The sequence below is a fragment of the Gossypium hirsutum genome, chromosome A02, assembly GCF_007990345.1.
Source record: "Gossypium hirsutum isolate 1008001.06 chromosome A02, Gossypium_hirsutum_v2.1, whole genome shotgun sequence".
Classification (NCBI taxonomy): Eukaryota; Viridiplantae; Streptophyta; class Magnoliopsida; order Malvales; family Malvaceae; genus Gossypium; species Gossypium hirsutum.
The window spans coordinates 57,057,987-57,130,075 of NC_053425.1; the positions used below are offsets into that span (position 1 = coordinate 57,057,987).

At 36.6% G+C, this 72,089-nt stretch overlaps 2 non-coding genes across 2 annotated transcripts; both read left to right on the forward strand.

Moving 5' to 3' along the window:
- Positions 1 to 13,793: 13,793 nt before the first annotated feature.
- Positions 13,794 to 13,900, forward strand: LOC121217306 (small nucleolar RNA R71). The gene has a single exon (XR_005913387.1). It is a non-coding gene; the product is annotated as a small nucleolar RNA R71 (small nucleolar RNA).
- A 24,413-nt stretch (positions 13,901 to 38,313) lies between these two features.
- Positions 38,314 to 38,420, forward strand: LOC121216821 (small nucleolar RNA R71). The gene has a single exon (XR_005913031.1). It is a non-coding gene; the product is annotated as a small nucleolar RNA R71 (small nucleolar RNA).
- Positions 38,421 to 72,089: the final 33,669 nt, after the last annotated feature.

The following is a 72,089-nucleotide window of genomic DNA, read 5'->3' on the forward strand; positions in this document are numbered from 1 at the left end:
CGTCGACATACACTTCGATTTCCTTATGCATCATGTCATGGAACAAAGTCACCATGGTTCTTTGATACGTTGCTTCTGCATTCTTCAGCCCAAACGGCATCACCTTATAACAGAAGGTACCCCACAAGGTTATGAAAGTAGTCTTTTTCATATCTTCAGGATGCATCTTTATCTGATTATATCCTAAGAAACCATCCATAAAGGAAAACAATAAATAGCCTGCCGTATTATCCATCAGAGTATCAATGTGAGGCAAGGGAAAGTTATCCTTTGGGCTAGCCTTATTTAAGTCTCTATAATCCACACACATTCACACCTTTCCGTCTTTCTTAAGAACAGTCACAACATTAGCTACCCATTCTGAGTACTTGATCACCTGAAGGAATCCAGCATCAAATTGCTTTTTGACTTCCTCCTTTATTTTTAGCACAATGTCAGGCCTCATCTTTCGAAGTTGCTGCACCGGAATCCTGCTCCATTCAATGATGACTGTTACATTTACAAACTTCAAAGACCGAAAAGAACATTCGATTACTTCATCATTTGTCTCTAAATAAGGTGCATCACCAGTTATAGCGCAATAATATCTTTTTCGGCGTTTATCGTTACCAGTCGTCCTTTTGATACTAACTTTAACTTTTGATGTAACGACAAAGGCACTGCCCTGGCCGAATGTATCCAAGGTCTCCCTAACAAGCAGTTGTAGGAGGGTTTAATGTCCATTACTAAGAAGTCCACCTCATATGTAGTCGGGCCAATCAACAAACGTATTTCTATTCTCTCCATGACTCTTCTATCTGTGCCATCGAATGCCCGCACTATATTCTGACACCCCCTCATGTGCGAGCTATCTACGGGTAATCTATTTAATGTAGACAAGGGTAAAACATTCAATGCCGACCCATTATCTATCAAAACTCTTAGCAAATGTGTATCTTTTGCATCTGGTGGTTATATATAAGGCTTTAGTAGATCTCGTACCTCCTGGTGGTATCTCATCATTATTGAAGAAGATAAATTTATTAGCACTTATGTTATTAACCAACCGATCCAACTTATTGACAGAGATATCATTGGTCACGTATGTCTCGTTTAGCACTTTCATCAATGCACTTCGGTGTACCTCTGAACTTAAGAGTAAAGCTAGTATAGATATGCTGGCTAGTTGTTTATGCAACTGTTCCACCACACTGTACTCACTATGCTTCAGAAATTTGAGGAACTCCTTAGCTTCATCCTCTTTCACTGGTTCATTAACAGGCAGCTCAGGTTCAACGGCTTTTCCCTTCTTTTGTTCCACTGTCGAAGCTTTTCCTTTTACCGGTTCTGTTTGGGCATTTATCAAATCATAGCATCTTCCACAACGCGTGTGAGAACTTACATTCTGATCCTCCTTTAAAGTGCTGGCTGAACTCTCCTTTCTTGGGATTGTCGTATTACAATCATAATTCCAAAGGACTCTTTTGTTATCTTTGTAAGAGAAAACTACTGGTTTCTGAATTATGATCTTCGGTGTCATCTGAACCCCCGCTTCATTTTTAGGACATGAAATAATGACCACAGGATAATTGACTTTTGGAACCTTCGTTGTTAATTCTGATGCGCATATACACCCTTCCTCTTTTGCCTCATCATAAAATTCTATCTCTTTGTTGTCCATCAAGGATTGAATCAAAGCTCTGAACTCCTCACATTCTTGAATTTCCTGTCCCTCTTCATGATGGAACTCATAGTAGTTCCCTGTCTCTTCGCCACTCTTTTCTGGATTCGAGACAACTAACCCTCTTTTTGCCATCTCCTTCCAGACCCAACTCAAAGGAGTTTTTACTTTTGTAACATCTACTTTGATTCTTCTTCCCATAGTTCCATCTATCACGTTTAACCCACCATTGGTATGATTAGGTAATAGATTTTCTACGCTGGGCGCATTATCAAACTTCAGAATGCCCATTTGAATAAATCTTTCCACTAACTTCTGAAAGGTAGTAAAATTTTCTATCGAATGCCTTGTGATCCTTGCATGATATTCACATTGAGCAGGCATCAAACAAACTTTGATATAACTCCTTATACGTCATGGAGATTGGCGTAAATTGGAGCTTTTCAATGTTTTGCTTCGTTCCAGATTCTTGTCTTGATGAGCCCTGACCAGCAAACATTACTTTTGGTTGGCTTACAGTAATAGACTTTGAATACCCCATATTTGCATTGTTCACCTCATTTTCCTTTTTTCACGGGGCGGACCTTTTAACATTCTCCCCTGCCTCTATCTTTCCACTTCTTATTGCATTCTCAATCATTTCTCCAGTCATTACCACGTCTAAAAAACTTCTTGTGGCACTTCTCAGCATGTGAGTGATGAATGGGGCCTTTAGAGTATTAATAAAGAGTATCGTGGTTTCCTTCTCCAAGAGTGGCGACTGGACCTGGATAGCCACTTCTCTCCATCTCTGTGCATATTGTCTGAAACTTTCATTCGATTTCTTCTCCATATTTTGTAGAGTAATCCTGTCAGGAGTCATATACGTTACATGGCTGTACTGCTTCATGAATGCTTGCGCTAATCTCTCCATGAACTAATTCTGTTTTGACTCAACTGATTGTACCATTTAGATGCTGTTCCCACCAAGCTGTCTTGGAAGCAATGGATCAGTAGTTGATCGTTATTAACACACCAAGTCATTCTTCTGCAGAACATAGTAATATGGGCTTCAAGGCAAGTGGTCCCATTATACTTGTCGAATTCTAGCATTTTGAATTTGTAGGGGAGCACTAAGTTTGGGACCAAACTCAGATCTTTAGCATAAATTCCATCATAACTGTCAGCGCTTTCCATTGCCCTAAACTTTTCCTCTAGCCATTTACATCATTCCTCTAATTGTTTTTGTGATTCTATCCTTGTTCTTTCCTCTTCCGCAACTTCATCCAAATCAGGAACAATTGGATTATTTGAGTTATTACCAGGGTTAGAGCTTGAGCCAGCCTGGAAATTCATTGGTATCAAAGCTCCAATTTGAAATTGTTATGGCCTAATCGTAATAGATGGTCTCCATGGGTTTATCTCAGGTTGCGTCTGTACATGTGTTGGAGTAAAACCCGGAGGATATTGAGGGTCTTCATTTTCCTCAACATTGTCCATGGGGCCTTTTCCTTTATCTATTCTCCCAACCAGCAGTTGGGTCATCATGTTTCTTTAGGACTCCATCATTTGATCCTTCATCTCTTGCTGAATCTTAGCTAGCTACTCTTGCATCTGTGCTTGCATTTTCTCTTGCATATCCTTTTACATTTTCTTTAATTTTTCTAGTATTTTGTCTATTGCTTTGGTTTTATTTCTTGTACCGTAGGGGCCTGTACTTGGTTGGTTTTTTTCGGTTTCTAGATTACTGAAATAATTTTTAATTAATTAGGATCTTTTGATGGCCTTTAATGCATATGATGTAATGTAATGCAAATACATGAAATGAATGCAAAGAAAACGTCGATTCTGATTCAATTCCATTTAGAAACCTTCACTAGAAAACAAAATCCTTTACATAAAAATGAGTTACAAATAAGGCTTTGGCCTAATGTTCAAAGCTTTAATTTTCCTAAGCAGTGAAGCTAACTCTTGTCCCCAATCTGACTTTATCTCATACTTTACACTATGTATGTCTGCTTGTACCGCCAAAGTCTACAAGTAATCGGCTACGACCCGAATTTGATTTATGGCCTCTCTCATAATGTAATCCCTGTTTCTGACTTAATTCTACGAGTGCTGAAGCTGCTCCTTCCAACGCTCTTCATTTGCTTCGAAGAGCTCAATCCGCATTTCACAGTTTTGTAATGCTGTCTCTAAGTCTTCTATTTTTCTTTTCATTTCCTCTATCTTACTTAAGCTTGCTCTCAAGTCCATCAGGGAATTACGATTTCGATACTGATAAAGAGATTTTTCAAGTTCCGCTACTCTAGCATTTAATTCGTCTCGTTCATTTCTTCTTTCTGACAGACTTTTCTCTATGGCCTCATTTCGTGCTTGAGCCTCTTGAAATTTCCTTTCCCAGTGATCAGCTTTAGTTTTTTCCTCTTGAATCTCCTGACGCCACTGTTCTGAAGTTTTCCCTAACCACAGTCCTTATCGATAGACGTAGCTTCTTATAATCTGTCTTCAAACTATTCAGATCCTCTTTTGCCTTATTTTTCCCTTTTCTTAACTTCTCAGCCTCTGACTTCTGAAACTCCACATCTAATCTCAAGTGCATTCTTCTTCCAACAACTCAATCCTCTTTCCGAGCTCGAAACTTTTCTTTGAAGTCTTGTCTTATAATCCCTAACTCTGATGGGACAACTTACAAGTATTCTGCCATGGGTCAAACGCCTTCTAAACCTGGCTCAGGAATATTATCATTAATCCTTTTACTAAACCATCCATTGTATTCAGGAGTCGTCATTGAACCCACGACTAATCTCTTCATCCAACGAGTCTGCTTCCAGGCATCAAAGACCTCTCGAACCTTTTTCTTGTAATTGTCTCCCCTATACAAGAACTCAAATTGAGCCAGACCATGCGTCGTCAGTATAAACTACCTTGACTTGTATTGCCGTAACACAAGCAAGGGAGCATACCCCACGGCTCCCCAAATTCCAAGTAAAGGTACCCAATCAAACTCCCACACCAATAAAGGATCTCGTCGGGGACCATCCAAAAGGCTCTCCATTCAATAGCCTCCTCTTTGAGATTTTGAAGAATTTCCATCCATCTTTCTTTTGAAATGTCGTCCCTTCTTTGCATAGCTGCTTCCTCCTTTAATGGGGAGTAACTCTCAGAGAAAAACCGGTAAGAAACTTTATCCACCTTCCAGAAATGTCCATGAAACCATACCAATAATAGTTGAGCGTATCCAATAAATTTGCCTTCTCTTGCCCTTCGACACATGCTCAATGAGCTGAATGTCTCGACTAGAATTGCAGGTACAGGTGTGACTCTCTTATCAAGACGATCGAATAAATCAGTGACTGCTTCATCTATGTGCCTTAAAGCTTTAGGAAAAATCACCAAACCATAAATGCTCAAGGCGAAGATGTCAACTTTCTTCTTTACATTCGGATGTACTAAAATCAAGTCTCTCAAATTCACCCAAGGAATACATTTACCATCCCCCTTTTGCTGAATTTGAGCCGTAACCCAAGACTCACTCATCCCGGTAATATTTCATTAACTTCTTTACAAAAGTTGGGACATTAGCGGCCCTAGAGTAAGTTTTACTGACTTGAATCCTTGGACAGCGTACCAAGGTAGTATATTCTTCCACAGTGGGCACCAAGTCTGCCTTCCCAAAGGTGAAACAACTATAGGCAAGGTTCCAAAGCTGAGCCACAGCCCGAAATAAATGCTTGTCTACCTTGATATCGAGCAAGTAGGGTATATCACTATAATTTTGGTAGAACAACTGCATAGTTCCCTCATCCCAATGGGCCCATATGTCTCTCAATTTGATGTGCAAGATAAGTTTTATATTTATGATTAATCATCTTGAAAACTAACTATTATCACGGTAAAGGCAAGCGCGCACCTATCGAACAGTAGTATAGCTTATAGCAAGACCAGAATGTCGAACTCACAGGAACTAAAAGTACTAGTATTGACCTTCTTTTAGTTATCTAGCCTAAAATAAGGGGATTTGCTTTATCTGAACTAATTAACAAAACTAAGAATGCACAGAAAGTAAATTGGGGAAATACTTTTGGGAAAGTTGATTGATTTAGACAATACCCAAGGAAGAATCCACCTAGACTTTACTTGTTATTTGACTCTGAACTAGACAATTTATTCACTTGACTTGATCCGTTGAAATCCCTAATTTATATTATTATCTCTCTCGAGACTAGCAACGTCTAACCCTAGGTTGATTAATTGAAATCTCTTTCTAATTAAAACCCCTAGTGTTACATTAACTCGATCTATGGATTCCCTTATTAGGTTTGACCTTAATCTAGCAGATTTATGTCGCCCTATGTCTAGGGGTGTAATCAACTCCGCTTAATTATGCTAGATCTACTCTTAGACAGAGACTTTTTCTCCTCTGAATAAGCACATCAATACTTGAATCAATATCTTGGAATATTAAAGTAAGAATTAAGAACACATAATTAAGAACAAATAAAGTATTTATCAAATAATTTAGAAAATAGTAACAAGATCCATCTTAGGTTTCATCCCCCTTAGGTATTTAGGGGATTTAGTTCATATGTGTAAAAGAAAACATCTCAGAAGAATAATCATAACAAAACATAAAGAAACCCCAAAAACCCTGGAAGAAATAGAAGGGAGATCTTCAGTCTAGAAGGAGAATTTGGCTTTTGAGATGGTTCAATCGGCTTTCTTCGAGTAATTCCTTGCCTCCCCCTCTGTCCCCCTTTTTAATCCTCCTTTAAGGTGTTTATATAGGCTTTAGAATGCCTAAGAACTCTCCAAAGTGGCCTTTTCCGAGTAGAACTAGACTTGGGCTCGACAGGACACGACCGTGTGACACGCCCGTGTGGGGTGGCTTAGGCCATGTTACAGTCTGCTAAATAGACACGAGCGTGTGGTCTACCTGTGTGAGGAAGTCCAGGTCGTGTTGATTTCCCACGTTGACCCATTTTCTCCGTTTTTTGGCCCGTTTCTCGCTTTTTTTACTCTCCTATGCTTACCTAAGTATAAAACATGAAATTAAAGGATTCAGAGCATCAAATTCCACAAATCTAATGATAATTCATCCAAAAATGTGCTTAAGCATGGGATAAAATATGTATAAATTACGACTTATCAAATACCCCCACACTTAAGGGTTTGCTTGTCCTTAAGTAAAGTCCTCAATTCACAATTGAGAATTCATTTTTCTCAACTTATAATTCCTATCTATAATATCTCAAAATAATTCATAAGTAATCATACATTGAGAATTCAACTAGAAGAACATCAAAGTTTCAAACATTCCAAGTTGAGCATTTTATCACAAAAACATTAGTGTATCCCCTCATCTAAGTAATCACCTTTGATTCAAAATATCACAGAATTTAACATCCTCACTAAAAGTTCACTCAAATCACTCGAGGTGTTTAAGGACAAGAAATTTAGCACTCACCAGTCAATATGAAAAGTTATTACCACAGGCTTGCGTGAAAAATAAATCTCCACCACTATATATTGATATGATACATCAATCAAAAGGTCTTTCGATGATTGTAACGTGGCTTTGGTTAGGGGTTGTGGTCACAAGCTGAAAGAGAAAGCTAGAATCGAGATTGAATTGAAAAATTACCTAACTAGAAAAATACTAAAACTGACAAATTACATCCCTAATTAGATGATCCTAGAATTGAGCTTTTTTCATGGATAACATCGTTTTAATCCAAGCATTACATAATTTTGTCATATGCTAGACGAAAAATCTCAATTGCAGCACTTCATTTTTTTTAAGAACATAAAACTTTGCTAAATATCAAAAATAAAACATAGCTAAGCAATTTATTCAAATCAAATCTCGACAAAAATAAGGATCAAATTAATTGAGGGGATTTCAACAATAATGGGTTAAGGGTTAATATTGAGGGTAAATCAATGAATGGCTTGTTAGGCTCAAGGGGGTTCACTAAGGGTTAATTATGAAGGTAGACTTTTATGGAGTTAGTGAGTTAAACCTAAGTGCCTTTATCATCTCGACATATCAAATCAATGGTGTGGTCTTGACATGCATAATCAAAGCAAGTTCTAGAATAACAAATCAATATTGACGCACTCATAACAACAATAAAAGTGAGCATGAAAGGAATAATATATGCTCTAAAGGCTCAAGATCTCACAAAAATTGTTGTTTTTGATGTTAACCCTGTAAATTTCAACTTCAAGAGAATACCTAAACTTGGGGAAATAACCTAAAAATTTTTAATTCCCAACAATCAACTTATCATACTTGATTCTCTAATTTCTTAAAGTTTAAACAATTAATGCATAAATTCCTATGTTTTAATTCAAGACATATTAATAAAAATCATAAATTAATCAAAATTTCATTCTAATAGTGATATGAGTGAGTCATTTGAGAATAAGACAAAATTCAGGGATTTTTCTGATAATGATATAAATAACCCCCACACTTAAGATGTACATTGTCCTCAATGTACAAAGATAGATTTACTGAAAAATATAGATATAAGATCATAAGATAGGGAGAGAAGTGAAACTTCCTGAATGTTAAATGGAATCCTTGAATTAGAGTCATGGAAAGTAATCGGCTAAGGCAAGGGTGAGATTTGGAGGAGGATACTCCGGTGGTGGTAGAGGTTGTTAGTCTACGAGTGTTGTACCAAAAGAATATTATAACTAGTGATAGCTATGGTCATGGTCGAGTAGGGCATGGCAGTCGTGGAGGACCTTTTCCAGTGGAGCTGCAAATTCCTAAGTAATAACTAAAATAACTCTTAGCGAAATGGTCGAAAATATAAATTGCTTAATATAAATTGTAAAACCTAAAGATGAAGTAAGAATAGCATTAAAGAGAAATATGATAAAAAGTAAGTTAAAAAGAGAAATAAAGATAAAAATAAAAATAAATAAAAGATGAACAGTAGCGGTTTATAAAGATATTGAGGCACACGGCCGTGGGGCACGCTCGTGTGCCTTTATTTTAGCCCGTGTGTTTCGTGGTTTTCAAATTTGGATGCGTTGGTGCACACGGCTGTGTTGCACAGCCATGTCATTTTGACAGTTTCAACCACGGGTGGTGGGCACGGGCGTGTCACATACTCGTGTTAATTTGGCAGGATTGCCCACTACCATGTCGTACGGTCCTGGCAACGTATCGAATCGCGTGTTTTGGGAAAAATTTTACTCTATTTTCACACGGCCGTATCGTAAGGTCGTGTCACCTCCCGTGGTATGAGCACGGCCGAAGGCACACCCTTATGTCTGGCCGTGTGGATTTGGAAAACCTGTGTTCAAGGACTCAGTTAATGATTTAGATGTTAAAAACTAAAATTTAAAGAAATCAACACCGTTAGTGCTCGGGTTGCTTCCCGAGAAGCGCTTATTTAGAGTCTAAGCTCAACTCTACCTTGTGGGTATATTCAGGTAAGTTCGTGGAGCCATAGCTCCTCTTTATCGTCTTTAAAATTCTCACCGTTATAAAGTTTGAGATAATGCCCATTTACCTTAAAAGTGCCTTGTGATGGATGACTTACCTCTACTGTGCCATATGGAAACACAGTTTGGACTACGAAAGGACCTGTCCATCGTGACTTAAGCTTTCCAGGAAACAATTTGATCCTCGAGTTATATAACAAGACAAGATATCCAACTTCAAATTACTTGCGTTGCCTCAAACGAGCGTCATGGCGGCGCTTCGTTGCTTTCTTGTATAGGCATGAATTTTCATATGCATTGTTTCGCTACTCATCTAACTCATTCAACTGCATCAACCTATTTTCACCTACAAGTTTGGGATCAAGGTTTAGAAATTTTATAGCCCAGAATGCCTTATGTTCTAACTCAAATGGTAGATGAATACTTTTTCCGTAAACAAGTCTGTAAGGGGATGTTCCTATAGGGGTCTTAAAAGCAGTTCTATAAGCCCATAAAGCATCACCTACTTTCATCGCCCAATCCTTCCTGTTTGATTCTACTATCTTTTTTAGGATACGTTTGAGCTCTCGGTTTACTACTTCGACTTGTCCACTAGTTTGAGGATGATAGGGGGTAGCTATTCTGTGGTGAACACCGTATTTCTTAAAGGGTCTTATCAAATTGGGCGTTACAAAAATTAGTACCCTTATCATTAATAATTGCTCTAGGTGTTCCAAATCGAGAGAAGAGTTTCTTAAGGAATCGTACTACCACTCTAGCATCATTAATAGGTAAATCTTGGGCTTCCACCCATTTAGACATATAATCAACGGCTACTAATATGTATTTATTTCCAAATGACCTGGGGAATGAACCCATGAAATCAATACCCCATATATCAAATATTTCACATGAGAGCATGTATGTCTGGGCATTTTGTTACGTCTAGAGATATTACCTGTCCGTTGGCATTTATCGCAAGCATTTATCGCAAGTAGCAACATACCTGTTGGCGTCCTTGAAAAGTGTAGGCCAATAAAAACCTGATTCGAGTATTTTATGTGCGGTCCTATTTCCACTGTAATGTCCTCCAGTTGGTTCTGAGTGGCAATGTTCCAAGATATTCAATGCTTCTGAGCTTGTAATACATCTCCTAATGACTTGATCTATACATATACGGAAAAGGAAAGGGTTTTCCCAAAAGTAGTTTTTCACATCAGTAAAGAATTGCTTCTTTTGTTGATGTGTCAACCCTTTTGGGATAATGTTAGTGGCTAAAAAATTTGCAATGTCTACAAACCAAGGTACCTCAGAATCAGATATAGCAAAAAATTTTTCTTCAGGAAATGAATCATTTATTTCAACTTCATCTGGCTCTTTGGTACTTGAATTTTCAAGCTTGGAAAGATGATCAGCCGCGAGATTTTAAGCTCCATTCTTATCTTGAATCTCCAAGTCAAATTCCTGCAATAACAAAATCCATTGAATAAGTCGAGGTTTTGCATCGGTCTTATTAAAAGGTAGCGAAGAGCAGAATGGTTAGTATAAATGACAACTCTAGACAATATTAGATATGGCTTAAATTTATCGAATGCAAAAACCACAACTAGCAGCTCTTTCTCCGTGGTGGTGTAGTTTTCTTATGCGACTGTCAAAGTTTTGCTAGCATAATAGATAGGTTGAAAATGCTTGTCTCTTCGCTGTCCCAAAACTGCACCTACTACAAAATCACTCGCATCGCACATTAGTTCAAAAGGTAAATTCCAATCAGGTGCGATTATAATTTGAGCTTTAATCAATTTATCCCTTAAAGTATTAAATGCCTCTAAACATTCCTGATCAAAGTTAAAAGGCACATCTTTTTCTAGTAATTTAGTCAAAGGCTTAGTTATTTTAGAAAAGTCTTTAATAAATCTTCTATAAAACCCAGCATGTCCTAAAAGGCTTCTATTAGCCTTAACCGAACTAGGGGGAGGTAGTTTTTCAGTGGTTTCAATTTTAGATTTATCAACCTTAATCCCTTTACTAGAAATTTTATGACTAACACAATACCTTCTTAAACCATAAAGTGACATTTTTCCCAGTTAAGTACAAGGTTCATTTCCTCACATCTTATTAAAACTTTTTTCAAATTTTTAAGGCAAAGATGGAAAGAGTTACCGAATACCGAGAAATCATCCATAAGTACCTCCATGATGTCTTCTACGAGTTCATCAAAAATGGCCATCATGCAGTGCTGAAGAGTAGCAGGAGCATTACATAATCCAAAAGGCATTCTTCGATAAGCAAACGTATCGTATGGACATATGAATGTCGTCTTTTCTTGATCTTCAGGAGCTATTGGGATTTGAAAATACCCAGAGAGTCCATCTAAAAAGCAGTAGTACATGTGCCCGGATAATCTTTCCAACATTTGGTCAATAAATGGAAAGGGGAAGTGATCTTTTCTCATGGAGTCATTCAGCTTCCTATACTCAATGTAAACTCTCCAACCTGTGACTGTCCTTGTTGGGATTAATTCATTCTTCGCATTGGCTACAACAGTCATGCCTCTTTTCTTAGGAACAACTTGCACTGGACTTACCCAAGAACTGTCAGAAATAGGATAAATTATTCCAGCATCTAGGAGTTTGATTACCTCAGCTTTAACAACTTCTTTCATGTTGGGGTTCAGTCGTCTTTGAGCTTGCACACATGGTTTATAATCATCTTCAATTAAAATTTTGTGGGTGTAAAAAGAAGGGCTGATCCCTTTAATGTCAGAAATTTTCCAAGCTATGACTCTTTTATGTTCTCTTAATACTTGGAGCAATTCCTCTTTCTCATTGGGTTGCAAGTTAGAAGCAATAATCACTGGTAATGTAGAATTATTTCCAAAGAATACGTATTCCAAGTGATTTGGCAATTGTTTAAGTTCCAGTTTGGGAGGTTCTTCAATAGAGGGTTTTTGCTTAAGTTTATTGTTTACCTTAATACCCTCATATTCTGCTTGTCTTGGGGAGGGTTCATTGGAATTTAGTTTAGCTTTTATCTTACCTATCTCAGAATCATCATCATCTACCTCCTCTCCTTGGGCAAGACACAATTCCAACATGTCATTATGTATGATTTCCTGAAAAGGATCTTGAGTAGCATGATCGATAAAGTCAATAAAATAACATGATTCATCCTGTTCCCTAGAAAATCTCATGGCATAATAAATTTTAAAAATAATCTCTTCGTCACCTACTCTAAGACCAATTTACCATCACCCACATCAATAATAGCCCTAGCAGTGGCTAAAAATGGACGACCTAAGATTAAGGGTGCTTCAACATCTTCATCCATGTCAAGCATAACGAAATTAACAGGGAATATAAATTTATCTACTTTTACAAGTACGTCCTCTATAATACCCCTAGGATATTTAATAGATCTATCAGCTAGTTGAATACTTATCCTAGTGGGTTTAGGTTCCCCAAGACCAAGTTGTTTAAACATTTTATATGACATCAAATTAATGCTAGCGCCTAAATCAGCTAGTGCCTTATCAACATTCAAACTACCATTTAAGTAGGGAATAGTCAAACTTCCTGGATCTTTCAGTTTGGTTGGTAGTTTATTTTGGAGTATGGCCGAGCACTCCTCATTAAGTTCCACTGTAGATAGGTCTTAAATTTTCCTTTTATTTGTTAGAAACTCCTTTAAAAATTTTGCATATGTAGGCATCTGCGATATAGCTTCAACAAAAGGTAAGTTAATATGCAGTTGTTTAAAAAGTTCAAGAAATTTATCAAATTGTGCACTCCTGTGGTCTTTCTTCAACTTTTCTGGATATGGGATTGGTGGTTTATATTCCTTTGGCATTAGATTGTCATTGTTTTCGGGTTTTACTTCCTCTCCTTCGTTTCTGTCAGCTTCTTGTGGTGGCTTCTTTTCAGATTCAGCTAACACTTTCCCACTCCTTAGTGTAACTGCTTTCTCATGGTCTTTTGAATTGGGTTCGGTGTTACTAGGTATACTTCCTGGTGGTCTTTCTGAAATCAATTTAGCAAGTTAGCCTATCGAGCCCTTGGATCGACGCTTGTTGATTCTTAAGTACTGTTTCGGTATTCTGAAAATGAATTTCTGACACCGAGATGAATTTCGTTAGCATCTCTTCAAGGGTCGGCTTCTTTTCCTACTGGTAAGGTGGTTGTTGAAAATCTGGGGGATGTTGTGGCATTTAATTTCCTTGGTCACCCCACGAGAAGTTGGGATGGTTCCTCTAACATGCATTATAAATGTTACTGTACGGGTTATTTTGAGATCTAGAATTATCGTTATCCATATATTAAACTTGTTCCTCCTCGGTGCTAGGGTTAAAGGGTGGAAAATCTGGGTTGTGCATTCCTTCATTTGAATCACACCTCATCACTGGATGTACCAGAGTAGAACCATATAAACTAGGATGTACCTAAGTAGAACCATATAAACTATCGGTCTTTTTATTTAAAAGTTCTACCTGGTTTGACAGCATAGTGACGCGTCGAGGTTGAAAACACCAGCTGCTTTTGTCGGCTTTGTTCTCATGACTCGCCACTAATAGTTATTCAGTGACATCTCTTCAATAAATTCATAAGCCTCTTCAGGTGTTTTGTTGTTTAAAGTTCCACCGGTGGCTGCGTCGATGAGTTGTCTTGTTGAGGGGTTCACACCATTGTAAAAAGTCTGAACCTGCAGCCATAGAGGTAACCCATGGTGAGGGCAGCTTCTTAATAGGTTCTTGTATCTCTCTCATGCATCATAAAGTGTTTCTAAATTCATCTGCACAAAAGAATAAATATCATTCCTTAATTTAGCCGTTTTAGCCGGCGGAAAGTATTTAAGCAAAAATTTTTTGGTCATTTGTTCCTAAGTGGTGATCGATCCTCGTGGTAACGAGTTCAACCACTGTTTAGCCTTATTCCTCAATGAAAAGGGAAATAAACGAAGGCGAATGGCATCATCAGAAATGCCATTGATCTTAAAGGTATCGCAGAATTTCAGAAAATTTGCCAAATGAGTGTTTGGATCCTCGTCCTACAAACCATGAAACTGAACAAACTGTTGTATCATTTGAATTGTGTTAGGTTTCAGTTCAAAATTATTTGCAGCAATAGCAGGTCTAACTATACTCAATTCAGCTCCTGTGAAAATAGGATTAGCATAATCATACATAGTACGATGAGCAGGATCCTGATTTACTGGGTTCGCAACAGCTACAGGAGGTAGCGGATTATTATGATTATAAGTCATCTCCTCGGTTATGGTTGGAATATCGTCCTCTTGCACTTCCTCTATGTATTGTAGACTTCGCCTTATCTCTCTTCAGTTTCTACGAGTTTTGCTTTCGATCTCACTATCAAAAAGTAGAGGTCTTGACGGGTTTCTTCTAGTCATAAACTATAAAAACCTGCCAGAAGCAAAAGAAAAATTTAATAATTTAGGCAAAAATAAATTTAAATTGCGATAAAAATAAATGGAAAAAGTAATAAAAATTAAAGTTCTTAATATCTTAGTTCCCCGGAAACGGCGCCAAAAACTTGATGTGGTGATAAGTTTTATATTTATGATTGATCGTACTTGAAAACTAACTATTATCACGATAAAGGCAAGCGCACCTATCTAACAGTAGTATAGCTTATAGCAAGACCGGAATGTCAAACCCACAGGAACTAGAAGTACTAGTATTAACCTTCTTTTTATTATCTAGCCTAAAAATAAGGGGATTTGCTTCATCTAAACTAATAAGCTAAACTAAGAATGCACAGGAAGTAAATTGGGGAAATACTTTTGGGAAAACTGATTGATTTAGACAATATCCAAGGAAGCATCCACCTAGACTTCACTTGTTATTTGACTCTGAACTAGATGATTTATTCACTTGACTCGATCCATAGAAATCCCTAATTTATATTATTATCTCTCTCGAGACTAACAACGTCTACCCCTAGGTTGATTAATTAAAATCTCTTTATAATTAAAATCCCTAGTGTTGCATTAACTCTATCTATAAATTCCCTTATTACGTTTGACCCTAATCCGACAGATTTATGTCGCCCTATGTCTATGGGTGCAATCAACTCCGTGTAATTATGCTAGATCTAGTCTTAGACAGGGACTTTTGCTCACCTGAATAAGCACATCAATACATGAATCAATATCCTGGAATATTAAAGCAAGAATTAAGAACACATAATTAAGAACAAATCAAGTATTTATCATATAATTCAGAAAATTGTAACAAGATCTGTCTTAGGTTTCATCCCCTTTAGGTATTTAGGGGATTTAGTTCATATGTGTAAAAGAAAATATCTTAGAATAATAATCATAACAAAACATAAAGAAACCCCAAAAACCCTGAAGGAAATTGAAGGGAATCTTCAATCTTGAAGGAGAATTCGGCTTCTGAGATGGATCAATCGGCTTTCTTCGAGTAATTCCTTGCCTCCCACTTTGTCCCCCCTTTTAATCCTCCTCTAGGGTGTTTATATAGGCTTTAGAATGCTTAAGAACCCTCCAAAGTAGCCTTTTTCGAGTAGAACTAGACTTGGGCTCGACAGGGACATGCCCGTGTGACACTCCCGTGTGGGGTGGCTTAGGTCGTGTTAGAGTCAGCTAAATAGACACAGGCGTGTGGTCTACACATTTGAGGAAGTCCAGGCCGTGTTGATTTCCCACATTGACCCATTTTCTCCGTTTTTTGGCCCGTTTCTTGCTCTTTTTACTCTCCTATGCTCCCCTAAGTATAAAACATGAAATTAAAGGATTAGGACATCAAATTCCACAAATCTCATGATAATTTATCCAAAAATGTGCTTAAGCATGAGATAAAATATGTATAAATTACGACTTATCACAATTCCTGTAGCTCATTTTGCGTCACACTGATGCGGGTGAAGTCCCACAACTCTGATGTATACCCCTCAGCTAGACTATCCCCTTTCTCTAATTATAACTTGTCTGACCATGTACGGATGACCGCATTATCCTCAACTTTATTAAGAAATTCATTCTCCATGCTAAGTCTTCTAACTTAGTAACCGAACACGAATCGACACCTCTTTAAATATGCAATGTCATGCAGTTAAAGCCAAAATAAAACACACAAGTCAGTATTAAATAATAAAATTCAAAGCAAACAGAAAATAATCAAGCACCTATCTGAATAATTGCTAAAATTTAGCATAACTCTACCTATATGAGGTGTGGTTCTAAAGAAAAGGGTACTTGAACCAGCAGGTTCCTCAATCCTCACCCATTATAGACTCATATGAATCGAGTTTAGTTCAGGGGAATTCATTTCCCTATTACCATGCGGAGATGAAAATCTCACGAAGACATAGGTACAGATATATCCCAGAATCAATCAACTAGCTCATGTGAAGGTGAAAACCTCACGAAGGCATAGCTTTTCACTCCCACTTAAAGGTGTAACCACAACGGTCATGCAATGCAATGTAATAAAATTCTACAAGACTCAAACTACAACAATCATACAAACAAATGCAACAAAGAATCATGATTTTTCAAATAAAATTTTCAATTTTCGACAAAAGGACAAAAAATAATCAGTTTATGGCTTGACTCTCTTATTGTTCCCAGTGGAGTCATCAAGCTGTCGAAACTATTTTTTATTTTGAAAAATGCGGGGATTGACTTTAAAAATGAAACATAGAGTCACCACCAATATTTTTTTCAAGGTGTGATTGGGTCACCTTAAGATTGACCATTTTAATAAAACATTTCGATTTATTAAAACAATGACTTTGGTCTACGAAATTTGAGAAAACGGGTTTGGGAGTCGGCTACGTACGGGGAGGATTAGCACCTTCGTTACGCCCAGAATTTGTACCTAATTGATTAAATAATGTTTTTATGTCTAAAATTTAAAAAGATTTTGAAATATGGTTTCTGTGTAAACATTTGAAGAACTCGAATTGGATGTTAAAATTTTCTTGTTCCGAAGGAATAAAAATATCACATACAGTATGCTAGGAAGTGACTTTTTAAACCTTTGAAACCAAAGTCGACTCTTGATTTTAAAAAATTCATGCATTGAAAATTACAAAAGGATATTCGATTATTTGGTCCAACAAAAAACCAAAACCTAACATGTTAGGGCACGATTTCTCGAATTTCCAAACATAGAACATTGCCTTGTTTCGAAGTTTAGAAAGCAAGAATGAGATTTAGAAGGAATATTTGATTATTTGGACAAACGGAAAATTGAAACCCAGCACGTTAGGGCACGATTTTTCGAATTCCCAAACATCAAACGTTGCCTTTGTTTTGGGAAATTTTCAAATAAACAATTATAAAGCTGGATCAAAACGCATTAGTTTGACTTGAAATAAAATGGAATAATCAATTTTGGATCAATAAGTTGAAATTTTCAATTGTAATGAGACACTCGTGAAGTAAAGGCGAAATTATAAGTACGGGACAATATACATGAATAATGTACTATACTAATGAATGAAAATAGTATAAAAAAATAAAGAACAAATTAACATACACACAATAGCAATGAGCTCACATCCTATTTTGAAAAACTAACATTAATAATCAAAATAATGAAAACTAAAAAACATATATAATCAAAGGAACCAATTAAAATAAAATATAATAAATTTCCGAACATAGATGAATAACAATTGAAATGATAATTCAAATGAATAATAAACAATATACAATAATAATATATGAAATAATATGAAAACTAAAAAAAAACATGTACTATACAAAACAATATGGAAACTAGGAGTTAATATAATGTAAAACCATTCAAAAACTATTAGATATATGAAAAATTTTAAAATGAACCACACATGCTAGGGTTTGAAATAATTTACATGTATAAAAAAAACTAATAATATATGAACAATTATTAAAATAAATGTTATGAAAGAAGAAATTTAGATCAAATTATATACAAAATATTTTAAAAAAATGAAACATATATTTAAAGTTGACAATATACATACGATAAAGAATAATTTAAATATAAAATATGAAAGGTTTCTAAATAACAAAAATATAATAAAATATGTTCTTAATGAATGAAGTATATACATAATAGATTTTAACAAAAAAATATACAAATAGATTTAAAAGAATTTATATATATAAAATAACATGGGATTAATAATGTTCATAGAATGCAACTAACTTTAACACAAACTCTCTCTCTCCCTATATTAATATAAGGGTAATTTAAATTAAATACTATACAAAATTTTAAAACAATATAATATAAAAGAGGATCTAAAAATCATAATCTTATAATTAAAAAAAAAGTAAAATTATCAAAGCAATTCAAAATGTATGTAAAAGTAATTTTGAAAAATGAATGCCCAATGAATTAAAAGAATGATGAATTATACAAATTAAAACGAGAAAAATAACTTAATTGAAATAAAATCAAGCTAAAAGGGGCAGTTAACAAATAAAATAAACTGTTGAAATTGAAATAGGGACAAAAGTGCAGTGCGCGTGAATGTGAGAGGACTGAAAATGCAAATAATCCAAATCCCCGAAACACAATGTTTTGGTGCGTGCTAAATTGAAAAGACACGCAAATTCTAGGAAAAAATTTTAAACAAAATAAAATGTAAATAAGGATCAATTAAAAGTCTGCGCAAAGGCGAAGGACTAGCCGCGCAAATTAAACATTCGTAGCGCCAAGGCGCAGGTCGGCTTATGGATCGGGTTTGCGCGCGGATCTCATCCCTTTTACACAGCACTGTTTCAAATCTTACCCTTAAATCTTCATTCTCATTTATTTTTCTTCTAAAACACAGCAAATCCTTTTGATAAAAAAAAGTCATCAACCCATTATGCTAGGGTTTCATTTAGCATACAACCGCCGAACCACTATCATATTTGGTGGCCGATGGTGCACAAACAGTAACCCGATCTTGCCAACGGAGGAGCCCCGACTATGCCCAAGGTAAAATGGTAAGTATATTCTTTCCCCTTATCTTCTTTATATTTAAAAAAATCTTCAAATCTCATGCTATTTTTTCAAAAAAAAACCAAAGCGAGATTTCAACATTGTTCGACCCCCCGCCCAGACCTCTATGTTTTCAAGGTGTTTGGGCTCTCATCGGCGTCGACTCATGTGTCATTTTCTCATATTAAAAAATCTAAACAAACAAAAAGAGAAGAAATAAATCGAAAAGAAAAGAAACAAAACTTGAGATCACCTTTAAAAAACTATTCTCTGGTTGCTTTTTTAAATTTTTATTTGTATGCGTAAGTATTTACAGTACAAACGATGGCTTTTTATAGCCGAAAAAATAAGAATTAAAACTAAAAAATCGATTTTATTTTCTTTTATTTTCTATTCTTCTACTGTATTTGGTGCTGTTACATTCTGCTATTTTTTTCTTCTCGTAGGTTCGACTGTACGAAGAGGTGGACGTGGCAATGGCACTGGAGATCCTTGCTGAGGAGGCTGCGATGTTGGCCCTAGGTTTTCAATCCCTGAAGCCGAAATTGGGCCACCTAATTCGGGTTTCAATTGGGTTTCGGGTTAGGTTAATTGTGTTAAAGATTTGTATTTGGGCTAGGATTTGGCCTTGGTTTTATTTGGGCTTCAATTAAAGCTTTGGGTTTTTGTATTTATAGACTGTGGAGAATTTATAAACTATATTTTATTTTTTATTTGGTTTATTTATTTGTTTGTAAATAAATTTAAAGGCCTGGGCGAAATGGGCCTTTTACTATTACCCCTCTTTGCTCATTGTCGTGTAACGGGAATAGAGAAAAGACTTTACAAGGTCCGATTTTACTCAGTTTTGCTGAATCTTGACATTTTGGCAATTATTTTCCTCAAGTAGCCCCACTGCATCTGCTCCACTCCAACTTTAGGGGAATAAGGCTGGTGGCTAAAATCTACTCCTTTGCTACCTTGGGGAGATAAGATTCGCCATCTTCGATCTGCTCCGCTACCACTTAGGGAGACAAGATCTACAATCTTCAGTCTACTCCACTGCAACTTCAGGGAGATAAGACTTGCTTTAATCTACTCCACTGCCAGTTTAGGGAGATAAGGCTTGCTTTGATCTGCTCCATTGCAACTTCAAGGAGATAAGATCTACCATATTGAGTCTGTTTCATTGCTACCTCAGGAAGATAAGACTACAATCTTCAACCTACTCTCTTGCTACCTTAGAGAGATAAGACTGGTGGCTAAAATTTTCTCCCCTGCTACCTCGGGAAGATAAAATTTTCCATCTTCGATCCGCTCTAGTACTACTTAGGGAGATAGGATCTACAATCCTCAGTCTGCTTCCTAGCTACCTCAGGAAGATAAAACATCAATCTTCAATCTGCTCTCTTACTACCTTAGAGAGATAAGATTGGTGGCTAAAATCTGATCCCCCGCTATCTCGGGAAGATAAGATTCGCCATCTGCGATCTGCTCCACTATTGCTTAGGGAGACAAGATCTTCAGTCTTCAATCTACTTCTCTGCAACTTCAAGGAGATAAGACTTGCTTTGATCTGCTCTGCTGCAACTTCAGGGAGATAAGATTTGACTTCACTGATGTTACTACACCATCCTCTGGGACATGTTCTGTACAATCAGTTTCATGCACCTATGCTTATGCGAAATAATTATGATGCTATGATCGAAATGAATAAAATGCTCCTAACTAGATGTGTTATGAATGATATATTAATGCAGAAATAAGAATGATCTTTTTTTTAATGCTTTAAAGTATCATTGCCCATTATTCATCATGACGTTGTCATTGACGTATTACGCTGCCATCTCGCTCAGCCGGTATTTTGATAGAGTACCCAAAGAAATAATCACATTCTACTCAGCAAGCTTGTCCCACTGTAATTTTAAGGTCCCTTCCACTGTTCTTTTTAGAACAAAAAGTTTATACCTCTTATTGCAACTCATGGGTGTAAGATTTGAATTCTTCCATCAATTCGGTTTGTTACCATTCCTCGGGTATCATAACCAGATGTGTATGCCAAGTATCATTTTCCTTTTCTAAAAAATGATCCCCTTTTACACTGATCAATTTTTTGTTGAAATTGTATCACCGACACCATATCTTGTCCTTTTGTTCAATCATCATTTTGGACAAAGATCCAAGGAGGCGGTTCTCAACTTAAACCTCACCTACTCAGATATTTCCTTAAGCTTGGTTAGTTCTAAACATCAGGTTCTTATATTGTTTAGAAGCTTCTAGAGTAATATGCGAAACTTCTAATGTGAACATGTTATTAATTCATTAACCATTATTCCAATGCAACATGTTTGCAACAGATCAAAGCAATGGCTAGGAATAGAATTGAATTAGAGCATAACTCGAAATGAATAAATTATGAAAGATTAAAATGAAAATCGATTGGGAATGCATATCTTGAGAAAGGAAAAATAGCCAATTTATTATGAACAAAGATGAAGACTAGGCACCCCTGATATCGCAACCTGAGTTTCTCTGTACAAGCTTCTTGAAGACTAATTGAAACTTGACATGTGTTTAGAAGATCAAAAGTACTTTGTCAATGCCCCAAGACACAACATACCCCTTTTTCTTTATTAATTCAGGTATAGCAAGATCATCGCCTTCCTCCTTTTGGATCAAAATTTGAGCTGCCCTTTTTGGGTTTTCAACTCAAATCCCCTTTGGTCTAAAGGCGCCCTTTGCGGGTTTTCACATTGGCCTCTCCTTTTTATCTTTTTATTTTTTATAAGTCTCAAAGTGCCCTTTGCGGGTTTTCACCTTGGCCCCTTTTTTTTAAGTAGATCACAAAGCACCCTTTGTGGGTTTTTACTTTGGCCTCTTTCCCTCTTAAAGTATAGTACTTCTTGACTACATCCGAATTCACAAGATTCGGCAAGTTTTTCCCATCCATTTCAGTCAAAATCAATGCTCCTTTGGAGAAAGCTTTCCTCACCACGTAAGGCCCCTCCCAATTTGGCATCCATTTCTCTCTGAAATCCTTTTGTATAGGAAGGATCTTTTTTAGAACTAGATCTCCCTCATGAAATTCTCTTAGGTGAACCTTTTTGTCATAAGCCTACATCATTCGTTTTTGATACATCTGACCATGCTAGATAGCCCTTAGCCTCTTTTCCTCAATTAAGTTCAACTGATCATATCGAGACTATATCCATTCTGCTTCCTCTAGCCTTAGTTCTGAAAAAACTTGGAGGGAAGGTATCTCTACTTCGATTGGTAAAACTACCTCCATTCCATAGACCAAAGGTTTTGCCCCTGTAGAAGTTCTGACAGATGTTTGGTAAGCATAGAGAGCGAATGGTAACTTCTCATGCCAATCTCTGTTAGTTTCAGTCATTTTTCCCACAATCTTCTTGATATTTTTATTGGCTGCCTCCACTGCCCCATTCATTTTTGGGCGATACGGGGATGAGTTATAGTGTCAAATCTTGAACTAACTACAGACCTCTACTATCGTGCTGTTATTCAAATTTAATGCATTGTTAGATATAATCCTTTCGGGCATTTCATATCGATATATGATTTTCTTCTTTAAAAATCTGCTAATTGCCAATTTAGTCTCATTGACATATGAAGCAGCCTCCACCCACTTAGTGAAATAATCAATGACCACAAAGATGAACCGATGCCCATTTGAAGCCTTCAGCGAGATTGGCTCTATGACATCAATGCCCCACATGGAGAAAGGCCATAGGGGAAGTCATAACATGCAAAGGTGAAGGAGGTACATGAATTTTATCACCATAAATTTGACATTTGTGATAGTTCTTGGCATAACTGATGCAGTCCCCTTCCATGGTAGACCAGTAATATCCAAATCTCATAATTTGTCTAGCCATTGTGAAACCATTAGTATGTGTTCCAAAAATGCCTTCATGAACTTCTTCCAAAATTTTCTTGGCTTCCACAGCATCTAGACATCTCAAGAGTACCTGATCCTTTCTTCTTTTGTACATGATATACTCATTTATCACATAATCATAGGCTGGCCTTCTCAATGTCCTTTTGTCATTCTCCGTTGCTTGGTCAGGATACTAATGATTTCTCACATATCGCAATATATCTTGATAATAAGAATGATCATCTTTTCCTTCTTTCTCTATGTTGTAACAATGAGATGGGGCCTCATAAATACTCATCTGAATGGGCTTTACATCTTCTTGCTTGCTTACTTTGATCATGGAAGCCAAAGTAGTCAAAGCATCTACCATCTGGTTTTAATCTCACGGGAGATAGTAGAATATAATCATCGAACTTTTCAATTAACCCCAAAACCACCCTTCGATAATTAATCAACTTGGAGTCCCCTGTCTCCCATTCACCTTTAAGCTGGTAAATCACTAGCGTTGAATCTCCATATACTTCTAGTGTGTTAACCCTGCGTTCTATAGCTGTACGGAGTCCCATGATGCATGTCTCATACTCTGCCATATTATTTGTGCAATCAAAATCCAATTTACACGTGAATGGATAATGATCTCCATTTGGGGATACCAAGATTGCTCCAATTTCATTACCCACAGCATTTGAGGCTCCGTCAAAGTTCAATTTCCAAGGATAATCTTTTGTAAAGTCCTCTTCGGTAGCTGCCACAAACATTATCTCTTCATTGGGGAAGTCAAAATTCAAGGGTTCATCATCTTCTAAAGCTCTGCTTGCCAGAAAATCTGCTATTGCGCTCCCTTTCACAACTTTTTAGCTCACATAGACTATGTCAAATTCAGAAAGCAGAATTTGCCACCTAGCCATCCTTCTATTCAAGGCATTTGACTCCATCATATATTTTAGAGGGTCCAGCTTCAAAATTAACCAGGTCGTATGGTACAACATGTATTGCCTCAACCTCTAAGCTGTCCAAATCAACGCACAACTTAATTTCTCAATTGGCGAATATTTTATCTCACGCTCAGTGAATTTTTTGCTGAGATAATATATCGACTTTTCCTTTCTTCCTGACTCATCATGCTGACCAAACACACATCCCATAGAGTTATCAAACACTGTTAAATACAATATTAATGACCTATCTGGGTTTGGAGGTGAAAGCACTGGGGGACTTGACAAGTACTTTTTAACCTTATCAAAAGCCTTCTGGCATTCATCATCCCGTTCTTTTAGGTTGTGCTTTTTAAGAAGATGAAATATGGGATCACATTTCTCAGTCAATTGTTAAATGAACAGAGCAATGTAATTTAGTCTTCCCAGGAAGCCTTGAACTTCTTTTTGAGTACGTGGTGGAGACAATACTTGTATAGCTCGAAATTTTTCTAAGTCTCAACTACCCTCTCACTGACTACAAAGCCCAACAATTTCCCCGATCTAGCTCCAAAAGTACATTTTGTTGGATTAAGCTTTAGTTGAATTTTCTCAGTCTTAAGAATAACTTTCTCAAAACTAGGATATGTTCTTCTTCGGTTCGAGATTTGGCTATCATATCGTCGACATACACTTCTATTTCCTTGTGCATCATGTCATGGAACAAAGTCACCATGGCTTTTTGATGCGTTGCTCCTGCATTCTTCAGCCCAAACGACATCACCTTATAACAGAAGGTACCCCACATAGTTATGAAAGTAGTCTTTCCCATATCTTCAGGATGCATCTTTATCTGATTATATCCTGAGAAACCGTCTATAAAGGAAAACAATGAATAACCTATCGTATTATCCACCAGAGTATCAATGTGAGGCAAGGGAAAGTTATCCTTTGGACTAGCATCTATAATCCACACACATTCGCACCATTTCGTCTTTCTTAGGAACAGGTGAAACATTAGCTACCCATTCTGAGTACTTGATCACCTGAAGGAATCCAGCATCAAATTTCTTTTTGACTTCCTCCTTTATTTTTAGCACAATATCTGGCCATATCCTTCGAAGTTTTTGCTGAACTGGCTTGCAATATTCTTTTATGGGAAGGTAATGTACTACAATATCAGTGTCTAACCCGGGCATATCCTGGTATGACCATGCGAAGACATCTTTAAATTCTTGAAGTAACCCAACAGGGTCTTGCTGAGTTTCTTCGGTTATGCACGTTGCAATTTTTACTACCTTTCATTCTTCCAAAATCACCATGTTCACTATTTCTTTATGAGGTAGAATTTGTTTTTCCTCTTGTTCTACCATCCTTAACAAGTCCGGAGATAAATCACAGTCTCTGTCATCTTCAAAGTCCTGAGATCCCTCTAAACACATGTCTTGCTCAAAAAGTGATTCCTAGTCAGTAATAGCGTCACTCATGACATTGATATTCGGGGACCTATTATAGGTACAAAAATATACAAGGAATGAATGAATTTAAGAATTATTATCTGTATGGTATGGTTATGAATGAAATGAAAGAATGATTTGGAAGAAAATCCAAAAAGACCAAGATAATTACTCGAACAGAAAGAATAAACAATTACTTGTACGGAAAGAATGAAAGAATACTTACTCAAAATGATTGCAAAAATATACTTCACTGAAATAATAATGCTTGAACATGAGCCTATTTCACAAAGAAATCCTTATTGCCTTTAGACTTAAAGCAACAAGTTTCTTTTGAACATTACTCTGAGTAAGCTCTAAAAACTATAGGAATGTCTTATGTAGTCCAGTTGTCTAGAACACTCTCAGGTTCATAGAGATGAATATCTGACAGAGTCCTCTCTTCAACTGCTTCTTCAAATATAGTATTGATGTGAACATTTTCCAACATTTTTTCAATGTTTTCTTCCTCTGGCATCTTTCGTTCAGGATGAATAATCGCTCCTGATACAAAAGTCTTAGATATGTGAGGGAATATCATGGGCTTCCACTTGATTTCTTCACCACTTAAACGTGCCCTTCTTTTTTCCTGCCTCTTTTCAAATTCCCTTTTTCTTTGTCTTGCATCTGGCTTGAACCCCAAACCAAAACGGTCATATTTTTCCTTCAGCATTGAAACCTCAACTCTTCCCTGGAGACGTTTCCCAATCCCCTTTCCTGGTAAAGCTCCCCTTCCTACCATCAACTGTAAACTCATCATTATAGTTTTGGATATATTCAGCGCCGGAATCCTGCTCCCTTCAATGATGAATGTTGCATTTACAAACTCCAAAGACCGAAAAGAATATTCAATTGTTTCATCATTTGTCTCTAAATAAGGTGCATCACCGGTTACAGCTGCAATAATATCTTCTTTGACGTTTATCGTTACCAGTCGTCCTTCTGATACTAACTTTAACTTCTGATGTAATGACGAAGGCACTGCCCCTGCCGAATGTATCCAAGGTCTCCCTAACAAGTAGTTGTAGGAGGGTTTAATGTCCATTAATAAGAAGTCCACCTCATATGTAGTCGGGCCAATCAACAAAGGTATTTCTATTCTCTCAATGACTCTTCTTTCTGTGCCGTTGAATACCCGCACTATATTCTAACACCCCTTCATGTGCGAGCTATCTACGGGTAATCTATTTAATGTAGACAAGGGTAGTACATTCAATGCAGACCCATTATCTATCAAAACTAATGGCAATGTGTATCCTTTGCATCTGGTGGTTATATGCAAGGCTTTAGTAGATCTCGTACCTCTTGGTGGTATCTCATCATCATTGAAGAAGATGAAGTTATCCGCACTTATGTTATTAACCAACCAATCCAACTTATTGACAAAGATATCATTGGTCACGTATCTCTCGTTTAGTACTTTCATTAATGCACTTCTGTGTACCTCTAAACTCAAGAGTAAAGCTAGTATAGATATGCGGGCTGGCTGTTTATGCAACTGTTCCACCACACTATACTCACTATGCTCCAAAAATTTCAGGAACTCCTTAACTTCATCCTCTTTCACTGGTTCATTAACAGGCAGCTCAGGTTCAACGGCTTTTCCCTTCTTTTGTTCCACTGTCGGAGCTTTTCCTTTTACCGATTCTGTTTGGGCATTTATCAAATCATAGTGTCTTCCACTACATGTGTGAGAACTTACATCCTGATCCTCCTTTAAAGTGCTGGTTGAACTCTCATTTCCTAGGACTGTCACATTACAATCATAATTCCAAGGGACCCTTTTGTTATCTTTGTAAGAGGAAACTGCTGGTTTCTGAATTATGATCTCCGGTGTCATCTGAACCCCCGATTCATTTTTAGGACATAAAATAATGACCACAGGATAATTGACTTTTGGAACCTTCGTTGTTAATTCTGATGCGCTCTATCTCTTCCTTGCCCATCAAGCCTTGAATCAAAGCTGTAAACTCCACACATTCTTGAATTTCATGTTCCTCTTCATGATGGAACTCACAGTAGTTCCCTGTCTCTTCGCCACTCTTTTTTGGATTCGAGACAACTAACCCTCTTTTTGCCATCTCCTTCCAGAACCAACACAAAGGAGTTTTTACTTCTATAACATCTACTTTGATTCTTCTTCCCATAGTTCCATCTATCATGTTTACCCCACCATTGGTATGATTAGGTAATAGATTTTCTACGCTAGGCGCATTATCAAACTTCACAATGCCCATTTGAATAAATCTTTCCACTAACTTCTGAAAGGTAGTAAAATTTTCTATCGAATGCCTTGTGATCCTTGCATGATATTCACATTGAGCATTGGCATTGTACCGTTTAAGATATGGGGGCTGTAATGGTTTTAAATAAAAAGGTGCCACCACATGCGCATAAAACAAACTTTGATATAACTCCTTCTACGTCATGAGGATTGGCGTAAATTGGAGCTTCTCAAAGTTTTTCTTCGTTCTAGATTCTTGTCTTGATGAGCCCTGACCAGCAGCCATTGCTTTTGGTTGGCTTACAGTAACAGACTTTGAATACCCCATATTTGCATTGTTCACTTCATTTTCCTTTTTCCGCGGGCGGACCCTTTAGCATTCTCCCTTTCCTTTATCTTTCCACTTCTTATTGCATTCTTAATCATTTCTCCAATCATTACCACGTCTAAAAAACTTCTTGTGGCACTTTCCAGCATGTGAGTGATGAACGGGGCCTTTAGAGTATTAATAAAGAGCATCGTGGTTTTCTTCTCCAAGAGTGGCGGCTAGACCTTGATAGCCACTTCTCTCCATCTCTATGCATATTGTCTGAAACTTTCATTCAGTTTCTTCTCCATATTCTGCAGAGTAATCCTATCAGGAGTCATATCCGTTACATGGCTGTACTGCTTCATGAATGCTTGCGCTAGATTTCTCCATGAACTAATTCTGTTTCGACTCAACTGATTGTACCATTTAGATGCTGCTCCCACCAAGCTGTCTTGGAAGAAATGGATCAGTAGTTGATCGTTATTAACATACCCAGTCATTCTTCTGTAGAACATAGTAATATGGGCTTCAGGGCAACTGGTCTCATTATACTTGTCGAATTCTGGCATTTTGAATTTGTAGGGGAGCACTAAGTTTGGGAAACTTAGATCTTTAGTATCAATTCCATGATGACTGTCAGTGCTTTCCATGCCCTAAACTTTTCCTTTAGCCATTTATATCGTTCCTCTAATTGTTTTTGTGATTCTATCCTTGTTCTTTCCTCTTCCGCAACTTCATCCAAATTAGGAAGAACTGGATTATTTGAGTTATTACCAGGGTTAGAGCCTGAGCCAGCCTGCAAATTCATTGGTATCGAAGCTCCAACTTGAAACTGTTGTGGCCTAATCGTAATAGATGGTCTCTGTGGGTTTATCTCAGGTTTCGTCTATACATGTGTTAGAGCAAAACCAGGAGGATATTGAGGGTCTTTATTTTCCTCAACATTGTCCATGGGGCCTTTTCCTTTATCCATGCTCCCAACCAGCAGTTGGGTCATCATGTTTCTTTGGGACTCCATCATTTGATCCTTTATCTTTTGCTGAATCTTAGCTAGCTACTCTTGCATCTGCGCTTACATTCGCTCTTGCATATCCTTTTGCATTTGCTCCAATTTTTCTAGTCTTTTGTCCATTGCTTTGGTTTTCTTTCTTGTACCGTATGGGTGTGTACTTGGTTGGTTTTTTTGGTTTCCAAATTACTGAAATAATTTTTAATTAATTAGGATCTCTTGATAGCCTTTAATGCATATGATATAATGTAATGCAAATGCATGAAATGAATGCAAAGAAGACGTTGGTTCTGATTCAATTCCATTTAGAAACCTTCATTAGAAAACAAAATCCTTTACATAAAAACGAGTTACAAATAAGGCTTTTCCCTAATGCTCAAAGCTTTAATTTTCCTAAGCAGTGAAGCTAGCTCTTGTCCCTAATTTGACTCTAACTCATACTTTACACTAAGTATGTCTACCTGTACTGCCAAAGTCTACAAGTAATTGGCTACCTCCTGAATTTGAGTTACGGCCTTTCACATAATGTAATCCCTGTTTCTGACTTAATTCTACGAGTGGTGAAGCTGTTCCTTCCAATGCTCTTTATTTACTTCGAAGAGCTCAATCCGCATTTCATAGTTCTTTAATGTAGTCTCTAAGTCTTCTATTTTTCCTTTAATTTCCTCTACCTTACTTAAGCTTGCTCTCAACTCCTTCATGGAATTATGATTTTGGTACTGATAAAGAGATTTTTCAAGTTCCGCTACTCTAGCCTTTAATTCGCCTCGTTCATTTCTGCTTTCTGACAGACTTTTCTCTACGGCCTCATTTCGTGCGTGAGCCTATTGAAATTTCCTTTCCCAGTGATCAACTTTATTTTTTTCCTCTCGAATCTCCTTACGCCATTGTTCTGAAGTTTTCCTTGACCCAATAGTCCTTATCGATAGACGTAGCTTCTTATAATCTGTTTTCAAACTATCCAGATCCTCTTCTGCCTTATTTTTCCCTTTTCTTAACTTCTCAGCCTCTGACTTCTGAACCTCCACATCCAATCTCAACTGCATCTTTTCTTCCTCCAACAACTCAATTCTCTTCCTGAACTCGAAACTTTTCTTTTCGAAGTCTTGTCTTACAATCTCTAACTCTGATGGGACAACTTGCAAGTATTCAGCCATGAGTCAAATGCCTTATCAACCATCCATTGTATTTAGGAGTCGTCATTGAACCCACGGCTAATCTCTTCATTGCCTTGACTTGTATTGCAGTAACACAAGCAAAGGAGCATACCCCACGGCTCCCCAAATTCCAAGCAAAGTTACCCAATCAAAACTCCCACACCGATAAAGGATCTAGTCAGGGACCATCCAAAAGGCTCTCTATTCAATATCCCTTTGAGATTTTAAAGAATTGCCATCCATCTTTCTTTTGAAATGTCGTCCCTTCTTTGCATAGCTGCTTCCTCCTTTAATGGGGAGTAACTCTCAGAGAAAACTTGGTAAGAAACTTTATCCACCTTCCAGAAATGTCCATGAAACCATACCAATAATAGATGCGCGTATCCAATAAATATGCCTTCTCCTGCCCTCCGACACATGCTCAAAGATCTGAACGTTTCGGCTAGAATTGCAGGTACAGGTGTGACTCTTTTATCAAGACTATCGAATAAATCAGTGACTGCTTCATCTATGTGCCTTAAAGCTTTAGGAAAAATCACCAAACCATAAATGCTCAAGGTAAAGATGTCAACTTTCTTCTTTACATCCGGATGTACTAAAATTAGGTCTCTCAAATTCACCAAAGGAATACATTTACCATCCCCCTTTTGCTGAATTCGAGCCGTAACCCAAGGCTCACTCATCCCAGTAATATTCATTAACTTCTTTACAAAAGTTGGGATGGCCGTAGAGTAAGTTTTACTAACTTGAATCCTTGGACAGCGCAGTAAGGTAGTATATTCTTCAACAGTGGGCACCAAGTCTACCTTCCCAAAAGTGAAACAACTATAGACAGGGTTCCAAAACTAAGCCATAGCCCGAAACAAATGCTTGTCTACCTTGATATCGAGCAAGTAGGGTATATCGCCATAATTTTGGTAGAACAACTACTTAGTTCCCTCATCCCAATAGGCCCATATGTCTCTCAATTTGATGTACGTGGGAAGTTTTATATTTATGATTAATCATACTTGAAAACTATTATCGTGGTAAAGGCAAACACACCTATCGAACAGTAGTATAGCTTATAGCAAGACCGGAATGTCGAACCCACAGGAACTAAAAGTACTAGTATTGACCTTGTTTTTATTATCTAGCCTAAAAATAATGGGATTTGCTTTATCTAAACTAATTAACAAAACTAAGAATGCACAGGAAGTAAATTGGGGAAGTACTTTTGGGAAAACTGATTAATTTAGACAATACCCAAAGAAGAATCCACCTAGACTTCACTTGTTATTTGACTCTGAACTAAGCGATTTATTCACTTGACTCGATCCATAGAAATCCCTAATTTATATTATTATCTCTCTCGAGACTAACAACGTCTAACCCTAGGTTGATTAATTGAAATCTCTTTCTAATTAAAACCCCTAGTGTTGCATTTACTCGATCTATGGATTCCCTTATTAGGTTTGACCCTAATTCGGCAGATTTATGTCGCCCTATGTCTAGGGGTGCAATCAACTCCACTTAATTATGCTAGATCTACTCTTAGACAGGGACTTTTGCTCCTCTGAATAAGCACATAAATACTTGAATCAGTATCCTGGAATATTAAAACAAGAATTAAGAACCCATAATGAAGAAAAAATCAAGTATTTATCATATAATTCAGAAAATAGTAACAAGATCTGTCTTAGGTTTCATCCCCCTTAGGTATTTAGGGGATTTAGTTCATATGTGTAAAAGAAAACATCTCAGAAGAATAATAATAACAAAACATAAAGAAACCCTAAAAACCCTGAAGGAAATTGAAGGGAGATCTTCAGTCTTGAAGGAGAATCCGACTTTTGAGATGGATCAATTACATCCCTAATTAGATGATCCTAGAATTGAGCTTTTCTTCATGGATAACATCGTCTTAATCCAAGCATTACATAATTTCATCATATGCTAGACGAAAAATCTCAATTGCAGCACTTCGTTTTTTTTTAAGAACATAGAACTTTGCTAACTATCAAAAATAAAACATAGCTAAGCAATTTATTCAAATCAAATCTCGACAAAAATAAGGATCAAATTAATTGAGGGGATTTCAGCAATAATGGGTTATGGATTAATATTAAGGGTAAATCAATGAATGGCTTGTTAGGCTCAAGGGGTTCACTAAGGGTTAATTATAAAGGTAGACTTTTATGGAGTGAGTGGGTTAAACCTAAGTGCCTTTATCATCTCGACATATCAAATCAATGGTGTGGTCTTGACATGCATAATCAAAGCAAGTTCTAGAATAACAAATCAATATTGACGCACTTATAGCAACAATAAAAGTGAGCATGAAAGAAATAATATATGCTCTAAAGGCTCAAGACCTCACAAAAATTGTAGCTTTTTGATGTTAACCCTGTGAATTTCAACTTCAAGAGAATACCTAAACTTGGGGAAATAACATAAAAATTTTAAATTCTCAAAAATCAACTTATTATGCTTGATTCTCTAATTTCTTAAAGTTTAAAAAATCAATGCCTAAATGCCTATGTTTTAATTTAAGACATATCAATAAAAATCATAAATTAATTAGAATTTCATTCTAATAGTGATATGAGTGAGTCACGTGAGAATAAGACAAAATTCAGGGATTTTTTTATAATGATATAAATGACCCCCCACACTTAAGATGGACATTTTCCTCAATGTACAAAGATAGATTTACTGAAAAATATAGATCTAAGATCATAAGATAGGGGGAGAAGTGAAACTTCCTGAATGTTAAATGGAATCCTTGAATTAGAGTCATGAAAAGTAATTGGCTAAGGCAATAGTGAGATTTGGAGGAGGATGCTCCGGTGGTGGTAGAGGTTGTTAGTCAAAAAGTTCTGTGCAAAACGAATATTATAACTAGTGATAGCTATGGTCGTGGTCGAGCAAGGCATGACAGTCGTGGAGGACCTTTTCCAGTGGAGTTGCAAATTCCTAAGTAATAACTGCGATAACTCTTAGCGAAATGGCCAAAAATATAAATTGCTTAATATAAATTGTAAAACCTAAAGATGAAGTAAGAATAGTATTAAAGAGAAATAGGATAAAAAGTAAGTTAAAAAGATAAATAAAGATAAAAATAAAAATAAATAAAAGATGAATAGTAGGGGTTTATATAGATATTGGGGCACACGACCGTAGGGCACGCCTGTGTGCCCTTGTTTCAGCCCATGTGTTTTGTGGCTTTCAAATTTGGGTGCGTTGGTGCACACGGCCCTGTTGCACGACCGTGTCATTTTGACAGTTTCGACCATGAGTGGTGGGCACAGGCGTGTCGCAAGCTCGTGTTAATTTGGTAGGATTGTCCACGGCCGTGTCGCACGGTCGTGGCAACGTACCGAATCCCGTGTTTTAGGAAAAATTTTGCTCTGTTTTCACACGGCTTTATCGCACGGCCATGCCGCCTCCCGTGGTATAAGCATGGCCTAAGGCTCGCCCATGTGTCTGGCCGTGTGGATTTGGAAAACCTGCGTTCAATGACTCAGTTACTGATTTAGATGTTAAAAACTAAAATTTAAAGAAATCAACATCGTTAGTGCTCGGGTTGCCTCTCGAGAAGTTTTTATTTAGAGTTTAAACTTGACTCTACCTTGTGGGTATGTTTAGGTAAGTTCGTGGAGCCGCAGCTCCTCTTTATTGTCTTTAAAATTCTCACCATTATAAAGTTTGAGACGATGTCTATTTATCTTGAAAGTGCCTTGTGATGGATGACTTACCACTACTGTGCCATATGGAAACACGATTTGGACTATGAAAGGACCTGACCATCGTGATTTAAGCTTTCTAGGAAACAATTTAAGCCTCGAGTTATATAACAGGCAAGATCTCCAACTTGAAATTGCTTACGTTGCCTCAAACGAGCGTTGTGGCCATGCTTCATTGCTTCCTTGTATAGGTGTGAATTTTCATATGCATTGGTTCACCACTCATCTAACTCGTTCAACTGCATCAACCTGTTTTCACCTGCAAGTTTGGGATCAAGCTTTAGAAATTTTATAGCCCAGAATGCCTTGTGTTCTAAATTTAACGGTAGATGATAACTTTTTCCGTAAACAAGTCTATAAAGGGATGTTCCTATGGGGATCTTAAAAGCAGTTCTATAAGCCCATAAAGCATCATCTACTTTCATCACCCAATCCTTCTTGTTTGATTCTACTGTCTTTTCAATGATACGTTGGAGCTCTAGGTTTACTACTTTGACTTGTTCACTAGTTTGAGGATGATAAGAGGTAGCTGTTCTGTGGTGAACTCCGTATTTCTTAAGGGTCTTATCAAATTAGGTGTTACAAAAATGAGTACCCTTATCACTGATAATTGCTCTAGGTGTTCCAAATTGAGAGAAGAGTTTCTTAAGGAATCTTACTACCACTCTAGCATCATTAGTAGGTAAAGCTTGGGCTTCCACCCATTTAGACGTATAATCAACGGCTACTAATATGTATTTATTCCTAAATGAGCTGGGGAATGGACCCATGAAATCAATACCCCATATATCAAATATTTCACATGAGAGTATGTATGTTTGGGCCATTTCGTCACGTTTAGAGATATTACCTGTTAGTTGGCATTTATCGCAAGTAGCAACATACCTGTTGTCGTCCTTGAAAAGTGTAGGCCAATAAAAACCTGATTTGAGTATTTTATGTGCGGTCCTATTTCCATTGTAATGTCCTCCAGTTGGTCCTGAGTGGAAATGTTCCAAGATATTCAATGCTTCTGACCTTGTAACGCATCTCCTAATGACTTGATCTGCACATATACGGAAAAGGAAAGCGTCTTCCCAAAAGTAATTTTTTACATCAGTAAAGAATCACTTCTTTTACTGATGTGTCAACCCTTTTGGGATAATGTTAGTGGCTAAAAAAATCGCAATGTCTGCAAACCAAGGTACCTTAGAATTAGATATAAAAAAAATTGTTCTTCAGGAAATGAATCATTTATTTCAACTTCATCTGGCTCTTTGGTACTTGAATTTTCAAGCCTGGAAAGATGACCAGTCACGAGATTTTTAGCTCCTTTCTTATCCTGAATCTCCAAGTCAAATTCCTACAATAACAGAATCTATCGAATAAGTCGAGGTCAGTCTTAGTTAAAAGGTAGCGAAGAGTAGAATGGTCAGTATAAACAACAACTCTAGACAATATTAGATATGGCCTAAATTTATCGAATGCAAAAACCACAGCTAGCAGCTCTTTCTCCGTGGTGGTGTAGTTTTATTGTGTGGCTGTCAAAGTTTTTCTAGCATAATAGATAGGTTGAAAATGCTTGTCTCTTCGCTATCCCAAAACTGTACCTACTGCAAAATCACTCGCATCGCACATTAGCTCAAAAGGTAAATTTTAATCAGGTGCGATTATAATTGGATCATTAATCAATTTATCCTTTAAAGTATTAAATGCCTCTAAACATTCCTGATCGAAATTAAAAGGCACATCTTTTTCTAGTAATTTAGTCAAAGGCTTAGTTATTTTAGAAAATTCTTTAATAAATCTTCTATAAAACCCAGCATGTCCTAAAGAGCTTATAATAGCCTTAACCGAACTAAGGGGAGGTAGTTTTTCAGTGGTTTCAATTTTAGATTTATCAAACTCAATCTCTTTACTAGAAATTTTATGACCTAACACAATACCTTTTTGAACCATAAAGTGACATTTTTCCCAGTTAAGTTAAAGGTTCATTTCCTCACATCTTATTAAAACTCGTTTCAAATTTTTAAGGCAAAGATGGAAAGAGTTATCGAATACTGAGAAATCATCCATAAATACCTCCATGATGTCTTCTACGAGTTCGTCAAAAATGGCCATCATGCAGCTCTGAAAAGTAGCAGGAGCATTACATAATCCAAAAAGCATTCTACGATAAGAAAACATACCGTACGGACATGTGAATGTCGTCTTTTCTTGATTTTCAGGAGCTATTGGGATTTGAAAATACCCAGAGAGTCCGTCTAAGAAGCAGTAGTACATGTGCCTGGATAATCTTTCCAACATTTGGTCAATGAATGGAAAGGGGAAGTGATCTTTTCTCAGGGTGTCATTCAGCTTCCCATAGTCAATACAAACTCTCCAACCTGTAACTGCCCTTGTTGGGATTAATTCATTCTTTTCATTGGCTACAACAGTCATGCCTCCTTTCTTAGGAACAACTTGCACTGGACTTACCCAAGAACTGTCAGAAATAGGATAAATTATTCCAGCATCTAGGAGTTTAATTACCTCAGCTTTAACAACTTCTTTCATGTTGGGGTTCAGTCGTCTTTGAGCTTGCACACATGGCTTATAATCATCTTCCATTAAAATTTTGTGGGAGCAAAAAGAAGGGATGATCCCTTTAATGTCAGTAATTTTGCAAGCTATGACTCTTTTATGTTCTCTTAATACTTGGAGCAATTCCTCTTTCTCCTTGGGTTGCAAATTAGAAGCAATAATCACTGGTAATGTAGATTTTTTTCAAGGGAATGCCTATTCTAAGTGATTTGGCAATTGTTTAAGTTCCAATTTGGGAGGTTCTTCAATAGAGGGTTTTTGCTTAAGTTTATTATTTACCTTAATACCCTCATATTCTGCTTGTCTTGGAGTGGATTCATTGGAATTTAGTTTAGCTTTTATCTTACCTATCTCAGAATCATCATCATCTACCTCCTCTCCTTGGGCAAGACTCAGTTCCAACGTGTCCTTATGTACGATTTCCTGAAAAGAATCTTGAGTAGCATGATCGATAAAGTCAATAAAATAACATGAGTCATCCTGTTCCCTAGAAAATCTCATGGCATCATAAATTTTAAAAATAATCTCTTCATCACCTACTCTAAGTACCAATTTACCATCACCCACATCAATAACAGCCCTAGCAGTGGCTAAAAATGGACGACCTAAGATTAAGGGCACTTCAACATCTTCATCCATGTCAAGCATAATGAAATTAACAGGGAATATAAATTTATCTACTTTTACAAGTACATCCTCTATAATAACCCTAGGATATTTAACAGATCTATCAGCTAGTTGAATACTTATCCTAGTGGGTTTAGGTTCCCCAAGAACAAGTTGTTTAAACATTTTATATGGCATCAAATTAATGCTAGCGCTGAAATCAGCTAGTGCCTTATCAACATTCAAACTACCAACTAAGTAGGGAATAGTAAAACTTCCTGGATCTTTCAGTTTGGTTGGCAGTTTATTTTGGAGTATGGCCGAGCACTCCTCATTAAGTTCCAATGTAGATAGGTCTTCAAATTTCCTTTTGTTTGTTAGAAGCTCTTTTAAAAATTTTGCATATTTAGGCACCTGCGATATAGCTTCAACAAATGGTAAGTTAATATGCAGTTGTTTAAAAAGTTCAAGAAGTTTTCCGAATTGTGCATCCATGTAGTCTTTCTTCAACTTTGCTGGATATGGGATTGGTGGTTTATATTCCTTTGGCATTGGATTGTCATTATTTTTGGGTTTTACTTCTTCTCCTTCGTTTTTGTCAGCTACTTGTGGTGGCTTCTTTTCAGATTTAGCTAACACTTTCCCACTCCTTAGTGTAACTGCTTTCACATGCTCTTTTGGATTGGGTTCGATGTTACTAGGTAGACTTCCTGGTGGTATTTCTGAAATCAATTTAGCAAGCTGGCCTATCTGAGTTTCGAGCCCTTGGATCGACACTTGTTGATTCTTAAGTGCTATTTTGGTATTATGAAAATGAGTTTCTAACACCGAGATGAATTTATTTAGCATCTCTTCAAGGGTCGACTTCTTTTCCTACTGGTAAGGTGGTTGTTGAAAACCTGGGGGTTGTTGTGGCCTTTGATTTCCTTGGCCACCCCACGAGAAGTTGGGATGGTTCCTCCAACCTACATTATAAGTGTTACTGTACAAGTTATTTTGAGGTCTAGAATTATTGTTACCCATATATTGAACTTGTTCCTTCTCGGTGCCAGGGTTGAAGGGCGGAAAATCTGGGTTGCGCATTCCTCCATTTGAATCACACCTCATCACTGGATGTACTTGAGTAGAACCATATAAACCATCGGTCTTTTTATTTAAAAGTTCTACCTGTTTTAACAGCACAGTGACTGTGTCGAGGTTGAAAACACCAGCTGCTTTTGTTGGCTTTGTTCTCATGACTTGCCATTGATAGTTATTCAGTAACATCTCTTCAATAAATTCATAAGCCTATTCAGGTTTTCTGTTGTTTAAAGTTCCACCGGCGGCTACATCGATGAGTTGTCTTGTTGAGGGGTTCACACCATTGTAAAAAGTCTGAACCTGCAGCCATAGAGGTAACCCATGGTGAGGGTACCTTCTTAATAGGTCCTTGTATCTCTCCCATGCATCATAGAGTGTTTCTAAATTCATCTGCACAAAAGAAGAAATATCATTCCTTAATTTAGTCATTTTAGCTGGCGGAAAGTATTTAAGCAAAAATTTTTTGATCATTTGTTCCCAAGTGGTGATCGATCCTCGTGGTAACGAGTTCAACCACTGTTTAGACTTATTCCTCAATGAAAAGGGAAATAAAGGAAGGCGAATGGCATCGTCAGAAATGCCATTGATCTTAAAGGTGTCACAGAATTCCAGAAAATTTTCCAAATGAGTGTTTGGATCCTCGTCCTGCAAACCATCAAACTGAACAAACTGTTGTATCATTTGAACCGTGTTAGGTTTCAGTTCAAAATTATTTGCAGCAATAGCAGGTCTAACTATACTGGATTCACCTCCTGTTAAAATAGGTTTAGCATAATCATACATAGTACGAGGAGCAGGATCCTGATTTACTGGGTTCGCAACAGCCGTAAGAGGTAGCAGATTATTATGATTATCAGTCATTTCCTCGGTTGTGGTTTGAATATCGTTCTCTTGCCCTTCTTCTATGTATTGTAGACTTTGCCTTATCTCTCTTCGGTTTCTGCGAGCTGTGCTTTCGATCTCACTATCAAAAACTAGAGGTCCTAACGGGTTTCTTCTAGTCATAAACTATAAAAACCTACCAGAAGCAAAAGAAAATTTAATAATTTAAGCAAAAAAAATTTAAATTGCAATAAAAATAAATGGCTAAAGTAATAAAAATTAAGCGTTCCTATATCTTAGTTCCCCGGCAACAGTGCCAAAAACTTGATGTGCGTGATAAGTTTTATATTTATGATTGATCATACTTGAAAACTAACTATTATCACGATAAAGGCAAGAACACCTATCGAACAGTAGTATAGCTTATAGCAAGACTGGAATGTCGAACCCATAAGAACTAAAAGTACTAGTATTGACCTTCTTTTTATTATCTAGCCTAAAAATAATGGGATTTGCTTTATCTAGACTAATTAACTAAACTAAGAATGCACAAGAAGTAAATTGGGGAAATACTTTTGGGAAAACTAATTGATTTAGACAATACTTAAGGAAGAATCCTCCTAGACTTCACTTGTTATTTGAATCTGAACTAGACGATTTATTCACTTGACTCGATCCATAGAAATCTCTAATTTATATTATTATCTCTCTCGAGACTAACAACGTCTAACCCTAGGTTGATTAATTGAAATCTCTTTCTAATTAAAACCCCTAGTGTTGCATTTACTCGATCTATGGATTCCCTTATTAGGTTTGACCCTAATCCGACAGATTTATGTCGCCCTATGTCTAGGGGTGCAATCAACTCCACTTAATTATGCTAGATCTACTCTTAGACAGGGACTTTTGCTCCTCTAAATAAGCACATAAATACTTGAATCAGTATCCTGGAATATTAAAACAAGAATTAAGAACACATAATTAAGAAAAAATCAAGTATTTATCATATAATTTAGAAAATAGTAACAAGATCCGTCTTAGGTTTCATCCCCCTTAGGTATTAAGGGGATTTAGTTCATATGTGTAAAAGAAAACATCTCAGAAGAATAATAATAAAAAAACATAAAGAAACCTTAAAAACCCCTGAAGGAAATTGAAGGGAGATCTTCAGTCTTGAAGGAGAATCTGGCTTTTGAGATGGATCAATCGGCTTCTTCGAGTAATTCCTTACCTCCCACTCTGTCCACCCTTTTAATCCTCCTCTAGGGTATTTATATAGGCTTTAGAATGCCGAAGAATCCTCTAAAGTGGCCTTTTCCGAGTAGAACTAGACTTGGGCTCGATAGGGACGCGCCCGTGTGGGGTGGCTTGGGCTATGTTAGAGTCTGCTAAATAGACACGGGCGTGTGGTCTACCCGTTTGAGGAAGTCCAGGCTGTGTTGATTTCCCACGTTGACCCATTTTCCCTATTTTTTGGTCCGTTTCTTTAATTGTAACATGTCTGACCATGTACGTACGGCCGCATTATCCTCAACTTTATCAAGAAATTCATTCTCTATACTAGGTCTTCTAACTTAGTAACCAAACACAAATCGACACCTTTTTAAATATGCAATGTCATGCAGTCAAAGCCAAAATAAAACACACAAGTCTGTATCAAATAATAAAATTCAAAGCAAACAGAAAATAATCAAACACCTATCTGAATAATTGCTAAAATTTAGCATAACTCTACCTATATGAGGTATGGTTCTAAAGAAAAGGGTACCTGAACTAGCAGGTTCCTCAATCCTCACCAATTATAGGCTCATATGGATCGAGTTTAGTTCAGGGGAATACATTTTCCTATGACCATGCGGAGATGAAAATCTCACGAAGACATAGGTATAGATGTATCCTGGAAGCAATCAACTAGCTCATGCGGAGGTGAAAACCTCACAAAGGCATAGCTTCTCACTCCCACTTAAAGGTGTAATGCCAACGGTCATGCAAAGCAATGCAATAAAATTCTACAAGACTCAAACTACAACAATCATACAAACAAATGCAACAAAAGATCATGATTTTCAAATCAAATTTTCAATTTTTGACAAAAGGATAGAAAGTAATCAGTTTTATGGCTTGACTCTCTTATTGTCCCCATTGGAGTCGCCAAGCTGTCGAAACCACTTTTTATTTTAAAAAATGCAGGGATCGACTTTAAAAATGAAACATAGAGTCACCACCAATCTTTTTTTCAAGGTGTGATTGGGTCACCTTAAGATTGATCATTTTAATAAAGCATTTCGATTTATTAAAACAATGACTTTGGTCTACGAAATTTGAGAAAGCGGGTTTAGGAGTCGGTTAGCTACAAGGAAGAATTAGCACCTTCATTATGCCCAGAATTGGTATTTAATTGATCAAATAATGTCCTTATGTCTAAAATTTAAAAAGATTTTGAAATACAGTTTCTTTGTAAACATTTGAAGAACTTGAATTGGATGTTAAAATTTTCTTAGGACGTGACCTTTTAAAATGAACCACAAATGCTAGGGTTTGAAATAATTTACATGTATAAAAAAAACTAATATAAAATCATAATCTTATAATTAAAAAACAAAGTAAAATTATCAAAGCAATTCAAAATGCATGTAAAAATAATTTTGAAAAATGAATGGCCAATAAATTAAAAGAATGATGAATTATACAAATTAAAACGAGAAAAAGAACTTAATTGAAATAAAATCAAGCTAAAAAGGGCAGTTAACAAATAAAATAAACTGTTGAAATCGAATAGGGACTAAAGTGCAGTGCGCGCGAATGTGAGAAGACTGAAAATGCAAATAATCCAAATCCCCGAAACACAACGTTTTGGTGCGGGATAAATTGAAAAGACACGCAAATTCTAGGAAAATTTTAAAACAAAATAAAATGTAAATAAGGATCAATTAAAAGTCTGCGCGAAGGCGAATAACTAGCCGCACAAATTAACCATTTGTAGCGCCAAGGCGCAGATCCGGCTTATGGATCGGGTTTGCGTGCGGATCTCCCCCCTTTTACACAGCACTGTTTCAAATCTTACCCTTAAATCTTCATTCTCATTTATTTTTCTTTTAGAACACATCAAATATTTTTGACAAAAAAACAAAGTCATCAACCCATTATGCTAGGGTTTCATTTAGCATACAACTGCCAAACCACTATCATATTTGGTGGCCGATGGTGCGCAAATAGTAACCCGATCTTGCCAACAGAGGAGCCCCGACTATGCCCAAGGGAAATTGGTAAGTATATTCTTTTCCCTTCTCTACTTTATATTTAAAAAAATCTTCAAATCTCATGCTATTTTTTCAAAAAAAAAAAAAACAAAGCGAGATTCATAGAACGAAGAAGATTTCAACATTGTTCGACCCCTCGCCTAGACCTCCATGTTTTCGAGGTGTTTGGGCTCTCATCGGTGTCGACTCATGTGTCATTTTCTCATATTAAAAAATCCAAACAAACAAAAAGAGAAGAAATAAATCGAAAAGAAAAGAAACAAAACTTGAGATCACCTTTAAAAAACTATTCTCTGGTTGCTTTTTTAATTTTTTCTTTGTATGCGTAAGTATTTACAGTACAAACGGTGGCTTTTTATAGTCGAAAAATAAGAATTAAAACTACAAAAATTGATTTTCTTTTCTTTTTTTGCTATTTTTCTACTGTATTTGGTGTTGTTACATTCTGTTATTTTTTTCTTCTCACAGGTTCGACTGTACAGAGAGGTGGACGTGGCAATGGCGCTGGAAACCCTTGCTGAGCAGGCTACGGTGTTGGCCCTAGGGTTTTAGTCCCTGAAACCAAAACTTGGGCCACTTGAGTCGGGTTTCAATTGGGTTTCAGGATAGGTTAATTGGGTTAAAGATTTGTATTTGAGCTAGGATTTGTCCTTGGTTTTATTTGGGCTTCAATTAATGCTTTGGGTCATTGTATTTATAAACTGTGGAAATTTATAAACTAGATTTTATTTTTTTATTTGGTTTATTTATTTGTTTGTAAATAAATTTAAAGGCCCAGGTGAAATGGGCCTTCTATAGCTGCCCCTCTTTGCTCATTGTCGTGTAACGGGAATAGAGCAAAGATTTTACAAGGTCCGATTTTGCCCAGTTTTGCTAAATCTTGACTTTTTGACATTTCTTTTCCTCAAGTAGCACCACTGCATCTGCTCTACTGCAACTTTAGGGGAATAAGGCTGGTGGCTAAAATCTACTCCTTTGCTACCTTAGGGAGATAAGATTTGCCATCTTTAATCTGCTCTGCTACCACTTAGGAAGATAAGATCTATGATTTTTCAGTCTGTTCTGTTGTAACTTCAGGGAGATAAGACTTACTTTAATCTGCTCCACTGCCACTTTAGGGAGATAAGACTTGCTTTGATCTGCTCCATTGCAACCTCAAGGAGATAAGATCTACCATATTCAGTCTGCTTCCTTGCTACCTCAGGAAGATAAGACTACAATCTTTAACCTACTCTCTTGTTACCTTAGAGAGATAAGGTTGGGGGCTAAAATTTGCTCCCCTGCTACCTCGGGAAGATAAAATTTGCCATCTTTGATCCGCTCCACTACTACTTAGGGAGATAGGATCTACAGTCCTCAGTCTGCTTCCTTGCTACCTCAGGAAGATAAGACTTAAATCTTCAACCGGCTCTCTTGCTATCTTAGAGAGATAAGGCTGGTGGCTAAAATCTACTCCCCTACTATCTCGGGAAGATAAGATTCGCCATCTGTGATCTGCTCCACTACTGCTTAAGGAGATAGGATCTTCAATCTTCAATCTACTTCTCTACAACTTCAAGGAGATAAGACTTGCTTTGATTTGCTCCGCTGCAACTTCAGAGAGATAATATCTGACTTCATTGATGTTACTACACCGTCCTCTGGGACATGTTCTGTACAATCAGTTTCATGCACCTATGCTTATGCCAAATAATTAGGATGCTATGGTCAAAATGAATCAAACGCTCCTAACTAGATTTGTTATGAATGATATATTAATGCAGAAATAAGAATGATCTTTTTTTAAAATGCTTTAAAACATCATTACTCATTGTTCATCAGGATGTTGTCACTGATGCATTACGCTGCCATCTCGCTCAGCCGGTATTTTGATAGAGTACCCAAAGAAACAATCATATTCTACTCAACAAGCTTGTCCCACTGTAATTTCAAGGTCCCTTCCACTATTCTTTTTGGAACAAAAAGTTTATACCTCCCATTACAACTCATGGGTGTAAGATTTAAATTCTTCCATCAATTCGGTTTGTTACCATTCCTCGGGTATCATAACCAGATGTGTATGCCAAGTATCATTTTCCTTTTCTAGAAAATGATCCCCTTTTACACTGATCACGTTTTTGTCGAAATTGTATCACCGACGCCATATCTTGTCCTTTTGTTCAACCATCATTTTGGACAAAGATCCAAGGAGGAAGTTCTCAACTTAAACCTCACCTACTTAGATATTTCCTTAAGCTTGGTGAGTTCTAAACAATAGTCCTGTTTCAGGTTCTTATATTCTCTAAAAGCTTCTAGAGTAATATACGAAACTTCTATTGTAAACATGTTATTAATTCATTAACCATTATCGAATGCAACATGTTTGCAACAGATCAAGCAATGGCTAGGAATATAATTGATTTAGAGCATAACTCGAATTGAATAAATTATCAAAGATAAAAATGGGAATCGATTGGGAATGCATATCTTGAGAAAGGAAAAATAATCAATTTATTATGAACAAATGAAGACTAGGTACCCCTGATATCGCAACCTGAGTTTCTTTGTACGAACTTCTTGAAGACTAATTGAAAATTGACATGTGTTTAGGAGATCAGTACTTTGTCAATGCCCCAAGATGCAGCATACCCCTTTTCTTTATTAATTCAGGTATAGCAAGATCATCGCATTCCTCCTCTTGGATCAAAATTTGAATTGTTCTTTTCGGGTTTTCAACTCAAATCCCTTTTGGTCTCAAGGCGCCCTTTGTGGGTTTTCACCTTGGCCTCTCCTTTTTATCTTTTTATTTTTTATTAAGTCTCAAAGCGCCCTTTGCGGGTTTTCACTTTGGCCTCTTTCCCTCTTCAAGTATAGTACTTATTGACTACATCCGAATTTAAAGTATTAGGCAAGTTTTTCTCATCCATTTCTGCCAGAATCAATGCTCCTCCGGAGAAAGCTTTCCTCACCATGTAAAGTCCCCTCCCAATTTGGTATCCATTTCCCTCTAAAATCCTTTTGTATAGGAAGGATCTTTTTTAGAACCAGATCTCCCTCATGAAATTCTCTTGGGCGAACCTTTTTGTCATAAGCCTGCATCATTCGTTTTTGATACATCTGACCATGCTGGATAGTCCTTAGGCTCTTTTCTCAATTAAGCTCAACTGATCATATCGAGACTGTATCCATTCTGCTTCCTCTAGCCTTAGTTCTAACAAAACTCGGAAGGAAGGTATCTCTACTTCGATGGGTAAAACTGCCTCCATTCCATAGACCAAAGGTGTTGCCCCAATAGAAGTTCTGAAAGATATTCGGTAAGCATAGAGACCGAATGGTACTTCTCATGCCAATCTTTATAAGTTTCGGTCATTTTCCCATAATCTTCTTGATATTTTTATTGGCTGCCTCCACTGCCCCATTCATTTTTGGGCGATACGGGGACAATTTTTAAACTATATTTTATTTTTTTATTTGGTTTATTTATTTTTTTGTAAATAAATTTAAAGGCCCGGGCGAAATAGACAATTTGGATTGGCTACATTAATCTATGTGTTTGAGTTGAGGGTGACTTAATATCGACATTGGTTGAGCAGTGGCACCCAGAGATGCACACCTTTCATTTTTCGTGTGGGGAATGTACCATCACATTAGAGGATGTCGTACCGCAATTAGAGATCCTCATGGATGGTGATGCAAAAAACCTGTTCAAGCAAAGTACCAGAACCTATGACACTTTTCTATTACTTGCTTGGACGCTCTTCCAATGATGATGGAGCTAAATTCACGGATTTAAAATTTTCATGGTTGAAGGTGAATTTTGAAGAATTATCAAGTAATGCGACTAAGAGGGAGAAGATGTGCATTGCTCAAGCATATATACTGCACCTTATAAGGGGTACTTATGTTGGACGCCGGTAATAATAAAGTCCATTTGATATACCTGCTTCTATTATCTGATTTGTAAGGTGCCTATTCTTACATTTGGGGATCAATACTACTAGCAACGTTGTATCGTGAGCTTTTTCGGGTGAAAAAGCACAAAACACGAGATGTAGGTGGGTTTTTTCTACAATCCTCGGTGCTATATATGATTCCATTTCTGGCATCAGTGGGTCACCAAGCACATGTGTTCCCACTTGTGAACAGGTAAAAGAAATTGAAGCTTGGATCAAACTTGTGCAGTGATTTGCTTAAAGTTCTCAAGAGGAATCAAATTTAGTTTCTCTTTTGACTTAAGATGCTAAAATTTACCTAAATGCTAAAGGTCTAGGGAATACTATATTATCAAATAAAGAAGCACCTAGCCAAGACAAGGCAAAAGTAATGATTTTCATCTGTCATCATCTACATGAAGGACTAAAAGTGGAATATCTCACTGTAAAAGACCCTCTTGAGTTGTAGAAAAATTTGAAAGAATGATTTAACCATTAGAAAATGATGATCCTCTCTAAATCTTATTATGATTGGATGCACTTACGGTTTCAAAATTTTAAGACTGTAAGTGAATAAAATTCAAAACTTTTCAAAATTAATTCTCAATTGAAATTATGTATAGAGAACATAACTGATGCAGACTTGTTAGAGAAAACTTTTTCAACCTTTCATGCTACTAATGTGCTCCTACAACAACAATACCATGAAAAAGGTTTTAAAAAATATACTGAATTGATTCATGTCTTTTAGTGGCTGAACAAAATAATAAGTTGTTGATGAAAAACCATGGAATTCGTCCCACTAGTACTGCACCACTCCATGAAGTAAGTGTTGCAGTACACAATAAATATGGAAATGAAAAAAATAGAGGTCGCGATAGTGGTCGTGGTCGTGTACGTAGTAGGGGACATGGTCAGGATGTACTAGTAACCTTTACCATGGTGTTCATAATAGTGGTAATTCTAACCACTAGAAAAAGAATAGCAACGAAGGACAAGAAAGAGGTGGTCAAAATAATCCTTCAAAGATTATTGAGAATTTATGTTATCAATGTGGTATGGAGGGGCATTAAGCACGTACCTATCGTAAGTCTGAACATGTAGTGAAATTTTATTAAGCATCCATCAAAGGGAAGAAAAATAATATTGAGACAACTTTTATATCACAAAATGATGAAATGGAGGCAAAAGATGAGGGTGATGTAATTCATGGCCTTAATGACACAACTCACATTGATGTGGCAGATTTCTTTGAGAATTATTAGAAAAGTTGGTCTTATTTTAGCATTTTATGTAGCTTTTAAGTATGCTTTGTTTTCTTGCATAAAGAATAAGTTGGTGTTATTTTGACAATTTTTTTGTTATTTTAAGTACGTTTGTTTTCTTGCAAGTTATACATATTTAATAAACATTTGTAACATTTCTAATGTTATATTTTATTTATTTTTATGAAGAATATGAATGATCAACAAGAATTTGTTGGATCCAAACTCAATTGAGACATGTGTCTTGCAATAGTACTACAACATATACGATACTCAAAGATAAAGAAAAATATTTTTCTCATTTAACAATAAAAGATGCTCATATTAATACAATATCGGATAGTTCAAAACTTATTAAAGGCTTTGGAAGAGCTATTATATTATTACCTAAAGGTACAAAAGTTATCATTGATGATACTTTATTTTTATTAAGTCTCAAAGAAATTTATTGAGTTCTAAATATATTCGTATTAATGAATATCATATAAGGCTATGAATGAGAAAAATATTGAATATCTATATATTAAAAATGTTGAATGTGGAAATAAATATGTTTTGGAAAGACTACATACTTTTTCATCAGATTCATATTATACACATATTAGTGCAATTGAGACACATGTTACTACAAATTAGAAGTTTGTAGAACCACCTACTTTTACTATTTAGCATGACCGGTTAGGCCATCTTGGATCATTATGGTGTGAAAAATAATTGAAAATTCAATTAGGCACCCATTAAAGAACTAAAAGATTATTGAATTCAAAGATTTCTCTTGTAATTAATGAATTCAAAGATTTCTCTTGTGATGCTCGTTCTCAAGGTAAACTGATTATAGACCATCACCAGCTAAAGTTAAGATTGAATCTCTTGCATTTCTAGAACGTATTCAAGGTGATATATGTGGGTCTATTCATCTACCATGTGGACCATTTAGATATTTTATGGTATTGATAGATGCATCTAGTAGATGGTCATATGTATGTTTATTATTGACTTACAACCTAGAGTTTGCGAGACTACTTGCTCAAATAATTCGATTAAGAGCACAATTTCCAAATTATGCAATAAAAACCATCCGTCTTGATAATGCTAGTGAGTTTACGTCTCAAGCTTTCAATGATTATTGTATGTCAATTGATATAAAAGTTGACCATCTTGTAACTCTTGTTCGCACACAAATATGGTTTAGCTAAATCGTTTATCAAACACCTCCAACTAACAGCTAGGTCATTGCTTATGAGAACAAAACTACCATTTGCAGCTTGGGGATATGTTATTTTACATGCAACAACACTTGTACGAATCAAGCCAACAAGTTATAATAGATACTCCCCATTGCAATTGGCTTTTGGTCAGGAGCCAAATATTTCTCATTTTATAATTTCTAGATGTGCAGTGTATGTTCCAATTGTTTCACCACAACAAACAAAGATGGGTCCTTAAATGAGGTTGAGAATATATGTTGTGTAACACCCTGATTTTGGGCCTAGTCAGAACAGTGGTTTCGGGACCACAAATCCGATGATGAAAATTTTATTTTTATTATATTTTTATGGTCTACGATTTTACGAAATAATTTCTTGCAAATTTTGTTTGAAAATTTTGACATTCGGGCACTTAATTTAGTCAAAAGGATTAAATCGTAAAAAGTGCAAAAGTTTAGTTCTACATACTAGAGGTGTCCAATTGTTATGAAATTTTAAATTGAGTGTCCTTCAATGGTAATTAGACCATTGGTTAATTTTTGGACAAAAATAGACATGAAATGGGTGTAATAAAATATTTTTAAGTTAGGGGTATTTTGGTAAACTAATAATTAAAACAATTAAAAAGGAAAATAAGCCAAATTAGCTATCATCTTCTTCATTCAACCGTTTCTACCAGCAGCAGCCATGGTTAAGGTTTGTTCAAACTCTCAAGCTCGATTGTAAGTGCTCTTTAACCCCGTTTTTAAAGTTCTTTACATTTTTGAAATCTCGGTAACTTGGTTAAACTTATTCTAGCAATAATTTAACCTAGGGTTTATATTTGGAAAAATACCCATAGGTGAAATGTGTTTATTTTGATATTTTTATGGTAGAATATGAAGCTTGAAATTGTGTTAAACAACTTTTACTAAGCGATTTTACGTGAAAACGAGTAAAACGACATAATCAGTAAAAATACCTAATGTTCATAAGTACATGTTAGAGTGTGAATTAGATGTTTCTATAGAAGGGAAAAATGACCATCATGTCATAAAACATACGAAAATATGATGAAGTTTAATTTACGAGCCTAGGGGTAAAAATGTAATTTTTGACAAAGTTTAGGGGCAAAATTGTAATTTTTTCAAAATATGATTTTGGGTTAATTAGAATAATGTGAGTCATAATTAGGCTATATTTGTAATGATAGAGCAAGTAAAATTGAAATTCGGGCTAAAATCGGTAAAATACCAAGTTCTGGACAAAATGGTAAAAATGGCCATTTTCATATACGACGTAAGTTCTTGTGTTAATAATAATGCAATACCATACTTGAATTGTAATTTTCTGTTGTTATGGCATAAATTGTATGATTTAATTTGTTTAGGAGAAGTTGATGGATGGTGTATATGATATGGAAAATGTGATGCTTGTTGTGTCATGTGAAATTAAATGGAAAATTATTGTTACATGAATTGAATGTTAAATTATTACTACATGGGTTGTATGAATTGCTACACGGTTGTACCTGATGAGATTTCGACAAGTTTGTACGTAAATAGTTTATCGATTCTTTTTATTTTATTATATTTTGTTATCATATAAAATGTGGCTGCCTATAGAATTATTATTTGTTGTAAATTACAAATTGAAAAAGGGCTATGAATAAATTTGTAACATGTTGGAAAGTGAGGAATTTCCCGGAGCCTTCAGAATAGAAACGATACGAATGATCTATTGTGAGGTCACGTGTGTAGTAGTAAGTGCAGGCTACTATGTGTACCAGAAAATTGGTCGTATGTGTAGTACTAAGTGCAGGCTACTATGCGTACCCAATAACTTTGATCACGTGTGTAGTACTAAATGCAGGCTACTACATGTATCAGATGGTTAGGTCACGTGTGTAGTACTAAGTGTAGGCTACTATGTGTACCGGATAATTGGTCACATATGTAGTACTAAGTGCAGGCTACTATGCGTACCAGATAGCCTTGTCTACAAGTGTGAAAGTATGTGCAGGCAACTGAGTATCAGTTATTATTCCGAAGAGTTCAACGAGAAAATCGATTAAGTAAAAATACATGTGAACATGATTATATGATGAATAAGTGCAGGTATATGTTTATGAAAATTATAAGCAATGTGCTCGAAATTTGAGTGAACTTCAATAAGACAAAATGGATTAAGTGAAATTATGTAAGAGTGAATTTTAGTAGTAAAATAGTGTTAGACAGCAGCAGTTGCGTGACTTTAAAAATTCACCCAAAATTTTGTAAGTTGAATTAAATTTCAAAAAAATCATGGAATTAAAGATTAATGACTCTATTTTCATATAAAAGAAACAGAAGGAGCAAAAGACTTTTATATTATGTGATATTCTAATTTTTGTGAGACAGTTTCAGGATGAATTTGAGATCCCCTATTTTGACTTGGAAAAATTGTTAAAAATTGTAAAAAAAATAATTATAAGTTATAATTTATATGAATAGAATCCTCAATGAGTCTACTTTCAGTAGGAATGGACAAGAACATCATCCGAGTCCCGAAATATGAGATAAATAATTTTTAGTGAAGAGAGGTCAGAACTGTTAGACAACAAAATAGGGAAAAATTTAATGAATAAACTGTACTAATTGGCTAAACCAAAAATTCTGAAAATTTTATGGGAGAAAGGTATATGAGTCTAGTTTCAAGAGAAATTAACGAAATTAAATTTGGAGTTTTTTAGCTCCAGATATGAATGATTTAGTAACTGTAACTTGATAAAACAGCTTAACCTGAACTTGTGTAATTGTACAATTATAGTGTTTTATCTTGACAAGCATGTTAGTAATTGCTTATTAACTTCATATGGAATTACTAAGCGTAAAGCTTACCCATCCTCTCCATTTCTTTAGTATTTGCAAGTCGGCTCGGGGTTGGAGATCGTTGGAGGCAAAATCACACTATCAAACTATCATTTTTGGGAGAATTAATTCAAATATTAGAAATATCAAGTGAGTGGCATTTATAGGAAGTTGGTTTGTGATATGTATTATTATGACTTTGACCATACGTATCAGTCTGCATTGAGTTATCGTATATGATCTTGAGATGTGGTCTTTATCCATTATGGTTTATAAGTTTAATTAATCATGCCATGTCCTATGTTTTGACGTGATGATATAGTTAGCTTTGTTTATTATGCATGATTGGTAATACATCAGGTACGTTAAATGCAGGCCTATGTGTTAGAATTAAGTGACCCAAATTCTTATTTAAATAAAATACGATGGAAAATAAAATAAAAGTAAAATCCATATAGAACTAGACTTCTTTTATTTTATTTTAGAAAAAGGTTTTTTAAACCTTATTAAACTTCATCTATTTTATATTGATTAGGATAACGTGTTTCAATCCTACTAGAATATGGCTTTAGAAGCCTATAAATAGACATAGTCTATTCCTCTTGTATTGATTCAAATTTTTCGACATAGTGAATTTTCTTCTCCTCTGCCCATGGTTTTTTTCTCGAAAGGGTTTCCACGTAAAATTTGTGTGTTTTTTTATTTTTTTATTTTTATTTTATTTTTCACGAATTGGTATCAGAGCTTTTGGGTTATTCATCTCGACCACGGTAATGGCGTCTTTGAAGTATGAAATTTCGCTGTTGGATCGCAACACCAGATTTGTATTGTGGCAAATTAAGATGCAAGTAGTTCTTGCACAGATGGATCTGGAGGATGCCCTGCTAGGGATAGATAAGATGCCTTCGACATTAATAGATGAAGAGAAGAAGCGTAAGGATCGAAAGGCGTTAACACAATTACATCTGTATTTGTCCAACAAAATTTTGCAGGATGTGATGAAAGAGAAGACCGCCGCTGCATTATGGAAGAGGCTAGAACAAATATGTATGTCGAAAACTCTAACAAACAAGTTGCATATGAAGTAGGGTCTTTATGCTCATCATTTGGAGGAAGGTGCGTCTGTACACGAACATTTAACAGTGTTTAAAGAAATTCTCTCAAACTTGGAGGCCATGGAGGTTCAGTATGATAAGGAAGATCTAGGGTTGATTCTACTTTGTTCGTTGCCCTCGTCTTATTCAACCTTTAGAGACACGATTTTATATAGCCGCAAGTCTCTCACAGTTGATGAGGTTTATGATTCTTTAACCTCGTATGATAAGATGAAGCATCTTGTGGTTAAACCCGACTCTCAGGGAGAGGGTCTCATTGTTCATGGGAGACAAAATTGAAATGCTGATGATGATCATGGTAGGACACAGGAACGAAATCCTCGTGGTAAATCTAAAGGTAGATCGAAGTCTTCAAACAGAGGTAAAACTTGTAACTTCTGCAAGAAGAAAGGGCACATTAAATCTGAGAGCTATAAGCTACAAAATAAGATTAAAAGGGAGGCTGCGAATCAAAAAGGAAAACAACCAGAAAATTCTGGTGAAGCTGATGTTGTAGAAGATTACAGTGATGGTGAACTTTTAGTTGCTTCTATCAATGATTCTAAAGTAAGCGAGGAATGGATACTTGATTCAAGCTGCACCTTCCACATGAGTCCCAATCGGGATTGGTTTACAACTTATGAAACAGTGTCTGAAGGTGTTGTTTTGATGAGAAATAATGCTGCGTGTAAAATCGCAGGTGTTGGAACAGTTAAAATTCAGATGTTTGATAGAGTTGTCAGAACACTTAGTGAGGTACGACATGTTCCAGAATTGAAGAGAAATTTAATTTCATTAAGTACTCTTGATTCAAAAGGGTACAGATATACAACTGAAAGTGGGATTTTAAAGATTTCTAAAGGTTCCCTTGTTGTGATGAAAGGGCAAATAAAAACTTCCAAGTTATATGTTTTGTAGGGTTCTACTGTTACTGGTGATGCAGCTGTCACTTCCTCTTCCTTGTCAGATGACGATATTACTAAACTTTGACATATGCGACTAGGGCATATGAGTGAGAATGGCATGGTAGAATTGAGTAAAAGAGGACTTCTTGATGGGTAAGGAATTTGCAAACTAAATTTCTGTAAGCACTGTGTTTTTAGGAAGCAAAAGAGAGTTTGATTCACCAGAGGAATCCATAACACGAAGGGAATATTAGAGTATATTCATTCTAATCTGTGGGGGCCATCCAAAGTGCCTTCGAGAGGTGAAGCTAATTATATGCTAACCTTTATTGATGATTTTTCCAGAAAAGTTTGGGCGTTCTTCCTGAAGCAGAAAAGCGATGTGTTTTCCGCATTTAAGTCTTGGAAAATTATGATTGAAAAACAGACGGGAAAACAGATAAAATACCTCCGCACAGACAATGGCTTAGAGTTCTGTTCTGATGAGTTTAATAGATTGTGCAAGTCAGAAAGGATCATGAGACACTTGACAGTTCGTCATACTCCACAGTAAAACGGCATTGCAGAACGAATGAACAGAACGATCATGGAGAAGGTTCGATGTATGTTGTCAAATGCCAACTTATCGAAGTCATTTTGGGCAGAAGCAGCCTCTACTGCATGTTTTTTAATCAACCAATCTCCATCCGTTGCCATTGAGAAAAAGACTCTACAAGAGGTATGGTTTGGTAATCCTACTAATTATTCTGATTTAAAGATTTTTGGGTGTCCTGCGTATGCTCATGTTGATAATGGAAAATTGGAACCGAGATCCATTAAATGTGTTTTTCTTGGTTATAAAGCTGGTGTAAAAGGGTATAAGTTATGGTGTCCTGAAAATAGAAAAGTTGTGATTAGCAGAGATGTTGTTTTTGATGAAACTGCTATGCTACCTAACTTATCTCTTAAATACTCTTCCAATAAAGAAAATCAAAAGCAGATGGAGCATCAGATTAATACAGAGTCAACTCCTCAAGCTAGAACAAAAGTTAAGAATAGAGTTGCTTCTTCACCACAATACTCTATTGCCAAAAATAGAACTAGAAGAGAAATTAAACCTCCAAAGAAGTATGCTGAGGCTGATCTAGTTGCTTATGCTTTAAATGTGGTTGAAGATATAGATGAGAATCAAGAGCCATCTAATTATTCTGAGGCGGTTAGCTGTGAAGACTCAGAAAAGTGGATGTTTGCTATGCAAGAAGAGATGGAATCACTCTACAAAAATAGAACATGGGACCTTGTGAAACTTCCTAAAGGTAAAAAGGTTGTTCGTTGTAAATGGGTGTTTAAAAAGAAAGAAGGGACTCCAGGAGTTAAAGAACCCAGATATAAAGTAAGGCTTGTTGCAAAGGGTTACAGTCAAATTCCAAGAGTGGACTTCACAGATGTGTTCTCTCCAGTTGTTAAGCATAGTTCGATTCAAACTTTGCTTGGTATTGTAGCCATGTATGATTTGGAGCTTGAGCAGTTAGATGTAAAAACTGCATTTCTACATGGAGAACTTGAGGAGGATATTTACATGCAACAACCAGAGGGTTTTATAGTCTCAGAAAAAAGAGGACTCTGTTTGCTTGTTGAAAAAGTCCCTTTACGGTTTGAAACAGTCACCAAGACAGTGGTACAAGAGGTTTGATTCCTTTATGACTTCTCATGATTTCAAAAGAAGTAGTTTTGACAGTTGTGTTTACTTTAAGAAAAATAGTGATGGTTCTTTTGTGTATCTACTTCTTTATGTTGATGACATGTTGATAGCAGCAAAAGATAAAGGAGAGATAAGAAATGTCAAAACCCAACTAAGTAAAGAATTTGAGATGAAAGATTTAGGACCAGCAAAGAAGATACTTGGAATGGAGATTCTTAGAGATATAAAAACAAGTAAATTGTACCTAAGTCAGAAGGGGCACATTGAGAAAGTTCTTTGCGGGTTCAATATGCAGAGTGCTAAGCCTGTTAGTACTCCTTTAGCAGCCCATTTCAGACTTTCATCAGTTTTGTCTCCACAATCAGATGATGAGATTGAGTACATGTCATATGTTCCATACTCTAGTGCAGTGGGATCTCTCATGTATGCTATGGTTTGTTCATGTCCAGATTTATCATATGCAGTCAGTGCAGTTAACAGATACATGGTGAATCCCGGTAAAAAACACTGGAAAGTAGTTCAGTGGATTCTAAGATACTTACGAGGTGCTACTGATGCTTGCTTATAGTTTGGAAGAACTAGAGATGGAGTCATAGGGTATGTTGATGCTGATTTTGCTAGAGACCTTGATAAAAGAAGATCTCTCACAGGTTATGTCTTTACAATCAGAGGTTGTGCAATCAGTTGGAAAGCCACTTTGCAGTCTACAATCGCTTTGTCTACCACTGAAGCTGAGTACATGGAGATTACTGAGGCTTGTAAAGAAGCTATTTGGTTGAAGGGACTCTTTAGTGAACTCAATGAAGACCTTCAAATCAGCACAGTATTTTGTGACAGTCAGAGTGCCATCTTTCTTACAAAAGATCAAATGTTTCATGAGAGAACAAAACACATTGATGTTCGGTATCATTTTGTTCGTGATATTATTGCTCGTGGTGATATTGTTGTGAGCAAAATTAGTACTCATGAAAATCCTGCAGACATGATGACTAAGTCACTTCCTATAACCAAGTTTGAGCATTGCTTAGACTTGGTTGGTGTACATTGTTGAAGTTAAACCCTTAAGGGGTTTTATGGAAGAGGTGGAGAACTTGCTTATTGAAAGTTTGCGATGAAGAACTTGTTCATTGAGAATTTTTCTCAAGGTGGAGATTTTTAGAATTAAGTGACCCAAATTCTTATTTAAATAAAATACGATGGAAAATAAAATAAAAGTAAAATCCACATAGAACTAGACTTCTTTTATTTTATTTTAGAATAAAGTTTTTTAAACCTTATTAAACTTCATCTATTTTATATTGATTAGGATAAGGTGTTTCAATCCTACTAGAATATGGCTTTACAAGCCCATAAATAGACATAGTCTATTCCTCTTGTATTGATTCAATTTTTTTGACATAGTGAATTTTCTTCTCCTCTGCCCGTGGTTTTTTTCTCGAAAGGGTTTCCACGTAAAATTTGTGTATTTTTTTTTATTTTATTTTTTCACACTGTGGATCATGAATTAAATGGAAATGAGTAATGTTGCCTTGAATATGGATGTTTAATGGACAAATTGGTAACTACATTATGATGGTATAAAATGAGAATAAGATTTAGCATGTCTAGTTCTAGTTAATGTAAGATTGTATATTATATACAGAATGGTAAGCAAATTTGTTGAAAGTGAATGACACGTTATTGCATGATTATGGATGTGTAAGTGCTCATTTATGCAATGTTATATGTCTTTAAATATGAGTCTATGCATGTGTTCGAAAAGTTTTGAATTAAATGAAATTTTATGGCCCGGTATTCGTCTATGTGTATGGTTAAGTCTGGTAATGCCTCGTGCCCTGTTCCGGCCTTGGATACAGGTAAGGGGTGTTGCATGTTGGTTATGAATCTCCTTCTATAATTAAGTATGTTGAACCATTAACTTGAGATTTATTTACTGCATGATTTGTTCATTGCCACTTTAATGAAACAATATTCCCAACATTAGGGGGAGAGTAAATATAGTTGGTAAAAGAAATTACATGGAATGGATCACCATCATCTCAATTAGATCCTTGTACAAGTTAATGTGAACAAGAAGTTCAAAGGATCATACATTTGCAAAATATCACAAATCAACTGCCAGATTCATTTATTTACCTAAAGAGAATTATAAAATCTCACATACTAGTTGAAAATGTTCAAATACGAATTGATATCCCAATAGGGCTAATCCACGCTTGAAGACATACCTGAAGATTGTGATTTTTGCATGGGTGGACTAGGCTGGTAATATAGATTGTGTCGAGACCATTTTTAAATTGAGTTTTAGGAAAATGGGAATCAACTTTAAGAAAAACGAAAACGGGAGTTGCCACCAATCTTTTTAGGTGTGATTGGATCACCTTATAAAATGTTTTGTTTTAATACATTAATTTTGGTCTACAAAAGTCGAGAAAACGGATTCGGGAGTCGGTTACGTACGAGGAAGGGTTAGCACCCTCGTAACCCCCAAAAATTGGTACCTAATTGATTATCAAGTGTCTTTAATGTCGGAAATTTGAAAGTTTTAAGATACCAACCTCTTTTAATTAGAATGTCTCAATTTTGAAAATTAAGGCTCACTTATTTTAAAAGAGTCAAAACATCACATCCAGTAAGTTAGGATGCAACATTTTAAAACCTTCGAAACTAAGCTCGTCTTTCGAAAATTTCTATCTCGAAATAACAAAACGCCATATCCAGTAAGTTAGGACACTATGTTTTGAAATCTCGAAATAATTGTTTAAGTTTTGAAAACTCAAAATCACTTAGAAGGGTGCTTGACTATTCGAATTCAACGAGAAAAGTCGCAACCCAGTAAGTTAGGGCACTACCTTTCTCAAAGTTTTCAAACATCAAGCATTGCCTTCTATTTTTTTTTAAAACTTTGGAGCTTTTTTTTTTAAATGATGCGTGGGAATTATATTGCATTACAAATCATACATAGTAACATATTATTGTAGTAAGTAAATAATACATGCATTTAAACAAAATGATGGCAATAATATAAAGATCGTGCATTAGATACATACATATAAAACTAATATACATATATAGCAAATATTAACAATAAACAAAACATACAAACATACGAAGTAATAATTAAATAATGCATGATATACAAAAAAGTAATAATTAAATAATGCATGATATACAAAAAAGAGTAATACAATATCAATGTACATATTCATGAAATGTAATATCAAAATATAAAATAACATATAACACATGATATATGCAATATAAAAAATATGAAATGAGTTATTATTAACAAAATATACATATAGTACAAATAAAAACATAATATTTAATAATAATTTTAAAATAGTATTTGCTATACAATATATAAAAACATAATAACAAAACATTTATAAAAGAATAATAATTATATATAAAATATATGGAGTTTTAAAAAATATATAAAATAAAAGTATGTAAAAGAATTTATAAAATAACACATAATATAAAAATATCATTTTAAATTAAAATAATACATAATAAATAAATTATTAATAATTTAATATGTGTATAATATGAGTTAAAAATATAATTTAATTTACAAATTTTAAAATTTTAAATAATATAATGAATAATATAAACATAAATAATATAATAGATAATATAATATATACATAGCATATATAAAAAAATGATAAGTAATATAGAATAAAAATAAAAATATAATAAAAGTTATATAATAAAATATAATTTAAATATATATAGAAAATAAGTAATATAATAGATATAATATAAAATAATGAAAGTATATATGTAAAAACAATATATATAAATAATTAATAAATATATAATACAAGTAAAAATATAATAATAATATAAAAATAATGACGTAAAATAATAATAATAATTTGTGAAAAATAATAGATAATAAATAATATTGATATATATAATAAAATAATCTTACAATATATAATGTAAAAGCAAGGTTAAAAAAAATAAAAACAAATAACAATATATGAAATATATATATAATAATAAATAAATATATAGGGCTAAATTTAAAGTTCAGCAAAATTACTGGGCAAATTCAAAAGAAATAAAATTGAATTTAGGTCTCAATTAAAACGCGCGTAAAACAAAAGGGACTCATTGGGCAAATTTCCCTATTCCCAAAACGGCGCCGTTTCCCAGAATGTGATTTAATAACCGTTGGGACTAAATTGAAACAATTGTAAAATATTAGGGCTAAATTAAAAATAGAATAAAACGTAATTATAAATTAAAAGAGATGGAAGGACCGATTGGGTAATTACCCCAATTCTAAAAAACACGCAGATCCTCCCCGGCTAATCGAGTCAAGGCACGGATCCTAGCCTTAATACGACATCGTTTTAAGCTTATTGGATTAAGCTAAAACAGCGTCGTTCTATTGTGGCTATATAAGCTAAACTATTTGTTTTAAATCATTTAGAATCAGTTCTGAGAAAAAAAAAGAAAAGAATTCTCTGAAAGAGAGTTGGGGAGGGGTATTCGGAGGGTCACTGGACCTCCATCTAGGGGTCTGTACGCGCTCACGCGCCCTCGTCTTCTCCTCCACATGCGGTGGTCGGAGGTTTAAAAACCTCGCCTCTCAACGCCGATTAAAGGTATTGCTTTCTCTTTTCATTATTTGCAGTATATATATGTACATATATCTAAAAAAATTTCACCTTTGTGTATTCAATCGATTGAGATGCTTGCTCTGTATATGTGTACGAGAACAAATTCTTTTGCTGAATCTCTAAACTTTTATTGATTCTCTCTGTGTATTCTTTTTTCGAACGTAAGTCTTTACATCATTTTATTTGGGCTTTTATAGCTACTGCTTTGTTACATAAATTGGGAAAGAAATCTTCGATTTCTTTCCATTTCTTGTCCACTGTATCCACCGTATCTTTGATTGTGATCTGCTGAAATCCTTTTATTTTAGTTTCTTTTTTTTTGTTTTTCCGTATCTACCGTGTTTCCTTTTCTTTTGCAGGTACTTGCGAGAAATCTGGTGGTGACGAGGGCTGGTGTAGATTCGCACGCTGATTTCAGAGGCAGAGTCACAGCGCTGATGGCCTCGATTGGGGAGCTGGACAGACGCTCCCCGAACCTTCCAAAACCTGTTGCGGCGCGAGGGGAAAGAGCTAGGGTTGAAAACCCTAGCTGATAATTTTAGGCTTTTGGGCCTCTATTGTTTGGGTCTAGTTTAGGTCTAGGCCTCGGGTGTATTTGGGTTAAGGTTGTAAGTGAGTCGACTGGGTAGCTTTAGGCGTACTAGGTGGTATCCGGGTAAATGGGTCTGAGATGTTTGATTTTGGGCCCACTGTTTGGGCTTTGTAACATGGACTATTTATTTTTGAATGGACTTTTAAAATAAACATTTTTTTTGTTTCTGTTTTAGTTAAGGGCCTGGTCAAATTTAGGCTATTACAGCTGCCCCTCTTTGCTCATTGCTGTATAACGGGAATCGAGCAAAGATTCAGAAAGACCAAATTTGACCGGTCCTATCATAATCTTCAATCTTCTTGACTGTCATGTTGATATCTTCGATCTGCTCTCTGCCGAACACAGATATGCCGAATCTGCTTCTTCGATTTGTTCTCTAACAATACAGAGATGACAAATCATCTTAGATTTGCTTCAGCGTAAGCACGCGAAAACCAAATCAGCTATGTCTTCGATTTGTTCCTTGTAAGCACAAGGATGCCAAACCATCTTGGATCTGCTTCAGTCATCTGAAGGTTACATCTGCTATGTATCTGCTCTTCGTCGAAATAGAGATGCCAAACTTCGATTTGTTCTCTAACAATACAGAGATACCAAATCATCTTAGATTTGCTTCATCGTAAGCACGTGAAAGCCAAATCAGCTATGTCTTCGATTTGTTCCTTGTAAGCACAAGGATGCCAAACCATCTTGGATCTGCTTCAGTATAAACATCTGAAGGTTAGATCTGCTATGTATCTGCTCTCCGTCGAAATGGAGATGCCAAACTTCGATTTGTTCTCTGACAATATAGAGATGCCAAATCATCTTAGATTTGCTTCAACGTAAACACGTGAAAGCCAAATCAGCTATGTCTTTGATCTGCTCTCTGCCAATACAGAGATGCCAAATCTGGTATCTTCGATCACATTGTCCCATAAAAGACATAACCTGTAGAATGCATATGAGTTCATCCCTAATAATTAGGATGCTATGATCGAAGTGAGTCAAATTCTCCTAATTAGACATGTTATAATGCAAAATGTTATGAAAATGATTCCTATTTCGGATCACTCATTCCTTCATCAAAGTTTATCCTTACTTCTCTCGAAGTCTCATTCCAACTCAACTTGTGGGTTTGTACCATTCTTCAAATGCTATGACCCGCTAAAAATGTCTGCAAGATGATCCTCTCCTAGGATCGAATCATTTGATTTGTTCAATCATCATTTAGACTGAAGAAGAAATTTCAGTTTCCCCGAGTACATCCGACCCTCACATATGGGAATTCCTTAAACAATTGTCTTGCTTCAGTTTCTTGTATTATCTAGAAATTTCCAGAGTAATATGCAAAACTTTATTTGTGAAGATATTTTAGTTCATCTATCATTATTTCAATGCAACATACTTAAAGAATAACGAAAGATGAATAAATTTTGAAGAATAATTGGATTTGAATAAATTATCAAAAAGATACAAAAGGGAATTAATTTAATAGCCTATCTTCTAGAAGAAATAGAATCTAAATATAGCAAACAAGATAGAAGTTAGATGCCCTAGATATCGCCACTCGAGTGTCTATACACTAGCTCCATGAAGTCTTTCTTGAGTTCAACATGTGTTTAGAAGATCCAAAGTACTCCGTTGATGCCCCAGTTTGCAGCATTCTTCGCTCTTTGTTGCATCAGATATAACAAGATTATCGTATGCCCTTCAATATTTGAGCTGCCCTTTCGGGTTTTCAACTTAAAACCCCTTTGGTCACAAGGCGCCCTTTGCGGGTTTTCACCTTGGCCTCTCTATTTTTTTTTTGAAATCTCAAGGCGCCCTTTGTGGGTTTTCACCTTGGATTCTCCCTCTTTAGAAAAAGTATTTTTTAACTGAGTCTGAATTCACTGGATTGGGTAAACTTTTCCCATCCATTTCCGTTAGGATCAATGCACCATCGGAGAAAGCTTTCTTTACGACATATGGCCCTTCCCAATTCGGCATCCATTTTCCTCTAAAGTCCTTTTGAATAGGAAGGATCTTTTTCAGCACCAGGTCTCCCTCGTGAAACTCTCTTGGTCGAACCTTCTTATCATAAGCTTGCATCATTCGCTTCTGGTACATCTGACCATGACGGATGTCTCTTAGCCTCTTTTCCTCAATTAAGTTTAGCTGGTCATATCGGGATTGAACCCACTCAGCTTTATCTAACCTTACCTCCGTCAAAATTCGAAGAGAAGGTATTTCTACTTCAATAGGTAATACTGCTTCCATCCCATAAACTAGCGAGAATGGAATTGCCCCAGTAGAGGTTCTGACAGATGTCCGATAGGCAAGGAGTGCAAACGGTAATTTCTCATGCCAATCTCTATAAGTCTCGGTCATCTTCCCCACTATTTTCTTAATGTTCTTATTAGCGGCCCCCACTACCCCATTCGTTTTTAGACGATAGGGAGAAGAATTGTGATGTTTAATCTTGAACTGGTCGCAAACCTCTGCTATCATTTTGTTGTTTAAGTTCAATGCATTGTTAGATATGATCTTCTCAGGCATTCCATACCGAAAAATGATCTCCTTCTTCAAGAACCGACTCACAGCCGACTTAGTAACATTCGCATAAGTGGCAGCCTCTACCCACTTTGTAAAGTAATCAATTACCACGAAGATAAACCGATGTCCATTCGAAGCTTTCGGTGATATTGGTCCAATAACATCCATGCCCCACATGGAAAAGGGCCATTGAGAGGTCATAACATGCAAAAGTAAAGGTGGAACATGAATTTTGTCCCCATAAATTTGACATTTATGACACTTCTTGGTATAGTTAATACAGTCTCCTTCCATAATGGCCCAATAATAGCCAAACCTTATGATTTGCCTTGCCATCGTGAACCCATTTGTATGCATCCCACATACACCTTCATGAACTTCTTCTAAAATTAGCTTAGCTTCCCCAACGTCGACACATCTCAAAAGTACTTGGTCTTTCCTTCTCTTGTATAGGATATCCCCGTCTAAGACATAGTCACAAGCTAACCTTCTCAAAGTTCGTTTGTCATTTTCATTGGCTTGTTTAGGGTATTTACGATCTCTCACATATCGCAATATATCCTGATACCAAGGGCTATCATCCTTTTCTTCTTTCTCAATATTGCAACAATGAGTTGGAGCCTCATAAACACTCATTTGAATTAGTCTCATCTCTTCTTCTTTATTTGCCTTAATCATTGAGGCCAAGGTTGCTAAAGCATCTGCCATCTGATTTTCGTCTCGTGGGAGAAAATTGAAGGTGATGTCATCGAACTCCTCTAGTAACCCCAAAACTACCCTTCGATAATTGATCAATTTAGGGTCCCTTGTCTCCCATTCACCTCTCAACTGATAAATTACCAACGCAGAATCTCCATATACTTTTAGGGTTTTTATACCTTGTTCTATAGCTGCTTGGAGTCCCATGATGCATGCTTCATACTCAGCCATATTGTTTATACAGTTAAAGTCCAACCTGCACGTGAACGGGTAATGATCGCCATTCGGGGATACCAAGACCGCCCCAATTCCATTTCCGACTGCGTTAGAAGCCCCATCAAAATTTAGCCTCCAAAGAGAATCTTCAGTGGTTGCTATACACATTAACTCCTCATTTGGAAAATCAAAGTTTAATGGCTCATAATCCTCCAGAGCCCTACTGGCCAAAAAGTCTGCTACCGCACTTCCTTTTATAGCTTTCTGACTTATGTAAACTATATCAAACTCTGAAAGTAAAATTTGCCATCTCGCCATTTTCCCATTTAGAGTCGTTGACTCCATCATGTATTTTAATGGATCAAGTTTTGAGATGAGCCAAGTGGTATGGTATAGCATGTACTGTCTTAATCTCCGCGTTGTCCAAATCAGTGCACAACACAACTTTTCAATTGGTGGATATCTCATTTCACAGTCAGTGAATTTCTTAATGAGATAATAAATTGCCTTCTCCTTTTTCCCTAATTCGTCATGCTGACCAAGCACACATCCCATAGAATTACTGAATACTGACAAGTACAATATTAACGGTTTGTCTGGGCTTGGTGGAGATAATACCGGGGCATTCAACAAATATTGCTTGACCTTTTCAAAAGCATTCTGGCATTCCTCATCCCAAATTCCTTGATTGTGCTTTCTGAGGAGGCAAAAGATAGGATCGCATTTCTCGGTCAGTTGTGAAATGAACTGAGCGATGTAATTCAACCTTCCTAGGAATCCTCGAACTTCTTTTTGAGTACGTGGCGGAGGCAACTCTCGTATGGCTCTGACCTTGTCAGAGTCGACTTCAATTCCCTTTTCACTGACTACGAAGCCTAATAACTTTCCCGATCTGGCTTCAAAGGTACACTTTGCTGGATTGAGTTTCAACTGAAATTTCCTCAATCTCAAGAAAAATCTTCTTAAAACCTCAATGTGCTCTTTTTCTGTACGCGACTTGGAAATCATATCATCAACATACACCTCAATATCCTTATACATCATGTCGTGGAATAAGTTTACCATCGCCCGCTAGTATGTTGCCCCTACGTTCTTCAGTCCAAATGACATTGCTTTGTAGCAAAAGGTGCCCCACAAGGTTATGAAGGTAGTTTTATCCATGTCTCCTGGATGCATCTTTATCTGATTGTATCCTGAGAAACCATCCATGAAGGAGAACAAAGAATATCCCGCTGTGTTGTCTACTAAAGTGTCAACGTGTGGCAAAGGAAAATTATACTTTGGGCTTGGTTTGTTCAGATCTCTGTAATCAACACACATTCGTACCTTCCCATCTTTCTTAGGAATAGGTACAATGTTAGCTACCCATTCAGAGTACTTCACCTCTTGTAAGAATCCTGCATCGAACTGCTTTTTAACCTCATCTTTTATGTTTAGTACAATGTCTGACCGCACTCTCCGCAACTTCTGTTGGACTGGCTTACAGTCCTGTCTTATCGGAAGATGATGTACTACAATGTCAGTGTTCAATCCAGGCATATCCTAATATGACCAAGCAAAGATATCCTTGAACTTTCGAAGTAACCCAACCAGACCACACCTTGTATCCTCGCTAATTAGTGTTCCAATTTTCAACTCCTTCCCTTCCTCTAGGGCTACATTCTCTATTGCCTCTTTCTCATGTGGCATGATTTGTTTCTCCTCCTGCTTTACCATTCTTAACAGATCAAGAAATATGTCACAATCTTGAACATCTTCAAAATCATGAGGTTCCTCTAAACACATGTCTTGCTCGCAAGAGAAATCAGGAGTTGCAGTATCAGTGCTTATATCCTTGATATCTAAGGACCTGCGGGGGTATGAAAGAATATACAAAGAATGAATGAATCTAAGAATGATTGTTTATGTGCTACGAATAAAAGAATAAGAATTGCCAAAATTTAAAGGAATACTGGTTGATAAAAGTGAAACAATATTCATTTAAATTGATCAAAGTTATGTTTTATTTAAATAATAATAGATGAACATAAGCCTTTTTCACAAAAGTAATCTTACTACTCCTAGGCCCTAGAGTAATAGCCATGTTTCAAGAATTACTCTGAAAAATTCCTAAAGACTACAGGAAGGTCTTCCACAGTCCAATTGTTCAGAGAGCTCCCCGGTTTGTAAGGGCGAATGCCCTCGAGGTTTCCTTGCTCCAATCCTTCATCGTGTACAGCATTAATTTGATGACTTTCTTCTACCAGTAATCCTCCCAACTTAAAGGATTTCGATATAGGTGGCAATGTCATCGGTTCCCACTCCACTTCTCCTCCATTCAGACACGTCTTTCTTCTCGCTTGGCGCATCTCAATCTCTTGCCTCTTGTGCTTAGCGCCTGGCTTGAAGCCCAAACCAAAGCGATCTTTCTTCTCAAACAGTTTTGAGATTTGAATTCCTCCTTGCAACTGTCTTCCTAGTCCTTTTCTTGGCAATGCCCCTTTTCCCACCATCATTTGTAGGGCTATCCTTGTGGTTCTGGGGTTCTGGACATTTTGCGTAACCGCATCTCACTTCCTTCCAAAATGAAGGTTTCATTGATAATTTCTAAAGAGCAGAAAGAGCACTCAATAGCTTCTTCATTCGCCTCGACATAAGGGACCTTGCTAGTGACTGCTGCTATAATATCCTCCTCTGCATTGATAGTTATTAACCGTCCATCTGTTACTAACTTCAATTTTTGGTGCAATGAGGAAGGCACTACTCCTGCCGAGTGTATCCATGGCCTCCCCAATAAACAATTATAGGAGGGCTTGATATCCATCACCAAGAAATCAACTTCATAGGTATTTGGCCCAATTTCCAAAGGGATGTCGATTCGTCCCATCACTTTCCTTTCAGTTCCATCAAAGGCTCTTACAACATTATGACATGTTTTCATATGCGAACTGTCAATGGGTAATCTATTTAAGGTGGATAATGGCAGGACGTTCAAAGCTTACCCATTATCAACGAGTACACTTGGCAGTGTGTATTCTTTGCACCGAGTGGTGATGTGCAAGGCTTTGGTTGACCCTATGCCCCCATTTGGAATTTCATCATCATTGAAATAGATGAAATTGTCAGCACTGATGTTATTTACCAACTGGTCCAATTTGTTAGCGGATATGTCGTGGGTGACATATGTTTCGTTAAGCACCTTCAATAATACGTCCCGATGCATTTCAGAACTCAGAAGTAGGGCTAATACTGATATACGCACTGGTTGCTTACGCAACTGCTCGACCACACTATACTCGCTATGCTTAAGGAACTTTAAGAACTCCTTAGCCTCCTCCTCTTTCACCGGCTCATTGATGAGTATTTCAGTCTCTTTCTCTTTCTCAACCTTGACACCTTTTGTCTTTGTGGGCTCCACTCTGATGCCCCCTGTATCATAACATTTCTCACTCTGCATATGAGAACCTTCCTTTGCACACCCCTAGATGCACTGGCTATACTATCTTCTTCAGGTACTGTTACACTGCAATCATAACTCTATGGTACCCTCTTGTCATCCTTGTAAGGGAAAGGATTGGATTTATGGATGACAACCCTGGGCCCAGTTCGCACCCCTACTTCATTATTCCCCGGTAAGGAAATAATAATTCTCAGCCGGTAGGTTTCTTGTCGTTCATTTTCCAGTATACATATTTGTCCTTCGCCAGGACTACCCTCAGAAATCTGTAACTCTTTGTTAACCATAAAGCCTTGCACCATGGCCTTAAACTTCTCACAATTTTGGATCCCATGACCCATCTCTCCATGGAATTCGCAATAATTCTCTATTCCTCTTCTACCTTTTCCAGAGGTCAACATTCCTCTCTTCATCATCTCCTCCCATATTACTTTCATGAGTGTGCTTACCTCAGCAACATCTTCCTTGATTTTTTCCTTCCTTTGTTTCATCAATGGCATTCACTCCTTGATTGCCATGATCTGGTAACGAATTTTTGGTATTTGGAGTACTGTCGAACTTCACAACCCCCATCTTGATAAGCCTCTCCACGACCTTCTTGAATCTGGTGTAGTTTTCAATCGAATGCCCCGATATTCCCGCGTGATATTCGCATTTAGCATTTGCATCATACCATTTGAGGAACGGTGGCTGCAGTGGTTTCAAGTGAAATGGAGTGATAGCATGTGCATCGTATAAGCTTTGATAAAGCTCATGATAGTCACAGGGATAGGCGTGAATTGAATCATCTCCGAATTCTTTCTTGTACCCGATTCCTATCTTTGAGCACTTTGTTCCTCTACTTTGGGTTGACCAATTGTGACTACTCTCGAGTTAAGGCTATTCATATTATTCACCTCGTTGTCCTTTCTTTTTGGGGCCGATCTTTTAGCCACTTCTCTTTTGATTTTACCGCCCCTCACGGCATTCTCAATCATCTCACCTGCCATAATTATATCCGCAAAACTTTTCGTGGTACTTCCAATCATGTGAGTGATGAATGGCGCCTTCAAAGTGTTGATAAATAACATGGTGGTCTCCTTTTCCAACAATGGTGGTTGTACTTGCATTGCCACCTCCCTCCATTGTTGTGCATATTGCCTAAAACTTTCATTAGGTTTTTTCTCCATGTTTTGAAGTGTGATCCTATCTGGCATCATATCAATCACATGGTCGTACTGTTGCATGAAGGCCTGTGCCATATCTCTCCATGTACTGATTCTTGCACGGCTCAACTGATTATACCATCTAGCCGCTGCTCCTACTAAGCTGTCCTGAAAATAATGGTTCAATAATTGATCATTGTCCACATATCTAGTCATTCTCCTACAAAACATTGTTATGTATGCCTCTGGACAAGTAGTCCCGTTGTACTTTTCAAACTCTGGCATCTTAAATTTATGAGGAAGTACTAAATCTGGGACCAAACTTAAGTCTTTCGCATCAATCCCATGATGATTTCCAGCGCCTTCCAAAACCCTAAACTTCTCCTCTAACCATTTGCAACGATCCTCCAATTGTTTTGCGGATTCAGTTGTCATTCTTTCCTTCTCCATCAAATCAAAATCAGGAGTGATAGGGTTGATCGAGCTATCATCCAAATTATTTCCCAACCCAGATGGGAAATTTACAGGGATGCCAGCATCAACTGGCCCATGTTGAGGCCTCACGGTGACAGATGGCCTTCTAGGAGGTGCCTCGGTTTGTAGTGGCACATGAGGCAGAGTAAAGCCCGGAGGAGGACCTTCATTCTCCTCTTCAGTGATCGTCATGGGAGCTTTTCCCTTATCAGTGGCTCTCAGCAGCTGAGCCATTTCAGCCATCATGTTCCTCTGAGCTTCTAGCATTTGCTCCCTCATTTTATTCTGCATTTTGGCCAACTGCTCTTGCATTTGGTCTTGCATATCTTTTTACAATTGCTCAAACCTTTGATCCATACTCTTAGTTTTAGAGCGAGTGCCGTATGGATGTGTGATTTCCAGATTTTCTTTTCTACCTTCTGAAGTAAACTTTAACTAATTAGGGTCTTTCTATAACTTTGAATGCAAACGATGTGATGAAATGAGATGCAAATGCATGAATGCAAAAAGGATATCGATTCTGGTTCAACTTCATTTAGAAAACTTTATTTAGAAAAAGAATATCTTTACATATAAGAGGATTACAAATACGCTTTCGCCCTAAGGCCCAAAGTTTTAACTCCATCTAATAAAAGGGCTAACTCTCGTCCTATATCCGACGACGATGAATACAATAGACTCAATACATCAGCTCGAATTACCAAGTCTTGCACATATTCAGCAACCTCTCGAATCTGGGCTATAGCCTCACCAATGACATGATCCCTTTCTCTGACCTGTCCTCTAGCCTGATGAAGCTCTCCCTTCAGATAATCTTCTTGCTCCTTGAGCTGCTCAACCCGGAGTTCACCATCATGCAATGCCATTTCTAAATCCTCAACCTTGCTTTTTAGCTCCTTTAACTCGACCGTAAAATTATGGTTTTGGTGCCAACGTAGGGATCTTCCAAGCTCAGCTACCTTAGTCTTTAACCCTTTTATTCTCTTTCTCTAATGCCAAATTCTGCACCTACATCTCTTGGAACTTCCTCTCTCAATACTCAGCTCTAGCCTTTTCCTCTTGGACCTCTTTCTGCAACTGATCTGAAGATCCTCCTACTCTCGCTCTCCTCAAGGATACTTGTGCCCTTTTGTAATGCTCCTTTAGATCATCTCGATTTTCCTCAATCTTCCTCTTTTCTTTCCTCTCTTTCTCGACCTCCATCTTTTAAACGTCGACGTCCAAGCTCAAGTACATCTTTTCTTCTTCGAGCTTTGCTACCCTCTTCTCGAACTCCAAGCTTTTTCTCTCGAACTCCTGCTTTATAATTTCTAACTCTGAGGGCATTACTTGCAAATATTCCTCTATCGGTCGAGCTCCTTCCACGCTTGGCTTAGGAATGTTATCATTAACCCTTCTGACTCTCCATTCAACGTATTCCGGTGTGGTTGTAGGGCTAATAGCTACTCCTTTCAACCGACAAGTCTTTTTCCAAGCACTAGAAAGTTCACTAACCTTCCTCTTGTAATCGGCTTATCTGTATACGAACTCACTTTGCGCTAACCCATGAGTTGCTGGTACCAACTGTCTCAATCCATACTACCTCAGCACGAGCAAAGGGGTATAACCAATGGCACCCCAAATTCCCAACAGGGAGACACAATCAAAACCGTCACATCGGTAAAGAACCTCACCAGGAATCATCCACGGAGCCTGCCACTCGACATCTTTCGACTGAAGGTTCTGAAGTAGCGCCATCCAATTCTCTTCTGGAACATCAACTCTATTAGTTGAAGCTACTATGTCCTTCAACGGTGAGTAATCCTCGAAGAAGACCCGAAAAACCACCCTAACTATCAACCGAAAATGACTGTAGAACCAAGCCAAAAGTAACTGAGCACATCCTATAAACCTGCCAGCACCAGCCCTCCTACATGCACCTAAAGACCTGAATGTCTCCGCCAAAATTGCAGGGACGGAAGTGACCTTTTTACTGAGTTGATGAAAAAGATCCATGGTTGCCTCATCCACATATCCCAAAGCCCTAAGGAACACCATCAGTCCATACAAACTTAAGGCAAAAACATCTACCTTCTTTGTCTTATCAGGGTGTGTCAGAATCAGATCTTTCAAGGCGTCCCACGAAATGCACTTGCACTCACCTTTCTCTTTAATTCTGGCCGTGGTCCACTGCTTGCTCATCCCTGTAATAATCATCAATTTTTTTCCAAAAGGTAGGGGCACAAGCAGCTCGAGAATAGATCCTATCGTTCTGAAACCTGGGACAACGAAGCAAGGCAGTGTACTCCTCCATAGTAGGTACCAAGTCTACTTCCCCAAAAGTGAAACAACTGTACGTCGGGTTCCAAAACTGAGCAAGGGCTCGGAATAAGTGCTCGTCTACTTGAACATCGAGCAAGTAAGGTAAGTCTCCATAATTATCATAGAATAATTGCTTGATCTTTTTGCCCCACTGATCCCAAATTTCCTTAAGCTCTTGGAGATTATTCTGTGTGACACTAATACGAGTGTAATCTGACAGCTCCGACACGTATCCCATAGCTATACTATCTCCCTTTTCTAGTTGAGTTTGCTCAGACCATCTATGGACGTTGGCGTTGTCTTCCACTCTATCAAGAAGTCTGTTCTCCATAATAAAACTCTCTATCTTAGAAACTGACCGTGAATCGATACCTTTGTAAATGCAAAATGACATGCAAACAAAAGAAAAGAAACAGTCAGTACCGCATGATATCAATAACTCTCAATAATAACTTATAGGATAATATCTAAAATTTAACATCTAACTAAGCTGGGTTCTTACGGTTTTCTATTTTAGGTCGGTTCTAAAGTTTGAGGTACCCGAACCAACAAATTCCTCGATTCTCACCCATTATAGGCTCATTTGAAACAAGATCAGTTCGGGGGAATACATTTCCCTATGAGATGAAAATCTCACGAAACTATAGGTACGGATGTATCCCGAAAGTGATCCACTATCCTGCACGGAGGCGAAAACCTCACAAAGGCGTAGTTTCTCACTCCCACTTAAGGGTGTAACCACAACGGTCATGCAAATGCAATGCGTATCAGAATATAGCAACACATGTAATAATACAAACATATGTAATGGAAAGAGGATTAAATTTTAAAATTTTTAATTTCCGACATTAAGATAAGAAATAATCAATTACACGGCTTGACTCTCTTATTAGTCCCCAGCGGAGTCGCCAAGCTGTCGAGACCATTTTTAAATCGAGTTTTAGGAAAATGGGAATCGACTTTAAGAAAAACGAAAATGGGAGTCGCCACCAATCTTTTTAAGTGTGATTGGATCACCTTATAAAATATTTTGTTTTAAAACATTAATTTTGGTCTACGAAAGTCGAGAAAACGGATTCGGGAGTTGGTTATGTACGAGGA